The 71,838-nt window shown below is 45.6% G+C and overlaps 1 protein-coding gene across 1 annotated transcript; it reads right to left on the reverse strand.

Moving 5' to 3' along the window:
- Positions 1 to 276: 276 nt before the first annotated feature.
- LOC125630278 (ovostatin-like) lies at positions 277 to 55,193 on the reverse strand. Its single transcript, XM_048835980.2, has 36 exons — positions 55,012 to 55,193; positions 54,182 to 54,365; positions 53,649 to 53,805; positions 51,611 to 51,663; positions 50,624 to 50,644; positions 47,839 to 48,007; positions 42,608 to 42,692; positions 40,346 to 40,457; positions 38,986 to 39,100; positions 38,624 to 38,733; positions 36,712 to 36,870; positions 35,726 to 35,953; positions 35,278 to 35,335; positions 34,554 to 34,702; positions 32,338 to 32,487; positions 28,883 to 29,053; positions 27,119 to 27,260; positions 23,848 to 23,944; positions 23,171 to 23,399; positions 21,533 to 21,659; positions 19,729 to 19,850; positions 18,452 to 18,503; positions 17,092 to 17,175; positions 15,404 to 15,580; positions 14,825 to 14,906; positions 14,256 to 14,412; positions 13,560 to 13,634; positions 12,102 to 12,267; positions 8,931 to 9,151; positions 7,319 to 7,534; positions 4,614 to 4,738; positions 4,139 to 4,229; positions 3,503 to 3,571; positions 2,384 to 2,486; positions 1,933 to 2,007; positions 277 to 452 (listed from the first exon to the last, which is right to left on the reverse strand). The coding sequence occupies exons 1-35, from the start codon at positions 55,074 to 55,076 to the stop codon at positions 1,946 to 1,948; spliced, it is 4,383 nt and encodes a 1,460-aa protein (XP_048691937.2). The 5' UTR covers positions 55,077 to 55,193; the 3' UTR covers positions 277 to 452; positions 1,933 to 1,945.
- Between the last annotated feature and the right edge of the window lie 16,645 nt (positions 55,194 to 71,838).

Consider the following 71,838-nt stretch of genomic DNA (forward strand, 5'->3'; position numbering starts at 1 on the left):
CTAGCAGTGCTGTCTGTCTGGGTCTGCACAGACAACTTGAATCAATCACTCTGAGATGGGGTCTCTAGCCGAATAAGGCATTAAATGTGAACCTGGTGACTATAGAAATTTGTCCATAGTTAACAATGGCACCTCTGATCATTGCAGCAGAAACGTCCAGCCCATTGGAGTTGTGGGGAAAGTCCTAATTGTTACCAAATTATAAAGAAAAAGCAAAGTAAAGTAGAGACCAGGTGCACATCTCCAATAATGAGAAGATTTATTGAAGAGAACTAATACATGTTCAGGATATGGACCTAGAGAAAAGCTTCATGGAAGGAAGCATCAAGCCTAAGTTCAGGTAAAAATGACACACGTTGTCATGGACGCCTGTGATTAGAAGGGTGAAGTGCAATGAAATGGTCTTTTTGTGACTGAACAGAGGAATCACTTGTTCATCGTTCACCACAGTCCTGGAGAAAAAAGCAAAGCAGAAACATCAGTGAGAACAAGGCAAACACATAATTCATAGGTTCTAGGAGAGAATGGATTCAGTCTTGAATACTGTGTACAGATGTGGTCGCCACATCTCAAAAAAGATATATTGGAATTAGAAAAGGTTCAGAAAAGGGCAACACAAATTCTTAGGGGTATGAAGCGTCTGCCATATGAGGAGAGATTAATAAGATTGGGACTTTTCAGCTTGGAAAAAAAAAACTAAGGGGGGATATCAGAGGTCTATAAAATCATGACTGGTGTGCAGAAAGTAAATAAGGAAGTGTTATTTACTCCTTCTCACAACACAAGAACTAGAGGTCACCAAATGAAATTAATAGGCAGCAGGCTTAAAACAAACAAAAAGAAGTATTTTTTCATACAACGCACAGTCAACCTGTGGAACTCCTTGCCAGAGGATGTTGTGAAGGCCAAGACATAACAGGGTTCAAAAAAGGAATTAGGTAAATTCATGGAGGATAGGGCCTTCAATGGCTATTAGCCAGGATGAGCAGGTATGGCCTCTGTTTGCCAAAAGCTGGGAATAGGCAACAGGGGATGGATCACTCGATTACCTGTTCTCTTCATTCCCTCTGGGGCACCTGGCATTGGCCACTGTCAGAAGACAGGATACTGGGCTAGATGGACCTTCGGTCTGACCCAGTAGGGCCATTCTTATGTTCTTAATCTCTTGAACTCTCCCAGCTCACTTTTGCTGCACAACTATACTGAGGGCAGAATTGTGAAGCTGTACCAAGGAACCCAGCTGTTGGATACATCTGCAGCCCCAACAGCCCAACCCTGCAGGCAGCAGCCAACCTGGAGTAAGAATGCTCCATTTCCAGGAATTGAACCGGGCCTCACATGTGAGCCGAGATGTCTCCCACCGAACCACCAATACTCCAGCTCCAAGAATGAAGTTAGTATGAGCCAGCTTTCTCTTCAGAAAGCATTTCATTGATTCACTGGCTAGAAATGGAATTTCCAGGAGTCCCAGCTCTCTGTGAAATGGCCAGGTGGGTACCTGGAAAAGGCAGGCTTTGAAGGGCTGATCTCAGTGGAACAGCTAATACGAAAAGCACTGCATTTTGGAAGATGGTAGCACTTATATAATACTCTTCAGCCATTTTCCATCTATCTGATTGTATGCACTTGGGCTCCAATGCTGCAGAGGGCAGAGCTCTCCCTGGGAACTGCTGAGTGCCCCCAACTCCCATCAATTTTGGGAACTTGACATCCGGCAGGATTGGGCTCTTAAATGAAAACAACCTTGTCTCCCTACTCTTTGATCAGGCTGGTGGAGACTAGATACCCTAACCTACAGGAACTTCTATCCACCTGTTTACCCCACCTCCGTTCATCTACTCAGTGCAGCTCCCCACTTACCTCACCTTTCTTCTTGCTCTCCACTCACCACATTCTCTTTGTATCTGCTCAGTGTCTCCAGCTCTCACTTACCTTTCCCAGGCTATTAGATGCTTTCAGGGGTAGTCTCATTGCAGAGTAACTTGTATTCTGCAACAGCATTCTCGTCTGGAAGAGATGGGAACATTCCCATTGCAGTAAGAAGTCACTCCATCTCTGATGCCCATCACACAAACCCTCCCCTCCCTGTGGAGTATCCCTGATCCATAGAAGCCCAAAATGGATCTCCTTGAAATCTTCCCAGTTCTAGTCCATCACCTATTCCAGAGCAGGCTTATCATGCACATTCAGCACCTATGGCCTGAGCCAAAGCTCACTGAAGTAAACAGGTGTCTCTCCATTGACTTGAGTAGGTTTGGCTCAAACCCCTGTTGAGTTCCAAGGCCCCCATCAGCCTCCCAATTGTAACGGCCCTCCATCAGTTTTAATAAATGCAGTGACACTCCCCGCCACCCGGTGTGTGGTCTAAACAAAGCCCTCCTACCTGTTTCATAGTAATCGTAGATCAGCACTGAAGCTGGTTTGATGTTGGACACAGGAAGGTCTTGTTCAACTGAGAAAGAGAAACTGATAGTCTTCCGTGAGACCTGGGAACGGGGGGGGACAGAGATGGGCATCAGCTTTTATTCATAGAACACTGACTCCTCTGTAGAGGGTCAACCCCAGAGACTGCTGAGCTATGGTGGGTTCCCAACACACACATCTCCTGTGTGTATGATGCACTCCAGCCCTGGCATCCATTATTTACCTTCCTGTATCAGTCATTTTAGAAACAGTCTTAGAAAGTTTTTAAAAAACATTATTGGTTCTAATTTTCCTCTCCTTCCTGTATGGCTGGGATCCTCAGTCATCATGAGTCCCACTACACAGGGCTGAGAGGAAGCAAAACCAACATCTAAAAATGACCTTTCTGAATCACAAATGGTCATGGCATTGAAATCTAATGCCGTGCAGTCCCTCCAAATATAGCAGGGAGGGTGTGCATCCCACGGAGAAGCTGGGAATCTCCCCTTTCCAATGGTGTAAACGCTCCCGTTACTAGTCCTGCAGGGCCTCAAGGGAATCAACTTTAAAGATGCAGCATGTTTTTCTGACTAGAAAAAGCTGCTTCTGGGGCAGGACCGTGTCCTGCTAGCTCCCGTCCTCAGACAGGTGCAATCTGATTGGAGGGAAGGGGGAAATTCTCTACGCAGCAATTATGAGGAGGAGAAGGGACATCAAAATTTCCAGACCAGATAAAACTAGTGCTCCAGCTAGTGCAGTATCCTGCCTGTGCTGGTGGCCAGAACCAGCTGCTTTAGGGGAAACCCCCTAGTGGAGCTGTGTGCCCACTGGGGAGGTTGCTCCCTGGCCCCCAGCAGTCAGTGGCTGAAAGGAGGAAACATTTTTAGTGTGTTTTATTTGGAATAAAAGAATAGGAGGCTGCTGGAAGCTGCTGAGGGGTTTGGAATGTTAGAATAGTTTCAGGGTAGATGGATTAATGGGCAAAGGTGCATGATCAATGCAGTTTATCACATACGTAGCCACTCCACATATGTGTATCTTCTATGCAAAATTAAAACCTGCTAAACCCAAACCAAAGAATTGATTTTCCAGAACTCACATTCTCCAGATAGAGGAGGACGTGGTTTTGCTTGGTTTCTACCTGCATCACATTCTGATCCTCACGGAGCTTTAGGCGAGGAAATGGGGGAAACATTCAAATGTTAATAATCACTGAAAGCAAGACACCCCAGAATCTGCAGTAAACGACTGAGCCAAAGTGTTATCTAATGGCTAGCATGGGTCAATCAAAATAATCACTTGATAGAGACCCATGTGTTCAGTGGCTTTGTCGGGAAATGCACATATCTAGACAGTTATACAAGAGACAGTCAGTTTGGAATTCCAGTTGGTTAATCTAATCCAGTGATCCTCAACCTTGTCCATATTAGGACACCTCCCTCCCCTGAATCTCACTCCCATTTAGCCAGGCTCTATCTGGGAGCTCCCTCCAATTTAGCAATATAGGAAACAGGGTAGTTGTGACACCCTGACCCCTGTTCAGGACTCCTGGAGGGTGTGACCCCCCAGACTGAGAATCCATAAGCTAGTCAAGTGCTACAGACACATTAAAATCCCTAGGAAAGTAGTTTTTTCAGTGCTAACCAGGCCCCTCTTTTTATCCAGTTCATATTGTAATATTCTGTAACCCCCCCTTTCCCTGAGATGGCTTATTCATGTCACTGCCATTCCTTACCTTCTGCAGGGATGAACTGACAGGTACGAAGCCGGAGAGCATCTTGACGTCAATAATGGCCATGTTGGAGATATTGCGGTTCCCAGCATAACTGAAATGAGAGTGACTGGATCATTCTGGACCATGAATGTGGAGGAAACACAACACCTTCGGCTCCAGAGCGCACACAGCCTGCAAAGGCCTTTTTGAATTGCATGTAATTGCTAATCATTTATTAACATGGAAGAGGTGCAGAAATGACCAAAGATAAATGTCCAAGAAGGGGACAAGTATCTCCAGGGAGGGACAGTTGTCTAGAAAGAGGGGGTATCCCTGGGGTTTGGGATAAGTGTCTAGCAAACCAAGGCGATTAATACCCGGGGGAATTTTACACAGACCATCTAACAGCCCTTTAATATTTGTAATCTGTTCTTTCAAAAGCCATCGCTTCTTAACCAGCCAGTTCTTGTCATCCAGGCAACTGAAAGGAGGTTACCTGGTTGAGAGGACGATGTCAAACTTTGCCCGGAAACTGTCTGCGCAGGAAGCATTTGCCGTCTGCACTGAGAGAGAGAACCCAGAAGTCTTCTTGGGAAGAAGGATGTTGTATCTCAGTGTTGTCTGGAACAGATGAAAAATGGTCATGAAAATTAGAAATCAATTTGAGCTATTGACCCACCTGTTGTGGTGCCTAACAACCCCTTTTTTGCTCCATGGACTGGAGAAATCCTGACTGAATGCACCAACTCCCCAAGCTCTCCATCAATAACATTAAAAACCTTCCCTTCCCCACAACTGAACAATGTAAGGAATAAGTGTGCCACCAAGTGGCCAGTCAGAAGTGTGGGGAAAAAAAAACATGTCAATCCCCATTAGCTTTTTTACCTGCCTAGGGACTTATAGGGTTCATCACCAATGTATCTGCATCTTATAAATTCTGTGAAGTAGGGAAATGCTATCACTGTGACTGAGTAGGATACGTCTGGATCAGATTATGAATTCTGTTGAACACTAGTCCGGACTTGTGCAAGGGTAGCCTGTTGTACTGCATTCCAGACAGCTGCCCCAGCTCCTTGCTGAAGGACCATTGCTGAGAGTCATCTGGGGCTACTGATTCTGAATGACTGAACTATTGGTCCAACCCCATGGAACAATGGTTTCTCTACGCTGGACGTACAAGGGTAGGGGGCAAGCATGACTGGGGAATCTGGAGCATCTCAGTTCGAGCGTATGGCTCAGAGTCATGGCCCTATTTAAGAGAAAGATTCTGCTCTGTGTAGGGGCCCATCCACTGCAACATGTAAGAAGGGCTTGAAAGAGAGGGCAGGAGAGACTCTGCTTAGCCTGAAACTCTGACAAACCAGGGATGAGATCCGACTAGGGACAGTGTATCTCAGGGCTTCTGTTATTTTCAAAGATCTGTAACTCTTGAATGCTTTAAAAGTAAAGCCACGACGGTTAAGTAACATCTTTGCTAAGCCTGTGTTCCTTACTTGCCTGCCAGAGACCCAGTAGAAGCCCAGAGAGCCTCAGCCTAGCTGGGACTCTGACGGAGTACAAGTAAGCACTTGGGAGGCGTGAGAGGTTTCAGAATCTAGGACAGCTGGATGGCAGCACCCCATGTCCCAACAGATCTGAGCTTCTGAATGTGCTGCGGAGTCTCACAGCTAGAAACAGTGACTAGACTCTACCCAGATCCAATTGGCTTGGCTTGGGCCCACGCACAGACTGATGACTATACAGGGTACTGCACCAGGCTGTAATAATACCCATTTTACAGGTGGGAACTGAGGCACATAGAAATTAAGTGACTTGCCCAAAGTCACATGACAGCTTTGCCAAAGCCAGGAATTCAACCCAAATCCCCCGAGTCCAGTGCATTAATCACATCATCATCCTTCCTCTCATTGATTGTGTTGTCTGGAGATGGCAAAGTTTGTTCACCTTTAGTCTGACGTTTGTCTAGGAGGATCCTTTCACCATGACTAGCACATTATATGGGTTAAGATTCAAGGTGCAGACACTCAGCAGGAACAAAAGGGGCAGTACTATTACAAAATGCTTCTGTTGTTAACCTCTTGGCAGCTGCTATTTTAATGGATGAAATGTTTCCAAAGAGAGGTGCAGAGAGTTTTGGCCTCTCGGAGTTAGCCATTATAAACTGTAGCAGCTCTTTGGGTTTTGACCTCATAATGCTTGTGCTCCCAGTTCTGGCTGCATCATATGGCATTTTTCCCACCCATTTAATGCTGCACTGCTTCATTAGAGCTTTTCCTGTGGATGATCCTTGTTGCAGTGATTTACTCAAGGTCACTCTGTGAGTCAGTGGAAGAGACAGGAAGAGGACCCAGCTCTTCTGCCTCCCATTCCTGTGTTGCAGTCTGAAGACCACAGCTTAAGGACTGAATTCTGATGTGTTTTCTGCTGGGGAGATGGGCTCCTCTGGGAGGATGCAAATCAGAAAAGCCCGGACTGAAGGATGTGAGAGCTGGGGACAAGACATGGTCAGTCAAAGGGAACTGGCTCTGGGATAAACTGCCAAAGGAGATCAGGTGAATCTAGAGCCTGACCATCTTTAGGAAATCCTGAAAAACCTTCCTCTTTGAAAAAAGAAATCTTTCCACTATAGCAACAGTGACACTCTCAACACGGATAGCCCTCATCTACCAAACAAATGCCTACAAAAAAAAATCCCTGAAAATACCTAACACGTTTACCTATCCAACCACTCAAACTAAAATATTCCAGGCAGATTTTTACCCCAGATAGGAAGATTGCTATTGATTTGACATGGAAGCAGTTGGATACTACAAAGACGGGCAGCAGTATAAAGCCCTATGACTGACAGATAGACAAACCATACTCCTTCAACTGGAACTCAAGTTTTACAAATAAAGAGGAGGATGTTTGCGTCTGACACATCTCCAGTTACTAGTCATCACCCGAGAAAAAACTAATCACGTGTGATACAGAGAAAAAAAAAACACCAAGGGCCAATTCTTTCTTTCTTTCTGAACTGGACTTTAAGAAGTTGATATATTTGTCCAAAAAGAGTCTTAAGAAAAGAAACAACTGGAGAGGTGGGGGAGGGGGGGAAGAGAGAGAGAGACACACACTGGACAGCAGAGACGGACACAAAAGAAGAAAGGCTGTATTATGTGCTGAAGAAGCCACACACTAAAGGGTAGGGTGAGCACTTACCTGCACAAAGACACATCCATTGCCATTCACTTCCAGGGTATAATTCCCCGGGACATCAGGCAGGGAACTCTGCTGCAACAGTAGCCTGTTCTGGCTGTTCACCTCAAAGACCTTCTCAAAAGGCTTGCTGGAGCTGATTTTAACTGTGTTTTGGCCAATCTCAGAGTAGGTTGCTGCACCGTAATCAGCCAGTGCTTGAAGAGCAATAACCGTGTCCTGAAAAAGTGTAGAATAATTGTGAAGTACAGACACACTGTGTTGGGATACTGCATTGGGTTATTAAACACATGGTTTCAATACAGACCACAGTCATTTCATGGCTCAGAAGATTTCAGTGCAGATGACCTCTAGCCAGAGGTGAAAGTAAGCTGGTACGCCCCGGTAGGGTGTACCAGCAAGAGCCGGTGCACTGTACCGGGGTGGATTGGCTTCCCCAGGTGCCATTTAAAGGGCCCGCAGCTCCCAGCAGCAGCTGGAGCCCCTGGCCCTTTAAATTGCTGCCAGAGCCGCGCTGCCAGAGCCCTGGGGTAGTGGCGGCGAGGCTGGGGCAGCGATTTAAAGGGCCTGGGGCAGTGGCTCAGCCCTGGGACCTTTAAATCGTCCCCGGAGCCCTGCCGCTGCTTCCCCAGGGCTCTGGCAGGCTCCGGGGACAATTTAAAGGGCTTGGGGCAGTAGTGGCGGCCGGAGCCCCGTCCCCGGAGCCCTGCTGCCGGAGCCCTGGGGAAGCGGCAGTGGTGCTCCCGGGACGATTTAAAGGGCCCAGGGCTCCAGCTGCCGCTACCGCCCTGGGCCCTTTAAACCGCTGCCAGAGGCCCCGGCTGCTGCTGTTACCCCGGGGAGGAGGAAGGAGGCACTTGCCGGTATAGGGTGGGCCGGGGCTGGCTCTGACCTCCCCCAGCCCCGCCCCTTCCGCCGGAGGCCCCGCCCCTTCCAGGGGCCAGAGCTGGCCCCAGCCAGCCCCATATCAGTGAGTCCCAAGACTTACTTTCACCCCTGCCTCTAGCCCAAACCCATCCCAGTTCGTCTTGGAAACGGAGTCCTGTAGAGCATTAGGGCACACCTCCAGAACGCTTCACTGCACCAGGTGTGTCTGATAGCAAATCATACACACATCAGTAATATGCTGAGAACCAGGGACGAATGGAATTCTCTGAACTCCTAGCCATGTGAAGATCTAACTGTACCTGTTGCTATTCAGTTGCTGCCATGTGACTTTCACCCTTGCACATTTAGAACCAGATTGTCTTCTGGACAGCAGAACTCAACTCTGACGTTCTGCTCCCCCCACAGGTGACATTTACTCACCTCACACACACACACTGCAAAAAGCTTGAGTGCATTAGCACTATGTACGTAGAGCTTGAGGCTAGGGGAACAGATCATCAAACCCCTAACCAGCTGGCAGGGTGTGGGGAAGCCTGCCATCCCTTCATAGCTGCTACTCCAGCTTTTGGAATAGGGCCTGGACTATCTGTGGGAGAAAGTGGCCAATGGATCTCTTTAATCACAGTCCCATTGGCTCTCTCTCAATCTCTAATGCAGCTGGCTTATGTGAGCAGCTGCCTGAGATTTCCTGGGTGTGAGATTAGAGGGCAGAAAGTAGCTGCTGTACCTGAGTGGAAGAGAAGCCCCCATTGGAATTCTGCTGTCTGACGATCCACTTCACAATCTGGGAGGCGAATGTTAGGTCCTTTGGAGCTCGTTTGGGTTTGTGGAGCACTGCCAGCAGCCCATAGCTGGTCATCTCAACCTCAGCAGAGGGGGCACGGGAATAGAAAGAGGGGAACGTTTCTGCAGGAGGCTTTACCTCCCGCTCCCAGTGCACTGAGCCGCCTGAGAACAGAAAGGAGATTGTGAAGAACCAGAACAGCAACTTAGTAATTAGTAGTCTGTGCTGCCATGCAGAAGATCCAGTCCCAGTCTCTTTGGGTATGTCTTCTTTTGGCGGCATGCAGAGTACATAGATGGCTAGCTCCCCTAGCATAGAGATAAATAGCGGTGCAGGCAGAGAGGCACTGGTTACGCGAGCAGAGTACAGACACACTTGAAAGCTATGGGTACATACCTGCGTACTTACCCTACATGGCTTTCTACTTGCCCAAGCCGTGCCTCCCACAATGCAGTGTTCCACTGCCTCTCTGCTGCTGGAGTGTTTCCCCACTTCAGGGAAAGACACAGGCAGTGGGGAAAGGTTCTGGCAGGGGCGAGGCAGCAAAGAAAGGCTCTTCCAGCTACCTGTTGCTGGTGCTTTTCCTCACCATAAGTGAATGGATCTGGCTGCAGGGAGCAGTGCCCCCTTCCCCCCACTTCCCCAACCCCACCATGAGAGCCTTTCACTGACACATGTAACTACACACTACAGTGTGGATGCAGCCTTCTTTTCACTGTGATATGCAGCTGCACACACACTACACAACACCAGCAGTGGTGTATAGTGTAGACCCAGCATTTCTTTCTGCAGAAAGGGCCGCGGAGAACAAACTCAGTGCTATGCACTCCAGTAGGGGGCATAAATGTTTATTTCTCAGTCCTCTGGCCAGATCTGTTTATGTACACTGGTGTAACTCCAGAGAAACTCCACTGAACATAGGAACATAAGAAAGGCCATACTGGGTCAGACCAATGGTCCATCTAGCCCAGTATCCTGTCTTTTGACACTGTCCAGGGCCAGATGCTTCAGAGGGAACGAACAGAGCAGAACAACTATTGACTGATCCATCATCCCCTGTCATCCAGTCCCAGCTTCTAGCAGTCAGAGGTTTAGGGACACTCAGAGTATAGGGTTGGGTCCTTGCCATCTTGGCTAATAGCCATCAATGAACCTCTCCTCCTCCTTTTTCGTACCGTTATACTTTTGGCCTCCACAACATCCCCTGGTAACACATTCCACAGGTTGACTGTGTTTTGTCTATAAATACTTCCTTCTGTTTTTTTAAACCTGCTGCCTATTAATTTCTTTGGGTGACCCTTGGTTCTTGTGTTATGTGAAGGAGTAAACAACAAGAACACTTCCTTATTCACTTTCTCCACACCAGTCATGATTTTATAGTTCTCTATCAGAGCTCTCCTCAGTGGTCTCTTCTCCAAGCTGAAGAGTCCCAATCTTTAATCTTTCCTCATATGGAAGTTATTCCATACCCCTCATCATTTTTGTTGCCTTTTTCTGTCCCTTTGCCAGTTCCAATAAATCCAGTTACTCCTGATTTACAGATGTAAAGGAGGGCAAAATTTGGTTCCTGCTCCCTGGCTCTCTATAGGACTGGTAGAACTGCAAAGGCTAGGTCTGGTGGACCAGGTGCTAAATCCTGCAAGCTCCATTCCTGATCCCAGCATCGTCCTTCCCTGAGGTGAGCAGGGAGTCAAAGGAGGCTGGCTTTGGGACTCTGAGGGAGATTGCTCTGTGCAGTCAAACTTCAACTATTCATTATCTGATAGTTGGTTAAATCTCCTGATGTTTCACTGAAGCTCTGGTCATGGAGAACAGAGGAACTGCTATGCCATACCCACCCAGTGGTCCATCTCGTCCAGTACCCTGTCTGACCGTGACCAAAGATAGTCACCTTCAGAGGAAGGTACAAGAAAATTTCAAATTGGGCAGTTATGGAATAATCTACCCATGAAGAAGTTTTTTCCTAACCCTCCTTAGGTATGGGTACTCTTACACCCTGAAATATAACAATTTAATCCCTTTCAAACGTTGGGGATTTTTTAAAATCCTACCTAATGTAACTGTGGATATTCTCATTGTCCATATACGCTTCTGATTTTTTATGAATCCTGATAAGTTCTAGGCCTCAATGGGCTCTAGTAGCAATGAGTTCCATGTACTAATTATGTGTTCTATTAATAAGCATTTCCTTTTATCAGTTTTAAATTTTCTGCCTTTCAATGTCATTGAATGTTCCCTTAGTCAGGTATTATGAAAAAGTCAGAACAGAAGCACACAATCTACCTTCTCCATTTCATTCTTTTATTTCTCCTCTTTCTGTCTCTGCTTTAAATACTCTGTTTTTTTTCAATCTGCTTTCTAATGGAAATCATTCCATTCCTCTGGTCAGTTTGGTCTTATCTCTGAACCCCCTGTATTTCTGCTAGATCCTTTTTGAGACAGGGAGGACCAGAACTGAACACAATATTCCAGCAGACTACTCTGCAGGAGCAGTTACTCATCCATCTGGCCTTAGGGATATTGGGATTAGACTGCAATTATATTTGTATGCCACAAGCTGTCACTCTTTCTACAGGATAGTCACATAAAAAGATAAGACAGATAGATTGAGCGGAAAGGCTAGAACTAAAGCAAGAGAGAGAGACACTGGTCCCAGTTCTCTCCTTCCAGCTACCTTTGATTTGCATCAGTGAAAGGGAGGTCCGAATCAGGCCCAGTAAATTCTCATCGTTGATAACCAAAAAGTTTGGTGTCAAAGTATTACATAATATTGGGCATCTAGTGTGCAAACAGGTGCATGCAGGAGGGGAGCTTGGGAAGCCTGGTTGAGGTAGGGAGGTGGACATGACAGTCAAGGGCTCCTTCAATATGAAGAGAGGAGGGTCAATCTGGGTTGTGTGTTAAAAACAAAACCACAGATCCTCACAGCATCCCCATTTCAACTGGCCTACCTATGGGCCTGCCTATCTCCCTATGTATTTCTAATGAGTCAAACTCCATGAAAGATAGTTACCGTGGTTTCTAGGTTTGAACACAGTTAAAGGTGGCAGTATCATCTAGGTAGGCCCATCTGCCATCAGTACCAATGTCCCAGAAAAACTAGGTGACACTCACCAACTTTCTTAGCTGATTTGTCCAGCTCCTTCAAGAAGAAGTCACATTTCCCCTCATTGCCGACCAGGCAGAAGATATAGGCCAGGAGTGCCTGGATGTAGACTTTGCTGATTTCCTCTCCAGATGCAGCCTCCAAGCAAAACAGGCCATTTCGAACCACGGGGTGCTATAAAGAAATAAATTAGATGTGTGTGTGTTCGTGTTCGTTCCAGAACATTCCAGGCTCACTTTATCTGGCCACCATCACTGCAGAGAACATGGAACCTTCTAGGTCCAAAAGGACTGCAGGAGGGGCAGCATGAAATCTTTGAAACAGGGATTTTCAGACTAGGGAAGCATCATAAAACAGTCAAGTATCAGGGGATAGCCGTGTTAGTCTGTATCTACAAAAACAACAAGGAGTATGGTGGCATCTTAAAGACTAACAGATTTATGCCCAGATTTAGCTTGTGCCCAAAGAAATCTGTTAGCCTTTAAGGTGCCACCAGACTCCTTGTTGTTATCATAAAACAGGAGTGTCTTTGGTTTCATTATTGACGTTAAAATTTGAGTATAAATGAGAGCTCATTCTGTCCCCCTTCCAGCCCACTGCTTCTTCTTAGCTCTAAAATAAGTTATTAAACTTCCATTGGTAATATCACATTCTATTGTAATGGACAAACTCAACATTTTGGGTCAGATTCTGGTCTGAGTGCCTTCAGTGTCAATCCATTGACAACTGTGGTGTTGTCCTGAATTTACACTGAAGTAAATGAAGTTACGCCAACATCATGGAGATCACAATTTGACTCCATGTCTTCACTGCGGCAGAATACAGGCCAGGAGGAAGCAAGCTCCTCAGACAGAAACAGAACACCTGCTACAAAAATGTATGGAAAATACAAGTCAGGACGTCTGACATGTTAGGGTCTAAGGCCCAACCTCTGCTCTCCCTTACGCCAACCACTGTAAAGCAAGACACAACGGGACCCTCACTTTAATGGACTTTTACATTTTTAACTGGTTGCAGCATGTGTATCATTCATCAGAACTGGAGCTTATTCCACCTCTGCACATATTCAGAGATACATGAGATAACAGGCCCATTTAGATGTTTCATGGGTCTGCCCTGAACTTTCTCTTGGTCCTGAGTGACTCATGTTTGAGGCTGAGATATAATACAAGCACAAGAGCCTGGCGAGTTTGTAGGCACATCTAGCATTTCATTTAATCAGAAGTTACACTGAGCCATATCCTGCCCTAGACCCTATTGAGTGCAGTGGAATTCCTGCTTGAAGACTGGGGATAGTATGTAGCCCCTTTTCTTTATTAACAGCGGTGAATGCATACACATTCCATGCAGACATGTCCCTGTGGGTCATCACTTCCAGTACCCAGGCAATTTGTAACACATTCTGGGGCCAAGCCAATTGACTGAAACAAATTACAGCAGGACAACCATAGCGAAGGAATCCTTACCGAGCTGGGGTGTCCAGCCTCAAGCAAAGCCGTGGTGATGTAGGCTGTGAGTGAAAGCTCGTCGTCAACTCCTCCCTGAATAAAACACACAACAGAACTAGTCATTCCGGGGGGAGGGACCACCTTCTCCTCCCCCTGGACTGTTTCACTGACTTACTACACCAAAATGGTTCCCATATTGTGTTATTACCCTGTTATGCCTGGACAGGGAGTTCAGGATAACAGTTCTCAAACTGATCACCAGTGTTTGCTGGTCACATCGGACTGGCTCTGCTTCTATTGCAGGCCGAGTTCTTCTTTACAATGAAGAGCCTAGCCAGCTATGGAAGCAATTCTTAAGGAAGAAGAACGAGCCTAGCAACATCTCATAGGGGCAGCTGCTTGCCTTAGAGGATGTGGGAGAGGAGCCCCTATCTGCCAGCAAGCAAAGAACTTCTTCAACTTTGTACATCTGTAGTGGATGGGACAGAGTGTAGGAGCTGGGAGATAGGGGAAAGAAAACAGATTTGTGAGACCAGAGATATGCTTTGGAAAATGAAACCCATTAAATTTTGACATTATTACTTGTGTACGTCTGAAGAGTTATCCCAGGGGAAGGGACAGAATTGGGGATTAAGGATGCTATTTGGTAGTGGTAAGAAAGTGCTTTCCCAGTGGCAGGACAGGAAGTTTGGCAGGGGAGTAGAAATGTGTCACCTTCAAGGCATTGTTGAAGAGTTTCCCAACACTTTGGAAGCAACCATTTGTCTTCTGTTTGCTTGAGAGCCAGATCAGAGTTTGGGACTGGACACTGTCATCAATAAAGATATAGCGCTTGGCTTGTGCAAATGACTTGTATACGAATGCGGTGAGCCTGGGAGGAGAACAACACAGATATGAGCAGTCACTTGGAGTCTACAGCGTCAAAACGCAATGCAGGTCCCTTCCCCTCCTACACACAGACCAGGAGGGGAATGAGCGACAGATGATGGGATAGAACATTTTCTTTAATCTGTCTGTAAAATGCTGGCTTTGTGTGCATGTGTACGATCATGTCACCTCAAGTGGGTGAATCTACAGAGAAGAAAAAGGGACCTGCTGCCAGTAGCAGCTAAGAGAGTTCTCCTTTAGCATCACTGGTAGAGATGGCTGTACTTAGAGCCGTAGAACTAAAGTTCTAGTCCATGCTCTTTATGTGTGTGATTGATTTATTTAGTGTGTGTCTTTCATCCGCAGCTCATGTATTCATTACCAGCCTAGGCCTCAGCCAGCTTCCCAGCTCTCACCATGTGTTTCCTTCCTTATCTCTGGTCCCAAAGACACTGTAGGATCCATCCGGGTGTTTGTATGACAGCTGCTTCTGGTACCCTGAAAACACACAAGGAGGAGGAAATGTTCCCTGATTAACACCAACAAAATCCCATTTTAATTTGCCATCAAATAAATCCAGAACCCCAATTAAAGGAATCAAATGGGGATGAGTCTGAGGGACTGAGGGGAGCAGAAGAACATTGACTTGGCATCAAAGCCTGGGGGAAAGGAGCAAGGGGAGCGTACTAAGGACTGAAAACAAAAAACAGCCATGTGGAAGGGGCAGGAAGACAAGACATAAAAGGAGTGAACCTCAAACAAGGTGAAAAGGTGGGTGGGGAGGGGATAGAAGGGGCAGGATGATGCTAGTTACAATTTCAAGCAGAACTACCAATTGTTTTGCAGGAGCAAGCAGGTCAGCAGGGTATTACAAGGCAGCTACATGGTTCAGTGTGCTTAGTTAAATGAAAAATGTAGAGTTACCAGGGTAACTTTGTAGTGCATGCTATCAATGGAGGCAGGAGGGTGTCACAAGTTAAGGAGAGGCCCCTCACCACTGACTAAGTATCCAATGGCCTTGGATTTGGTCTCCTCACTCAGCTGCCCCGTCTTATTCAAATAATCCAGGACATAGATGTTGGGGGCAAACAGGACCATGTTCTGCTCCCCGCAGCCAAAGGGCATCTGGAGGAGCTGCTGCAGGTTCTGCATGGCTGTGCCCAGGATATCACCTGGGAATAGAGACATAGGGAGTGAGTTTCACTCAGAGCCAACATCAGAATCTGCAAAGTTAATATGTACTACAGAACAGTAACAGTACAATAGTCAGGGCCCCTCAAGACCCTGGCAGAGATTCTAGAATTAACCCCTGGCTGCAGAGATTCTACCACTGCTTTTCTCAGTAATCCTTGAGTCCCGAGCACAGAAGGACAGATTTGTTCTGTTCTAAAGTAGAAGACCGCAAAAAACCCCAAACAAGAAACCCCCACACCTCATGCCCCTTTGCCCGCCACACCTGCACTTTGCCAGATAATCTGCACCAGAAATATCTTGAACACGGCAAATGCTTGCAAAGCTTCAAGCAGCTGGTTTTTATTTAAGAACAAAAAGAACACACCACCAAGAAAGGTTTCTTCCTTATCCCAAGAAAGTTACAATTGTCAGTACAGCCTGGGCAAAAGAGCCCTGGGCAGGTTTAAGAACTTCCAACCCAACAGCGCTAGAAATGGGCACTTCAGAGCGCAAGTTTCCAAACTGTGGTCTCCGCAGCCCTTGCTGATTGTCCATAAAGAGCTGGCTGGTCACATGCCACAAGCATTTTCTCTTTATTTCCAGCTGTTAAAATGCATTAAGAGAAAGCTGAAATGCATCAAGTACTTTCCCAGTGTTACCTCGCCATGTGAGAAACTGCTGTAGCTGCCACAGGGAGGGCATGAGATGGAGAAGCGTATCTCGGCGATCAGGAATCAGGTAAGGGGGAAAAGTGTCCAGGAGGCCGTCTCTGTACTAAAATATTACCCCCACTATGAAAAACTTTGGGAACCCTGCTTCATAACACTTCAGGGGAAGGATTTCTTAGTTCCTCTATGGGACACCCATCAATTGTTTCTGAGGCTTGGTACACCCCAACGTATCAGGCCTTAACTGCAATGCAATTATTTAGTTCCAAATGGTATTTGGGTGAAATATTTAGTGGTTTCTAAAATTGTATTAATTTCAATTTGTTCTCCTTCCGTAGCCTGGATAACTGAACTCACAGAGGGATACAAAAGAATTTTAATAAAGCTTTAAAAAAAAACCTTTGCTACAACATTGCTAAAATAGTATTTCTAGAAAGTCTGGCACATACAGAGCACATGATGGGGTGTGGTGACATAATGGGTTTATTGGCATGATTTTGGGAGGACCAGCATAACTCAGTAAGGGCTCTGTCACTTGTGAGTCATGTAGCTTGGGATATAGGATGGTGGGGCACCAAGGTTTTATTGGCATGAGTTTAGGATGGGTGCATTAGGCATGAGTGGCAAAGAATTGGGTCAACCCAAACAAGTGCCAATAAACACTTTATACCAAAAGAAAGGAGTATCCCCACCATTCAGAACCTGGGTTCTGGCAAAGAGGGTGTCTTCTATCACTGCAAAGCTGGATGTTTACTTTCAAAGAGGCAGGAAGAAGCCTTGTTGCTCAGAAGTTTGCCTTTCCTGAGATGCAAGAATCTCAACACAAAACTGAATAGATTTACCAGTGACAGCGCAAAAGGCTCTGGCTGATCCTTCCACCAGGTTTTCAGGCAGTTTCAGAGACAGCTGTTCCGTGGCTGCAGCATCTGTGGGGACAATATTAGATTAATTTTGATCATAGCAACTAAGCACTTCTTGTAAAAATGAAAATGAATGAACATCAGAAGACACCCACAATGGGGAACAGCAGATGGAAACTGCTGCTGTTGCCCCCATGAGCTTAACAATAGGCTGGAGTGAAGGAGACAAAGTAAAATGAATACAGTGAAAGCTAGACAAAACAGGGCAAATCCTCAGCTGATGTAAGTTACCACAGTCCACAGAAGTCAACGTATCTAGGCAAGGCCAGTGCTCACAGGCTGCGATGACACTTGTCGTGGCCAGGAACCCAGGTTGAAGGACCCTCCTTGGCAAGACACTTGATGTGGGGAGTTGGTGTGGGTCAGTGTCCTATTTTCTGCTCCCTCCATTAGCAAGTGGTCTTCCACAGCCTCCATAGCAGCTTGGCTACTGACCACGCTTCATGGCAAAATCCAATCTAAGGCTCCCCTGTCTCTCTCCCACTCCTAGCCCTACCTTACATCCTCACTGGGAGAAGGAAACTAAAACATTAAACTCTGAGAGGAAGACGTCAATCAAATATGCCTTCAGGGGGGCCAGCACACGCCTGAAATGGCCCAGTGAACTACGTATCTTAGGTAGCTATATGGCCCCCTGCACTATTAGAAAGTGCTGTTATGCCACTAAATGAACTGAGACACTAGGGATAGGTCTACCCTGCACACTAAACTCGGTTCCATGGGACTGTGCTAGAACATCCCCCCTGCGTTGTAAGCCTGGGATTACAGTTGGCAGACCTGGGTCTCAGCACTGTGCTAACGCATCCATCCTGCACTACTCTGACCTGGGTTTGCAGCTTGACCTGTGCACTGCACGCTGCAAATGGACCCAAGTCACAGCAGGACGCAGGCTCTGACCCACCCCTGAGCAGGGTTCTAGGAGCCAGGTCATGAGTGCTTGCTGTACCCAAGTCAGACTGATTTGCATGTGAACAGAAGGGGGGCTTGGGCCCAAACCTGAGTCAGAGCCTGGGCTTAGTATGCAGTGTAGACATACCCTAAGTGACCTGCCAAAGCTCACACAGGAGGTTAGTGGCACAGCAGGGAATTGAACCCTCATTACCCCACTGCCAGACTAGCACTCTAACTCCTGGACTATCCTTCCTCACACATCTAGGTACCACCTGTACAGTGCCTCAGTGAAAGGGGGATAGGTCAGGGAATTACAAAATTATTAATTTGTGCTGAGGGAAAGAGCTTTGGTCCCAGTCAACAAGTACAGAATTTGGAGAGATGCCCTTACCCTTTGTGCAGATGAGGGAGCTCTGGGTCACCTCCTTTTCGATGCCTTCAGGCTGGTCGGTGGAGGGGAGAGAGGAAAACACATACAGCATGTCAGAATGAACATCACAAAAGAAAATGGTCCAATGACAGTAATGAAAAGCCATCCCAGTATCCATACTGTCAAGTAATCAGGGTATTATACCCAGACTCTAGGGGCCAGACACAGCCATGATGTGGCTGCAACTTCAGGGGAGCTCTAGACAATTGGTTCTGGGTCTGTGGAGTCTTTCCCGTTCTCCCTCCCCCTATTACACAAGGGGGTGGGGGAAACTTACTGTATTTCTCTTCCATCTGCTTCAGTCCTCCCCTCTCTTTACTTCCCCCAACATAACTCAGTAAGGGCTTTGTCACTTGTGAGTAATATAGCTTGATATATAGGGTAGTGGGGTGCAAAGGTTTTATTGGCTGCAGTTTCCACGGTAAACATCCGATGAAGTGAGCTGTAGCTCACGAAAGCTTATGCTCAAATAAATTGGTTAGTCTCTAAGGTGCCACAAGTCCTCCTTTTCTTTTTGCGAATACAGACTAACACGGCTGTTCCTCTGAAACCAGTTTAAGATGACATACAGGATAGGAATACTCCTGCCAGCCAGGGGACAGCTGTCCTAGACACAGGGCTAGCGATTGAACATGGTGCTGGATGCCCTATTAATACCATTGCTTGCTAGTTAGATAGAGTCAGATGTAGTTTTTGGCTAGGAAATGCTGAGCAGAGCTCTGACAGGCCTGTGAGAGATTCATTTTAACTCTTCTGGTGGATTTGCATTCTGTGGACAATACCTATGCTGGTCCCAGTCTCAGCTCTGCCGAAGTGCAGAATGCAAACATAGTGAATGCATGCACAGGGTATTTTGGTAATGGAGAAGGAGTCCTGTCCTACAAAGTGGCTACATCAGCATGGCCAGTCTGACCCCAGGCTGGTTAATGCAGCAGACAGGACAAACTCTCCAGCACTGCAGTTAGAAGTAGGGAGAGGTTTCAGGGTGGGCTGGCTCACACACTCTGACCTCCATCATGTTCACTAAACACTCGCCACTGCCATCAAGAATGTTGTTGAGAGGGCATCATTCGTAAACTGAACACCCAGCCCTCTCCCAGCTGGCTGACACTGGACACAAGCCTGGTGCGCTTTAGGGCACTTCAAATACTCTGACTTGCTTTCACGCATACTTGCTGTACTCTTCATGGGAGGGAGGGAGGGATGTTCAGACACAGAGCCAGAGCTTTCCACTGTACCTCAACCAACAGGGTTCTGATCAGGGTGTCCTTCCACCCTATCTCCGGCTTCCCAGATGTTCTGTTCCCACACTTCCCACCACTCTTCTTGGTCTCAGCAGTAACACTGAATGTCACATCACCTGGAATAACACCGAATAAAGAGAAAAAGGTACCTCCATTGCCCAGCGTGATGGCTGTTAGCAGATTTCTTCTGGCAATTGACCTCTACATGTGACAAAGCTGCAGTATGGGACTCTGTGGGTCAGCTGGTGTGATGACTGTTTAGTCACCAGTGTTTCACCACCCTCCTAGTGAAAACGTTCTTCCTAATATCCAACCTAAACCTCCCCCACTGCAACTTGAGACCATTACTCCTTGTTCTGTCATCAGCTACCACTGACAACAGTCTAGATCCATCCTCTTTGGAACCCCCTTTCAGGTAGTTGAAAGCAGCTATCAAATCCCCCCTCATTCTTCTCTTCCACAGACTAAACAATCCCAGTTCCCTCAGCCTCTCCTCATAAGTCATGTGTTCCAGTCCCCTAATCATCTAGGGAGGTGGTGGAATCTCCTTCCTTAGATATTTTTAAGGTCAGGCTTGACAAAGCCCTGGCTGGGATGATTTAGTTGGGGATTGGTCCTGCTTTGAGCAGGGGGTTGGACTAGATGGTGTGGTTTGCACTCTCAGCAAATTTGTGGATGATACTAAACTGGGAGGAGTGGTAGATATGCTGGAGGGCAGGGATAGGATACAGAGGGACCTAGACAAATTGGAGGATTGGGCCAAAAGAAATCTGATGAGGTTCAATAAGGATAAGTGCAGGGTCCTGCACTTAGGACGGAAGAACCCAATGCACCGCTACAGACTAGGGACCGAATGGCTAGGCAGCAGTTCTGCGGAAAAGGACCTAGGGGTGACAGTGGACGAGAAGCTGGATATGAGTCAGCAGTGTGCCCTTGTTGCCAAGAAGGCCAATGGCATTTTGGGATGTATAAGTAGGGGCATAGCGAGCAGATCGAGGGATGTGATTGTCCCCCTCTATTTGACATTGGTGAGGCCTCATCTGGAGTACTGTGTCCAGTTTGGGGCCCCACACTACAAGAAGGATGTGGATAAATTGGAGAGAGTCCAGCGAAGGGCAACAAAAATTATTAGGGTTCTGGAACACATGACTTATGAGGAGAGGCTAAGGGAACTGGGATTGTTTAGTCTGCAGAAGAGAAGAATGAGGGGGCATTTGATAGCTGCTTTCAACTACCTGAGAGGTGGTTCCAGAGAGGATGGTTCTAGACTATTCTCAGTGGTAGAGGAGGACAGGACAAGGAGTAATGGTCTCAAGTTGCAGTGGGGGAGGTTTAGGTTGGATATTAGGAAAAGCTTTTTCACTAGGAGGGTGGTGAAACACTGGAATGCGTTACCTAGGGAGGTGGTAGAATCTCCTTCCTTAGAAGTTTCTAAGGTCAGGCTTGACAAAGCCCTGGCTGGGATGATTTAATTGGGGATTGGTCCTGCTTTGAGCAGGGGGTTGGACTAGATGACCTCCTGAGGTCCCTTCCAACCCTGATATTCTATGATCTCCTGAGGTCCCTTCCAATCTGGATATTCTATGATCAGCCATGGGGTGATGGAGCTCTGAGCTCTATACATGGAAAGGGCAAGGCAATGCAGCTTTCTGTAGAGCACCTCCCAGGCAAGCGAAGTTGGGGCAATGTAGGTTCAAGCTCTATGGACTCAGGAGATGGACTGGTTAGGGATGGGCTTTTGGTGACACATGAATAGACCAGCATCAGTCACAGGACAGAAAGTTGTGCAGAAACTTACCGAGTTTTTTGGAGATAATGTTCCAGACATAGGTTTTCCTCTCACTGGCGCACACACATCCATCATCTCTCTTTGGGGACAGGAGCTGAGCCTGGTAATCCTGGGAATTGGCCAGCAAAATACCAACCTGAAAGCAGGAGAGAAATACTGATGTGGCGCAGGCTATGTCTGACACAAACAGGGTGAGCATTACAGGAACTCCCTTCTGCCTGTCTCCAGTGGGTATCCAATGCCAACACTATGGGGCAGAACCGGGACAGGGGATGCTGTGGTATTGGATGGGCCACTCTTCAGAGGGCACCTTAACAGAGCTCCCTTCTGCCTGTCTCTAATAGCCATCCATAGGGACATGAAATATACCATGGCAGTAAATAACCTAATATACTGACCAGCACCCATGCTCTCACTTGGTACAAAAGGGGCTAATGCCTTCCAGGTGATCTGCATAGGAAACCACTGCCTGGGCTCTTTTTTGCTGCTTTATGGGGTATATTGAAGGCCAACAAGGGTTGTTACTTTTTCTTCCAAACATTTTTCTGATTTCTATGTTTTGTTGCAGGACTATTAGGAAAACTGGAAAGGGATTATGACATCACAAGAGATGGAAAGGAAAAGGATTTAAAACTCTGGGGTCTTTTTGTTTGTTAACATCTATTTAACATACTGATTGTTAAGAGTCTAAGGAGAAAAGTATTTTTCTGATTATTCAAACACACCTCTTTAATTAAAGTCTAAGAAAGTTCCCACTGTAGTTCTCCAGTTATCCTTTGAGACCTCCACCAAAAAGGGAGGATAAAATGAGACTTGATTTAATATTAAAATCAAGCAGAAAAAAAAAACAGGGGGGAAAGTCTAGCTTTTTAGATACAATGCAAAAAAGCAAAAAAGGAGGGTACAAATATTTTTCACAGGTCCCCTTTAAGCTGTGTGTAAGCTATTGAGGAGTGTGGGTGCACCCCACTGTTATTGGATGGGTTCTGCCTGAGGGTGGTGAGGTAGGCAGAATTCCCCTATGGGTAACTGGAAAGAACACATTCAAACACGGCTCTTACACCTCCTGTCCTGAAGGGCAGAAAGCTCTGCCTCACGCTGCTGACTGGGGCACAAGAAGTGAAAGCTATTTACCCCAGCCGTCAGAAGTTGTACAGAGCCTCTGCCTAGGCAAATACTCCACGGATACAAGCACTGTGATTCTGATGCTCTCTGTACCCTGCACCCCAGACAGGAGTCAGGATCTGACCAGGCTCAACTCCTCACCTGCAACCCCCTTTCTTTGCACTTTGGGAGGCCCAGGTCCTGCCTGGACTTTCAGCCTCTGTAGCCCCACTAAAGTCAGAGCTGTAAAGAACCCTGAAGCATGAATGATGCTACATACACACCCACATTTCTGGTCTTTTTAACTCCCAGCAGAGGTTTGCTTATATCCCACTCCCAGAACACAATTCAGCAAGCTCTGTCTCTGCTCTGTAGTGGCCCACAAGGATTGGCACAACCAGCCTGATTTGCCGTAGATAGGTCTTAACAAATTTGCCACATTGTTGCTTGTTTTAGCCACGCAGACAGGTATCCTGGAAAGGATGTGGTATCTTCCAGGTTGTGGGGGACACATTTAATCAGAGAGAGAAGAAGAGGACATACCTTGACGCACATGTCCAGGTAGTTGAAGATGTTGGCTCTAAGGAGGAAGTCTTCCCCCCGGATGATGGAGTAGGGCAGGGTCAGGTCAACAAAGAAAGGCTGGAAGGCTGTCAGAGAGGTGGGTGCAGAGATACCAAATCCAGACTCCCTCTCCAAACAGAAGACGCTGGCTTTCCATTCAGTGATGGTGTCAGGGATGGTGAATACAATGTTGGCCTTGCCAGTGGAACTAGAGGGAATGAGGCAGAGTGTGTATGTGGCACTCAGTAGAGAGAACACAGTGAGCACTGCCCATGTTCTGCTTGGAGAATTCCCCTTGTTGTCTGAGTGCCCAAAATTCATCACTCAAATCCTCTGAAGAGAAGCCCCTAGAAAATTCTCCTGCATGCCACTTGCCTGAGGTAACAGAACAATTGGTGGCAGAGCATGGAACAAGACCCTAAGTTCTTGACTCTACCTTAGCAACAAGACCCTCGTTCCTTTCGCTAGCCAAGTCTGACATGCTGGGTGCATTATTTGGGAACATGAACTAACAGCCTTGAACAATATCACCATGCGGGGGGGGGGGGGGGGGAGGCAGCTATCTATAGGAAGTGTTTCATGCCTTGAAAGGCAACAGGAAGGGCAATAGTGGGGCCTTTAAAAGAAGATGAGAAGACAGAATAAGCAGTACTCACTCTACTGAAACGAGATCCCAAATCCATGTCTCGGGGAAGAATTTTCGAACAGTCTCAATCATGACTCTGCCTCGAGAATCATCTGCAGAAACAGTCTCTGTTAAGGGAGAATGGGGAACTTGGTCAAACCCAGTGCATTCAGCAAAGGTGCAATGGCAGAGTGGCCTTTGCATATACACTATGGATCAAACTGATGCCACCGTGTTTATCCCCAAAACTGGCAAAGCAGGGGCAATGGCAAGCAAATCACTGTCCCCATCCCCATGTTTCTCAAACTTGTTCAGGAGAGAAAACCTCTAGGACTAAGCACAGGATTCAACCGTTGTTCTCTATTGAGCTACAGTTGTGGTGGGGAGTTTTTGAATGTGGCCACCTATATCCCCCAGAACTGGATTGAGACCCACCAGCTCACTTCATCAGGCCACCCAATGGCGAGCTGGGTTAGAGATGGGCGGGAAACAGTTTTCCCATCCCTCAGATATTTTCAAGAGATCAACTTTTTTTTTTTAAAACTATTTTTTATTAAAGGTCAAAGTTAGAATGAAATGTTCACCTACTAAATCATACACTACTTATCCCTTATTCACGATCAGGTTAATGTTCAAAGGCCAGGACAAAGATTCATCTCAAACTGGGATAAAAAGTTGAATTCTCAAAAATATTTGTGGTCCTGAACCAATTATGTTTCCAGTTCAACTGAAACGATTCATTTAAATATTGCAAAATGTCTCCTTTCAGTTTTGACCCTTTTTTCTCCTTTTTCAGTACACCTATCTTAAATTTTGCAACAGAAAGTAATTTCAAATTGGGAAAAACAGATTTAAAAAAAATGATTAAATGAAACATTTTGACAATTTCAAAACATTTCATTTCAATGTTGTTTTCAAGTCAGGAGATCTGTTGAATCTGAACCTGTTTCACAAATGGTTTCATTGAAAAATTACCAACCAGCTTTAGAGATGGGAGTACCTTTGGACAATGTGGTAAGCCTTTGCATTTATGTCGCCCCTTCTATCTGAGGACTACAGATCTCTGCACATACATTAACCAGTCCCTACAACACTCCCATGAAGTATGTATTGCAAACCCAATTTGACAGACACAAAGGAGGCTGTTTGACTTGTCCATGGTCACCCAGGGAATCAATGGAAAAACTGGTTTCAGATTAACAGCCGTGTTAGTCTGTATTCACAAAAAGAAAGGGGTACTTGTGGCACCTTAGAAACTAACCAATTTATCTGAGCATAAGCTTTCGTGAGCTACAGCTCACTTCATCGGATGCATACTGTGGAAAGTGTAGAAGATCTTTTTATACACACAAAGCATGAAAAAATACCTCCCCACACCCCACTCTCCTGCTGGTAATAGCTTATCTAAAGTGATCACTCTCCTTACAATGTGTATGATAATCAAGTTGGGCCATTTTCAGCACAAATCCAGGTTTTCTCCCCCCCAACCTCCCCTCCCCTGGATTTGTGCTGGAAATGGCCCAACTTGATTATCATACACATTGTAAGGAGAGTGATCACTTTAGATAAGCTATTACCAGCAGGAGAGTGGGGTGTGGGGAGGTATTTTTTCATGCTTTGTGTGTATAAAAAGATCTTCTACACTTTCCACAGTATGCATCCGATGAAGTGAGCTGTAGCTCACGAAAGCTTATGCTCAAATAAATAGGTTAGTCTCTAAGGTGCCACAAGTATTCCTTTTCTTAATGGAAAAACTGGAAGTAAAACCCAGGTGGGACCCTAAACACCCCTGAATTCACACTCTGCAATTCACACTACTGCAATGATGTTTGTTCAAAATATATCTTATAAGGTATCACTTGAAAAGTAATAGCACCCTGGTCATTTATATCATTGTAAAATGCAGGTGTTAAACTTATTTGTGAAATTATGAATTGAATCTGTATAATGTTACTAGAAGGTGTGTAAGAAAACAGCCTAGCCTAGGTAAAGGTGATAAACAGATCTGCCCTAGACCAAGGAATGTGCGTTTACCTCAACTTAAATATTAGCCATGAATAAAACTATCAAGCAAACCAGCAGGAGCTGTCTTGAGCTTGAATTTGAGAGACGGAAAATTATCATGGCTCCTGCATCCCAGGGAGACACAGGAGACTGAATACACCTTCCTAACTTTGAGGACAGAGACAATTCTTGGAGAATATAAGGGACAGAAAGAGACTTCATATTTATCTTAGACCTAAACAGACAGGGGAAACCAGCACCTTGTACTTCTATGGAAGGTCCTGACTGAGAGACAATCAACCGAGCTGGACTAAGAGTAGTTGGTGGGTGAAATCATCTTAAACAAAGACCGTGCCTTGTTAGTTAAGATTTAGACTTTTAGGTTCATGTTTTCACTATCATTTGCTTTTAGCCATCTCTATGTTTATTTCTTTTACTTGGCATCACTTAACCCACTTCCAGTTGTTAATAAACTTGTTTTAATTTAAGCCAGCCCCATGCCGTGTCTGAACTGAAGTAATTGTTAACTCCAGTTAATGTGGCAAGCTCTTAGTACTGTCTCTTTAAAGGAAGAAACAAACCTTATTATATCTCCAAGTAGTCCAGCAGAGGGCTGGTCACTTCAGAGCACATGTTTTTGAGGAAATTCGGGACTGGGGATGTGCTGTGGTCACTTGGCTAGTAGTAACCAAGGCTGGTGGATACCAGAGTCTGGCTGTAGTATAACAAGCAGGCTGCTGAAGTCCGAGCTGCTGAACCAGGTTTGCTCAACACACAGACACCCAGTGCATGCTTGTCTGCTAGCTGGGAGCATCCAGACAGGGAAACCATGGCAGCAGAGCACTTTTAGGCACCCAAAGGTACAGGGCAGATCAATGTCTCACTAGTGTCGCTTGCACCCCATAACGTGACACCAGATCTCCTGACTCTCAGCTCTGTGCCCTAATCCCAGTGCTATGCTGCCTCTCAGTACAAACTGCTCATACTAGAACCAAGAGCCAGCCGGTCCAACACATCTGTATTACATCCCTCAAAATGTCTGCTCTCAGGCTGGATTGGAAGCAGTGGCTTAGAGTTGACAGGCTTCCACTGGCATTACCTGAAACCCTGTATGCTTTGGTTCCACACTGGACTGGGATTTCAGGTCGAGCTGTGTGTATCTGTGACTGCTAACATGCAGGGGCAGGCTTGTACGTCCACTCCACACAGTGCCCCTTCTCCCCACAAGCGTTCCTAATCTCACAGATCCATGTAGGAAGAAAACAACCTCATCTTTTTTTTCTGCCACCCGCTATTACCTGACAATTTGGCAGTAGTCATAGGTGTGGACAAACTTCCACCAAAGCCAGGACGGCCAAGGAAATCAGGGCGTGGTCTGACACTTCCACACACCACAGGCTGCCGCAGCCGAGAGTTGGTAAAAACCTTCATGCCCATCTCCTTCAAAATCAAAATGAAAAGTACATCAACCACCTCTGCTTCCTAATACAGCTTTATTCCACTCTGCCCTCCTTCCCCATCCACAGCCTTCTAGTTACAAGAGAGTGGATAATACCACAAGTGAACAGTGCCCATCTAAACTCCAGGCTCTTCTTAGTGGCACTATTTCTCCCACTGCCCCATCCTAGGGCCAGCTTCTCTCTCTTCTCCCCTGTGGGTCTCTATGGCATTTTCTGTGCCAATGTCAATGGGAGTTCCATGCATTTTAGAGATGCAGAATATGCCAAAGGAATCCATCCAGAGTGTGCACTACAAACACACAACACTCAGGACAGAGGAATTTGGTGCTGGATCTCTAATGTACGACAGTGACACCTGCTGTACAGTCAGAAACTACATTAATGGAGCTCTGAAAGGGGCCTCACTTCAGCATCTAGAGATGCAAGAGATCTATCACGGCCCATCTAGTCCTTTACCTGAGGGCCAGTGTAGGACTCTTCCTTACTGTATATTAGGAAATCCAGCTGGGTTTCAATCACTTCCCTTGGGAGACCTGTCCACTGCCTCTCAGATAAAAATATTGGAGTCTACAGCTAGAAAATAAATTGAGCCATCTCATCTCACCCCTCTGTTACTGGAAGAGGGCCCTCATGTTGTGAGGCTCAGCTGCTCCAAGGGGAGGCTGGATATATGACAGCAGGAAATAAGATTGCACCACAGTGCAGGATTGACTCTGGCCCTATCCCCCGCCCCAGATTACAGACTTCATAATAGAGCTGGGGGCAAAACCTTTCAAGGTTTCAAAATTCTTCCCATTCCACAATGGGACAAAACTAACATATTTCAAAGGTTTTTTGTGTGAAAAAAAACGAGAGAGAAAGAACTCCATTCCAGAATCCCCAACAGCTTAGGGGTTAGCGTCCTCCCCTGGGATGTGGGAAACCTGGGCTTGAGTCAGGGCTCTGAATCAGTGTCAGTCTCTCTCTCTTTCTGGTACAATGAATATTTAATCACTTAGACTAAGTGAAACAGCTTCAACAGGAGAAGCTCTTCCTATAAAATGACCAACAGCCTTGTGGTCGGAGCACTCAGTGGGTATACGCAGATGTAGGTTCCAGACCCTCCTCTGAATCAGGCAGAACATGGACTTTGAGGTGCATCTTCTACACTCCAGATGGGCGCTGTAACCACTGGACTATTGGCTACTCTGAGATGCGCCTCTCTTTCTGGTTTTGACCAGAAATTCCATCCTGGACCTGATAAATCTTCCTGACAACAGTTTTGTCAAAACCAACCCTTTCCGCTGAAAAGTTTCAGTTTTACAAATTGGCATTTTCTAATGAAAAAGAGTTTCATCGAAAAATTCCTGACCAGCTCTATTTCAGCACTCAAACTGCTTTGCCTACCAATAAGACTAAGTGCAGGAGGACATGTCAGCAGAAGAAGTTATATACCCGACACCAGGTGCCAGCTGCATTTCATGATTTGCAAGGGAGAAAACCAGGGAGGGCACTTAAAATTTCACCTTCATCACCCCCACCCCCTTCCCTGCTCTCCTCTTCCATTGCTAACCAGGTGACAGTTCATTGTGGGCTAATTTAAAGAAATTCCAGCATGCTTGCCTTGAAATATTGATAAACATCTGGGGTGAAGTCAGACGACACAGGCATGTAATACAAGCCATTATGAAAGATGTTGTCAGCCGGGACACATGGCTCTTTGCTGTCATCTTCCAGGTTCAGCCCGTTGAAGTAATAACCATATAACTCTTGCAAGGGAAGTAGGTTGTACACCTGTGAGAGGGGAAACAAACACAGACCCTGTATTTGGGGAGAGATCTGTACAGGGACATGCACCAGGTAATGGGTGCTGCTAGGGGTGGGATACCAGTCTGGGTCGCTCATCCTTTGCCTCATCCTCTCCTGAACTCTTCAGTCTACGTTGCTCTGTTGTGATGTGTGGTGTCCAGGAAGGAGCACAGGCCCCCAGGCAATATTGGCCTGTATTAGGACTGTCACACTGCTGGCTCATGATCCTCCATTGCAGCCTCCAGAAAGTTTCTTTGTTAACTCTTAGAGCACTGCCTAATCCTAACACATTACACACCTTCCTACCTGGGTGGTTCCTAAAGTTCAGAAGGGGGTGATTAATAGTTGTTGTGGCAAGAGGGTTCCTGATGGTGGGGAGGCTGAGACTCTTGCCTAGAGCAAGTCTTGATTGGCTCTTACTTTCTCCCTGCTACTGGGAACCTTGCTCCTGCCCATAGTGCAGTGTTCTTCATTGCAAGGCCTGTGAGCCAGTGGTGGCTCCCATCGACACTAAGTGCGGCTCCCTAAGTTCCCTCTAAGCTGTGCGGCCACAATGCAGGCTATAAATAGCTGTGCAGCAGCTCTAAAGGGCCACACAGCAGGGACATGGAGAGGAGAGAGGTAGGGGGTGGGCAGAAACTGGGGAGGGGAGCAAGTTGAGGCTTGCAGGGCTTCTGTGGGCCTCTCCCCTGGCCCTGGAGCTCATTGCTGCCAGAGGTGAGTGAGAGGCCCCTTCCCCCAGAGCTCCATGCTGCCTGCTGACAGGGAGAGAGAGGTCCCTTCCCCCAGAGCTAGCTGCTGCCGGCAGGGGGGAGGGCTAAGGGGAGGGGGCCTTTGGCCCCAGCACTTGGGCAACCTGCCTGCACCCCAAACTCCTCAGCCCTGGCCCCACCTGCACCTCCAGGCAAAGCCCTCACCCCCCGCCCCTACATTCCAACACTCTGCCCCAGCCCTGAGCCCCCTCCCACACCCCAAAACCCTCTGCCCCAGCCCACCCCAGAGCCCACACTTCCAGCCCAAGAGGTAAAAAGAAAACAGAGGAACAAATTGACCAATGAACATTTGGACTGCCTTACTAGGATTGCGATGACAGATTACAAATACTGCATGAACAAAGTCAAGGAGGAACAGGCATGCTTTCGCTCATTCCATTTTTAAAGTAAGTTTTGCTCTTAAAAAGTTTACCCATATAGGTGCCTTTTTAATTCCATATATTTTCCTGCTTATTATTTTATAAAAGGAGTATCGTTTTATTGTACAAGTAGACTTTGTTTCAGTTACACGAGTGGCTCTGTAACATTACATCATTAAGGAGTAGTAAGCAATCTGTTAATTTAGTAGTTGATGTGGCTCTCACACTGAAGGTTTTTTGCCAAAGTGGCCCCCACTTCAACAATAGTGAAGATCACTGCCATAGTGTGATCTGCCTCCACCTTCTGCTGCTCAGGCTGCAGCTTAGCAGGAGGGAGGGGACATGCACTGGGAGGGCAGGTAGAGGCAGAGACAATCTGATGTAGAATTGTAGAATCATAGAAATGTTGGGCTGGAACAGACCTCAAGAGGTCATCTAGTCCATTTCTTGTGCTGGGGCAGGGCCAAGTAAATCTAGACCATCCCTGGCAGGTGTTTGTTCAACTTGTTCTTAAAAACTTCCAGTAATGGGGATTCCACAACCTCCCTTGGAAGCCTGTTCCAGAGCTTAACTCTCCTTATTGTTAGATTTTTTTTTCTTAATATCTAACCTAAGTCTCCCTTGCTGCATGTTGAGACCCTTACTTCTTGGCTTACCTTCACTGGACATGGAGAACAATTGATCCTCATCCTCTTTATAACAGTCCCCTTAACATATCAGAAGGCTGTTATCAGGTCTCCTCTCAGTCTTCTTTTCTCAACACTAAACATGCCCAGTTTATTTAACCTTTCCTCATCAGGTCAGGTTTTCTAAACCTTGTATCATTGTTTTCCCTCTCCAGATTTGGACACAGTATTCCAGCTGAGGACTCACAATTGCTGAGTAGAGCAAGACATTTATCTCCTGTATCTTGCATACAACACTCCTGTTAATACACCTCAGAATGGTATTAGCCTTTTTTGCAGCTGCATCACAGTGTTGACTGATACTCAATTTGCGATCAGTGAGAACCTCCAAATCCTTTTCAGCAGTACGACCACCTAGCCGGTTGTTCCCCATTTTGTAGTTGTGCATTTGATATTTCCTTCCTAACTGAAGTGCTTTGTACTTGTCTTTATTGAATTTCAGCTTCCTGATTTCAAGCCACTTCTCTAATTTGTCAATATTGTTTTGAATTCTAATCCTGTCCTCCAAAGTGCTTGCAACCTCTCCCAGTTTGGTGTCATCCGCAAATTTTATAAGCTTAAAAACACTCCATTATCCAAGTCAATAATGAAAATATTGAATATACTTGACCCAGGGATAACCTCTGTGGGACCCCTCTGCATACCCCCGCCCAGTTTGACAGCAAATCATTGATAACTAATCCTTTAGATGTCTTTCAAACCAGTTGTACACTCACTTTATAGTAATTTCATTTAGATCACATTTCCCTAGTTTGCTTATAAGAATGTCATGTAGGACTTGTCAAAAGTTTTGGTAAAAGTAAGCTATATCACATCTACTGCTTCCCCCCCCATCCAGTAGGCCAGGGACCTTGTCAAAGTAGTAAATTAGGTTGATTTGTTCTTAGCAAATCCATGCTGGCTATTCCTTATAAACCTATCATCCTCTAGATGGTTACAAACCGATTGTTTAATAATTTGTTCCACTATCTTTCCAAGTATCAAAGTATAATTTCCCAGGTCCTCTTTGTTCCCCTTTGTAAAGATAAGTACTATATTTGCCCTTCTCCAGTCCTCTGGGTCCTTCTCTGTCCTCCATGAGTTCTCAAAGATAATTGTTTCAGTTAGTTTCTTCAATACCCTAGGATGAATTTCATCAGGCCCTGCCATCTTGAATATAACTTACTTAAATATTCTTTAATATGTTTCCCAGAGTGGCTGGTGGAGGAGGGAGGAAGCAGGAGGCTCTGCCCACGAGGGGATGGTGTGGTCTTTTGCCTCTTATAGAGTGTTTTTATAGGGGAGAGAAATAAGGGATCAAACCACAGAACTAGGAAAGACCAGGCATGGGGATGAAGGCAGCAGAGCTGCAGGGGATGGGAGAAGAGTGAGGAGAGATAGGAACCAAGTGAATTTGAAAGGAAGCAGCACATTAGCCTGGACAGTGCTGGGTAGAGGACTTGAGGACTTACAGTCTCAGCAGACAGCTCTCGCTCAGGCCTCAGGAGGAGCACGCTCTCATCCACAGCCCGGAGGGCGCAGTGGGAGTTGGCTGAAGCTTCAAGGTGGAGGCTGACATTAGAGGCTGGGAGCCCCTGCTTCTTGGAGAACTGCAGCCGGACCTGGAATTGAGCAGAGGTGTCAGATGGGTTAAATCCTGCCCCTCAAGGGACTGCTGTGTGTGAGTATAGGTCCTGTGGCAACATGGATGGGCCTCTACCCATTGCCACAACCTCATTCTTCTCCCTGCAGGATGAAGGCCTCCTCATCAGACAGAATCTCCTAGGAGTCCCTGTCCCAGGGCCAGATGTGACCATGAAGGCCCTGCAAAAGCTCCTGTGTGTTCTTCTCTACATCTCTGGCAATCCACACAGTGCCTGCCATCCAGCGTATCCCAACTCGTACCTCTTGCCACTTTCTTTTTTAAAAAAAATGTCTTCAGGACAAGAGCCCTGGAAAGCCAGAGTAGTTAGAGGAATAATGTAAACACACCTTTGCCTCCCCTAATGTAAGCACTTACCGTTCTATATTTGCAAAAAGAGAAGAAGGAGTACTTGTGGCACCTTAGAGACTAATAAATTTATTTGAGCATAAGCTTTCATGAGCTACAGCTCACTTCATTGGATGCATTCAGTGGAAAATACAGTGGGGACATATACATACAGAACATGAAACAATGGGTGTTACCATACAGCACTGTAACTGCTGGTAATAGCTCACCTTAAGTGATCACTCTCGTTACAGTGTGTATGGTAACACCCATTGTTTCATGTTCTCTATGTATATAAATGTCCCCACTGTATTTTCCACTGCATGCATCCGATGAAGTGAGCTGTAGCTCACGAAAGCTTATGCTCAAATAAATTGGTTAGTCGCTAAGGTGCCACAAGTCCTCCTTTTCTTTTTGTGTATACAGACTAACACGGCTGCTACTCTGAAACCTGTTCTATATTGTATTCCCATGGGATTTATTTATGTATCTGCAATAAACACCTTGTGTCTGCTGCAAACAAACCACGGCTTTATTTTTTTCCTCCGAGAATAGACATACCCAGCTTCAGTTTATGGACTTTGGGTAATGTAGTCCAGCAGGAAATTTCCTGTATTAAAATCACACTGTAATTAGAATTGCAAACAAAATCTTATTAGCCAAATTGTTCTCTCAGTTATACTGGGATGAATTAAGTGTAACTCACATCAGAAGCAATGTAAGATAAAACACAATTTGGCCCTAATGTGCAAATATCACTGCACTACACTTTCCTTTAAACTGAAATCCTGAAAAAAAAACAAACAAATAAAAATAACCACAGATGAGCTGTGAAAGTTTATAACATCCAAATTGAATTAGAATTATCACAGCCATTTTAAAACTCTACTCCCCAATAAATTCCCAGGTGACGTAAATCTCTCTCTCTCTCTCTCAGCTGAGGGAATCACTGATTTTTTTGGTTTGGTGGCTGAACCGAACAATGAAAAAAATTGATTAGTTTTCAACAAAAACAGATTTGTTTTTTCCTCACTGAAACAAAACAAAAACAATCTGAGGGAGTCAAATTAAATGTTTTGAATGTCAACTCAAAACATTTCCGAATGAATCTAATTAAAAACATACGTACCATTTTGATGCTTCCGAAATTTTTGTTTTAGTCAAAAAACTATTCACCAAATTCAACCTGAATTCACAAATAATGTCAGTACTCTGAAAAATGCATTTTTTTGGGCAAATTTACTATTTGCTGAAAAATATTCACCCAGCTATAACTACATAGAAATATATCATGGCATTAAAATATACTGAGTACCTTGGGATTTATCCAACAGAGTAACACATGTTCCCTACCTTGAAGAATTGACTATTGGATAAACAAGACATGGGGTAAGAGTTGAGGACAGAGAAGTGCCAATCAGTTTAGGAAGGATTCCTTGAAGAAGTGGATTTTAAGAAGGAATGGCCACTTGGGGGGCAGGAAATGAGAGCCAGGTGTAAGCAGGGTGGGGCAGTATAGCAAAGGTATGAGGCTGAGAGGAAAAGGAGATGAATGGCACAGTAAGAGAAGATCAGAAACAGCATAGGGAATGAGAGGGTAAGACTGGAGCAGAGATTTAGAGGGGGTGGGGGGAGAAATAAAGGTCTCCTGTAGGAGAAAAAAATATACACTCATAGAAACATCTTGCGTTCACTCACCTTGTTCTTGAAGCACTTCTCAATCTGGAATCTGGTACTGTCAGCCACTAGCTCCCTGGCAGGATGCACGGTGTAGACCAGCATCCGAGCAGCAGGAGCCAGCTTCTCACTGACAGTGAGTGGGATGGAGAAAGTGCCTTTTAGAGATGCTGGGAGAAAGGGACAAGTCAAAAGAAAAAATCACAGAGAACTGTTTTAGAAGCTGCCATCCTAGCTGGCATGTATGTAAAATGGTAAGGGGGTTGAGATGGTATAGCGAGGAAATACTGTGGAGATGGACTGATGTGGTGGTGGGTTTGGATTCAGATCCAGATTCCACCAAAGTTAAAATTAGAGTTTGAAGGCATATCCAAAATCCAGTCAGATTCCAGATCAGAATTCAGATCCAACATCCCAATGGCAGACATCTCACAAGATATGTGCTATTCCCTTAGCCACACTCTGCATCTCCTCGGGAAATCCATTTGCTCCAGTTTTCTTCTGGGAGGTCCTCCACAGGCCATTACTTCCCCAGGGGTGACATAGGCTGCTTTCTCCTACTGCCTCTGTGGAGAGTTTGATGGGTTGGGCAGCCATCCTTAATTCAACAGGGGTCTTCTAGGTGGTGATTACCAGCCTGACTGCACCACACACACACACACGCACACACACACACACGTGGGGAGAGGTGCTGTGCTAGTTCCCTCGTTCTCATTATCTTTGCATCAAAAACCACCATACTTACCACCACTGGTGTTGACTTGCTGTTTGCCACTGAGAACGATCTTGCCCTTCGCCATCACCTGTGCACAGAAAGACACCATGAGATGGGAGACAGGAGGGAAGGCGGGTGGGGGGACAACCCAGTCAGATAACAGGACGTTTGCAATTAGGATTGTTTTAACTCTTTGGCTCAATATGAAGTCAGGTATAGTATGTCCAAGGGTAGATAGGTCAGATTCCCCACACACAGACATCGTCCTGCCAAACCACCCCAGTCCTGTCCCTACTTTTGTAGTCCTGTTTGCCAGGTTGTGCAGCAATGTGAATCAAGGAAGAGTTCAGCCTAGAAAGCATCTCTGCTATCCATAACTCAGTAGATCAATCACTTGAGATATCGGTACTTGGGGTTTTGCTGGGCCAATCCCAGACTGAGTACTTTTAGGGGCGCAGAGAAGCCACCTGACACTTACCACATAGTAGAATTTCACACTAGTGATCTTCCCATACCCGTTTTTGTTCAGGACATAGTACACTGTGATTGACCTCTGCTGGCCACAGCTCAGCTCTCCCGGCTCCAATTTGATTTTCACAAAGCTGTTAGTCTGGGAGTAGAAGCGCTGGACAGAGTAATAGGCCTCAGGATAGTAGGGTACCAACCAACCAACAGCGTTGCAGTTGTCGTTGGTTTTATATATTGCCTGACAAGAAAAGGGGAAGGGGAGAAAAGAACAAACTGATGTTTCACTGGGGAGGCAGTGGAAACAGCAAGTCACGGCCACAAATAAGAGACTGAAATTCACAAGCCATTGATAAGGCATTTTATCTAAAGCTAACTGCCCAGGTAGTGTGAGTGACAGCAGACCATCTCTAGCAACCTGGAGAGAGGTGACAGAAAAAGCAGAGATGTGCCAAAAGGAAAACAAACCTGTGAAAGTCACAATCATTTTGTAGACAAGATACAAAGAAAAAGAAAAAAAAAAGAAAAGGTAAAAAGTCTAAATCAAATCAATCAATTCCCTTTTTTCTTCCCATCCCAACAGTTTGCCTCACGGCTCCTGGCCAGCATGTCCTCTCTTACCAAAGTCAGCTAATGCTTGAAATATTGCAGAGCACACAAAAGCTGCTGTATTTACTTTTAAATATCTCAGTTATTGCAATGATAATAACTCACTGCTTTAGAAGGTGCTTTGTGATCATTGGGGCATGAAAGGAACCAGAGAAAGCACAGTCCATCACCAGAATACAATCTTCATCCCATCCCAACTGTTGGGGATTGGTCCTGCTTTTAACAGGGGGTTGGACTAGATGACCTCCTGAGGTCCCTTCCTACCTGATATTCTATGATCCTCTTTGGACACGGGTTCTAGCCAACAGATGAAGAGTAGCACGCCCTCTCCCCAACATAGTGCCTCTCATGGGAATACAACCCTTCCCCACTAGCTCTTCAGGTACTTACCCTCAGGCTAAACTGAGGATTGAACATTTCAGAAGTGTCAATTGAAAACCGAACAGTGCCATTCCCATCCGTGGTGTAGTTGCCCACATTCTTTTCATTGAGGAATAGCTGGACAACCTCATTAGCGATGGGTGAGTCATCCTCATTTACCAGTTTGACCTAAAGGAAAATGGAATGTCATAGTCTCAGAGAGGTAGAAGACCAGTGTTCAGTTCCTAATCCATTTGAATATGGACATGTATGTTTTGCCTGTGTTTGTTTTCCATCCAATACAACCCTACCCCCAGAAACAAATATCCAAGTGGCCCTACCGTACCCTCCACCCGGATGTTCTTCTGTGCCCCCCTAAGGCAGTGCACCCCATAGTTTGGGGACCACTGTCCTAGGCTATAATAAAAACCACCCAGGGAGCCTGGGCAAGTGTGGGGAGCCCCAGACCCTCTACCTGCCCTGGGTGGGGGACCACAGTACCCAAGAACAGCCCCTGTCCCAGGCTCCCCACTGCAGTGCAGGCTCTGTGAGCAGCTCTTACTATGGCCAGGCCAGGGGGTGGAGCCTTGGGAGAATGGGAGGAGTGGGGCCCCATGGCACGGGGGTATGTGGCGGGCCCCCAAATGTTCTTTTTGCCCAGGGCCCCCAATATATCTTAATCCGGCTCTGGGGAAACTTTGGGGCTGTCTACCACTCACCACCCTCACAGTGCACTCTGCCCAGTACACGCAGCTCCAGGGGGGCCTAGGAGCAAGGAGCAGAGAGCAAAGTGAGGACCAAATGCTGCCCTGCAAGGATGGGGAGTGGCAGGGCTCCCAGCTCAGGAAGAGATGACCCCCAACATCCCGGCAGCTGGAAGCTGCTTCCCGTCATCAGTTCTGCTCCCTGCTTGGGGCAAGCTCTGCAAGCAGCGAGGAGGAACCGGAGCAGGAAGGGGGAGCACACTCGGACAGGTAGTAATAGCACTTCCAGCAGCCATGCTGGATGCCTGCAGTGCTGCTCCTCTGCTGCCTGGAACTCTGGGATACATCTGGAGGACCTCCAGAATCTGAGTCAAGCAGGGGCTGCATGCCCACAGGAAAGCAATAGGGCTCAGACCTGAGGTCCCAGCTTAACATGGGCTCGGACCGTCCAGCCCTGCAGGTTCCTGTGACCATGGGTCTGAGCCTAGGTTGGGCAAACATTGCTCTGTAGTCATATACTGACCCTATGCCAGTGAAAAAAAAATTTTAAAAAAAGGGAAAATAACTAACTATTTCCCCCCCAATAGTATATCTTACTTTATTCCCCGCTTCCTTCTTCTAGTTGAAGAAAACAGAATTGTAAAGATGGGGCATTTTCCCCACCAGAACAAAATGAAAAATTGAGATGAAAAATTGCTAAGTGAAGTATTTTTGTCCAAAATAAATAAATAAATAAATAAATGCAATTTTTGGTGAATTAAAACAAAACCTGTTTTCCAACATTAAAAAAAATAAAAAAGCTTCAATTAGCTCCAGTTAACTGGCCATAGCCAAACCTGTGGGGTGGGGTGGGGGAAACTTAAATCACATTGATCGTGCAGTTAAAATCATGGTTAGTTACCCTTTTTTTAAACACAAAACATTTCCCCTCAACATAGACAAGACATCAGAACAAAGGCAGTAAATTCATGGGTAATCAGAGGTCCCTATCGACTAGCTGAAGAACGGAGTTGTAGCCAAGGATGGACAAATGTTGTTTAAGAAAATAATTCTTTTGTTCTAAACTGTGCAGTCTAAATAGAAAGAAAGAGTGAAGCTTTGGGGAAGAAAACCTCCTTTGGTGAAAGATTTTTGGTCACATTGCTGGACCCCAATACGCAACTCCCCTACCTCACAGACCCCTTCTATCACCCAGGATACAGTAATTTGTCCTAGAGGGTCCCTCGCTGCTGGCCTACCTGTCCAAAATAAGGAATTCCCCTTTTGTAGGATTGATCCATGTTCTCAAACCGCACACTGCCCAGCACCTGGGTTATGGAAATGTAGGCAGAGCCTGTAAGCTGCACACCTGCAAGACAGGCGCAGGGTGAAGATGAGACATTAATTAGTCTTGAATTTAACATGGTTTAAACAGAGACAAATGAACCAACTAAGTGTTTGCCTTGGAGATAGTTTGCCACTGTATTTATAAAATGGATTTTCTCTGGGAATTGAACCTTGTGCTGGGCAGCCAAAGCTTTGACCCACAGAGCAGTCTCTCTCTCCCCAACACCCTTTTCCATCACTGTACCCCAGTCTCTGACTGATTGGAAGGTGTTACCTGTTCCTTTCTCTGTCACAACTGCTTTCACATCAAGGTTCATCTGGTACCCCGAGCGATTAAGCTCAAAGATCTTGGAGCTGAAGACCTGGGAGACGCAGCCATCCTTTCCCAACTGAGAAGGGAAGGAAACAGCCAGTGAGCAGGGAAAGAGCCCAGTTCTGTGCAGGGTCAGGAGAACTGGAGATCCTCTTGCGAAAGGGGGCAAAGAGGGTGCTGGCTTACTCCCTTGAGCAAAGATAACAGTAGAGTATTCATACAAAAGACCATTATGACATACTTGTGCCTGACTTAGCTGGTAGGTCTCTTGGTCAGCGGAAGCTGGGAACAGATTCCTCACTAAGACTTGGTCACATATCCATTGCTGACTCTCTGGGGCTATGCCGAATGCCGGGAAACACTGCACTGTTAGAGTCTGCCCTCTAGACTTTAAACAAACTCCCTGCCATTCTGCCCTGTATTGAGGAAGGCACTGCGTGTTAACACTGCAGGACAGCAATGCAGGGTGGCAGCAGACCGTGCTGTGTTAAAGGTCCTGTCTTTTTAGGGAGAGGTTGGAAGCAGCTCTCACTCTTCCTGAAGGGAAGGAATCTTATGGTACTTTTCCCAAGAGCTGGAGAGAATCCAGTGTCTTGGTCAACATCCCTTCTCCCCGTGAGACAAATTCTAATACTGCATGGAAGCTATTATCAAATGTTTAACTGGTGCACACAACCGTCCCCAATATTATTTTGATGAAGGATATTTCCTTTCTGATTCTGGAAGTACCTTTATCTAGGTTATGGCTAGTTCCTGTGGTGCCTGGAGCCCTATAGATACTGGCACTTTAGATTAGATAGATATTTAGCCAGGAACTTCCATGTACCAAGGACCCCCCCATCAGCCCCAAATAAATTGGGGAAATGCTCTGTGATTCTACCCCAAAGCTATCTGCCCACCCAAAGGACCCACACCCCTCTTACAATATAGGGAAAAAGGGTCAAAACTAGTTAAAATACAATTTATGTTCAAAGATAAAGAGGGGATTGGGGAGAGGAGGCAAAGATAATAATATAAAGATCATCTCTGGTGCTTTTTTCCATAGATCTCAAAGCAGCTTACAAAAGGAGACCAGTATCATTATCCCCACCTTATGGATGGGGAAACTGAAGCATAGAGATGTGAAGTGACTTGCCCAAGGTCACCCAGCCGGCCAGTGGCAGAGCAGGGATGAGAACCCAGGTCTCCTGAGTCTCAGTCCTGTGCGCCCTGCATTAGAAGGGAGGAATGAAGGGGAGAAAGGAGAGAAGAAGAGGAGAGGGAGGCATGAAGGAAGACCGAAGGATGGGAATCTTTTCTAAATAGCTGTTGTGCATCATACGTCTTCGGTAACAGACTGACAAAGTGGGTCTCTCTTGCAGTTCCCATACAAACTGAAATCCCTGCACACACTGAGTTGGACTCTCCCCTCGACAGGCTGGCCATAGGTGTACCTAGTGGAGGAGAAAACACAACAGTGAAATGGGGCTTAAGAGGCTGACCTGAGCGAACGGACAGCTACAGACCCTGGACCCACACCAGGCCTGAGAACCCAGAGATGGGAGTAATGTTGTGTGCTTTCTGTCTAGATTGCTGAATACTCCAGAAAGGTTAATTACTTGTGAGCAGCAATGATATGGATTTTCATGCCAACCTCTGTACCCTGGTGACACCTCTCATTGTCTGAGGACATTGCAGCCGAGTTTCTTCCTCAGTATCTCCATTGCCCCATACTCATTTGTCCTAATGAAACACCCTGTCATTTCCTTAAACAGGGCAATCTGTGCCCCATGAAGGGGCCTCCGAGTTGCTCTTAGAGCAGCGATTCCCAACCTTTCCATGATGCAGCCCTTCCCCTCCATGTCCCCAGGCATCTGCCATCTTCATTCCTCTGTTCTCTGTCTCATTTCTCCTTTCCATCTTGCCTTTTTTCCTTTTCACTGTATTTAACATTTTCTTCGCTTTCCCTGTTTATTGCCAGCTCCCCTCTTTTCTCTGAAGTCCTCCAGTAGCTCCTTCCCTTCCTCACTAGATGCCGCAACTTGATGCCACCTGAGGTTGAGCCAAGTGCCACACCAGCACAGCAGAGATGTTAGAGCTGCTGCATTAGCCTGTTGCCACATTCATGTGAGTGGAGCTGGGTGAATAAGGGATTTTTGAGTTTGCTGGTCATTCCAAAAGAATCAGGGGGTGGGGAATCTGCATTGGGTAGAACGGACAATGACAATTTTCACTTTTTTTCTGGCAATTAAAAAGTCAACAAAAATTGTTTCAATTTCAAGAATTTACTAACATTTTAAAAAAAGAAAAGGAAATTTCTAAACAAAACATTGTTTTGGAATCAAAAATAGAAAGGTTTCATTTCCAAAGTGTCAAAAAAAGTTTTAATTTTGTCATATCTTTGAGTGAATGGGGGGGGGGGGGAGTTTGGGTCCATTTGAAACAATTCTGCAAAACTGACATGAATTCACAAAATGTGTTGGGGTCTTTGAATTGGCATGTTTTACTAGGAAAAAGTTCAGACGGAGCTATTTTGCCAGGCTCTACCCAGCCAGGACCACAACCAGAGCAAGCAAGGAAAATGGCTGGCTGTCAAAAAGCTACTTGCCATTTGACTTGCAGACTCAGCAGCATGTTGCAGAGTGTGGGGGACACGGACTGGGGGTCCAGGATCTTTCTCTGGCCATGCTGATCCAGACCTCTGCCCTATGGGTCCCCCCTAAACTAGTTTAGCATCCCCCACATTAGTAAACATTATTTTACAGCAGGGGTGGGCAAACTTTTTGGCCCAAGTGCCACATCGGGGTTGTGAAATGGTATGGACGGCCAGCTGGGAAGGCTGTGCCTCCTCAAACAGCCTGGCCCCTGCCCCCTATCCGCCCCCCCCCCACTTCCTGCCCCGACTGCCCCCCTCAGAACCTCTGACTCATCCAACCTCCCCTGTTCCTTCTCCCCTGACTGACCCCTCACCCCTAACCACCCCCCCGGGACCCCACCCCCTATCGAACCCACCCTGATCCCTGTCCCCTGATGCCTATCCACACCCCCATCCCCTGACAGGCCCCCCAGGACCCCTAACCCATCCAACCTCCCCCCCACTCCCTTTGATGACGGTCGGGCCAGAATTTCACCTTTAGATTTGACGTAATAACCTCCTTGTGTAAGAGTTACTTAGCCCCTTTAAAAGGACTGAGCCCAACTGTTCTCAGCTACACTGAATAGAATCAGCTCAGGGACCCACGGCCCGCTTGGATGCTGAATCCCTTGCTGGACTTTAACTCCATGCTACTGGCTGGCTTAGCAGATCCTACTCCTAAAATAACCTTTGGGCAGGGGTGAGCCCATCCCAGGGGGCCCATAAGGAAGCAGATAATGTGTACAACCCACCATACACCTGTGCAAACAATAAAATTTCCATCCACCCACAAGTCAGAGGAACACAAATAAATGGAGGCCGCTATCCTCAAAGTCAATGGCCTGATTGCTTTGTCCTCCTCCACCTCCATCCCCCTCCCCATGCTGATGGGAGTGCCTTCTTGTCAGTCTCTCTGGCAAGGTCTCACCCTGCCCCCAGTCTCTCTGCAGCACTGTATCAGATACTTACACACCACAAACTTTCACTGTCAAATCAGGATTCAGGACTGAGACACTTTTTGGTGCATTGACCACAACTTCAAACTTTGGTAGCACTAGTGTGGGAGGAAAAAGGCACATTAGCTCCTAGGCGAGAAATGGACCCTCCCAATTGTTTAGTTACTACTAACACACAGCAGGCAGGAACTAGAGTGCTCTGAATTGGGTTGGTGAAAGAGACCAAGAAAATGATCTAACACTTGGGATCATGGTGAAAATGTTCCACTAGCTATCAGTAAACCCGACATAGACAAGTAATGATTTGCTCTGGGGTGCTCCTTAAGGAAGGACAAGCCATGAAACAAGCAGCGTTTAGACTCCTCACGGTGTGCTGAGGAAGCTAGTGAATGCTGCTAGGATAAAGGTTAGTTCCCGGTGCCAATCTTTGTAACTTAAGTTTCATAACCTGCCTAGGAGAAGTTTTTTCCGCAGCCTGCACCTAGAGGAGATGTTTAACTTCTGTTCTTTGGCTTTTTACTATTTGTTTCTTCTCTCTAGTTCTCAGATGGCACATTTATTGAAGGCAACTAGTGTCAGAAGGTCTCTGGGAACAAAAAAGGGCAGAAACAGAAGACAAGCGGAGTTCAGTGGCTGAAAGACACCTAGAGACATATAGCATACGCTGCAGTCACGGGATGCGAATGCAGCCCGTGTAGATCAAAGCTAGCCGGAGTAACAATAGCAGTGAAGCCTCAGCTGTGCAGAGGTAGTGGGGGAGTTGCCTGGGTTAGCCACACCCATCCAAGACCCTGGGTCCATACTCTAGCAGCTGCAGCCCCTACTGCCATGGCTTCGCTGCTCCTGTTACACAAGCAGGCTTTGATCTAGCTAGCTCAGATATGTCTACACAGGCTGCAATCACACTTCCTGAGTGCAGAATGAACAGTCCAAAAGAGGGACTCATGCAGGGCTGCAGTCTTGGCCCAAAGAGGTGGCAAACTGGGGTCAGTACCTTTGGCAGGTTGAGTATGGTGCATTAAATGTATCTCTTGTGAGAGACCTCCCCAATGCAAAAACCTTAGCTCCTAACAACACAGACTTGGGGTTGTTCAAAATGCAAACCCTGGATCTAGATGGATTTCTGGATTCTGCAAACAGACTGTCTTTGGAGTGGGCTGAACCAAAAGCCAGAGCAGAACACCCTGGAATTCGCAGTGTAACTGGACCACAAGTTCTTGTGCAGAAAGGAGTGCGGGCATGTTCTGTTGAGTCATCCCAGGCTCAGGCATTCAAACCTTGTATGAAAATCCAGGATAATTTCTGGTGGCTCTAGTTTGGTTGAGAATGTCCCTCTGGGCCAGAATGAACTAAGAAGACGTGGTCCTAGAGACAAAGGCATCTAGATAGTCTTATGTGTAGTGCTGGGGAGGAGCCGATGGCCGTGGTACAGGTAGGTACCAATGACATAGGGAAGGGTAGGAGAGACGTCCTGGAGGCCAAATTTAGGCTGCTAGGAAAGAGACTGAAATCCAGGACCTCTATGGGAGCATTCTCAGCAATGCTACCAGTTCCACATGCAGGGCCAGGTAGGCAGGCAGAGCTTCAGAGTCTCAATGTGTGGATGAGTGATGGTGTAGAGAGGAAGGGTTTAGATTTATTAGGAACCGGGAAAACTTTTGGGATAGGGGGAGTCTGTACAGGAAGGATGGGCTCCACCTAAACCAAAGTGGATCCAGACTGCTGGCACTTGACATTAAAAAGGTTGTAGAGCAGTTTTTAAACTAAGAGATGGGGGAAAGCCGATTGCTGCAGAGGCGCACGTGGATTGGACAGAGACTTCTCTTAGAGGAGAGAGTCTATTGATAGAGATTCTCTCAGTTTTAGTCAGGGGGAGGGGATGAAAGAGGATAAAGTATGGGCCAGATCAGACGAGAAACATTCACATAAAGAATCTGACACATCAGAAAAGGACAGACAAATAAACAGTGACAAGTTTTTAAAGTGCTTGTACACAAATGCTGGAAGTCTAAATAATAAGATGGGTGAACTAGAGTGCCTCGTGTTAAAGGAGGATATTGATAATAATAAGCATCACAGAAACCTAGTAGAGTGAGGACAAATCAATGGGACACAATCATTCCAGGGTACAAAATATATCTGAAGAATAGAAGAGGGCATAGGAGTGGGGGGGGGGTAAGAGGCACTATATGTGAAAGTAAAGGTAGAATCAAATGAAATAAAAACCTTAAATGAATCCACATGTTCCATAGAATCTTTATGGATAGTAATTCCATGCTCTAATAAGAATAACACAGTTGGGATCGATTACCGACCACCTGACCAGCACAGTGATAGTGACGATGAAATGAAAAAGGGAGATTAGAGAGGCTATCAAAATAAAAAACTGGGTACATGTCGCCTCAGGATAAAATTTCTCGATACTTTAAATGACCGTTTCTTGGAGCAGCTGGTACAGGAACCCACAAGGGGAGAGGCAACTCTCGATCTAGTCCTGAGTGGAACGCAGGATCTGGTCCAAGAAGTAACTATAACAGGACCGCTTGGAAATAATGACTATAATATAACAACATTCCTCTGGTGGAAGAACACCTCAACAGCCCAACACTGTGGCATTTAATTTCAGAAGGGGAACTATGCAAAAATGAGGAGGTTAGTTAAACAGAAATTAAAAGGTACAGTGACTAGAGTGAAATCCCTGTAAGCTGCATGGACACTTTTCAAAGACATCATAATAGAGGCTCAACTTCAATGTATACCCCAAATTAAAAAACACAGTAAAAACTAAAAAAGAGCCATGGTGCTTAACAACCATGTAAAAGAAGCAGGGAGAGATAAAAAGGCATCTTTTTAAAAGTGGAAGTCAAATCCTAGTGAGGTAAATAAAAAGGAGCATAATAAAATGTAATTAAATGCCAAATTAAATGTAAAAATGTAATAAGAAAAGCCAAAAAGGAGTTTGAAGAACATCAGCTTTTGAGGTTTCGGCTAGCTAACAACATTTTTTTTTTTTTTTTAAGTACATCAGAAGCCGGAAGCCTGCTAAACAACCAGTGGGGCCCCTGGACGATCAAGATACAAAAGGAGCACTTAAAGACAATAAAGTCATCGTGGAGAAACTAAACAAATTATTTGCTTCAGTCTTCATGGCTGAGGATGTTAGGGAGATTCCCAAACCTGAGCCGTCTTTTGTAGGTGACAAATCTGAGGAGTTGTCACAAATTGAACTGTCACTAGAGGAGATTTTGGAATTAATTGAGAAACTTAACAGTAACAAGTCACCAGGACCAATGGCATTCACCCAAGAGTTCTGAAAGAACTCAAATGTGAAATTGTGGAACTATTAACTATGGTTTGTAACCTGTCCTTTAAAACAGCTACTGTACCCAATGACTGGAAGATAGCTAATGTAACACCAATTTTTAAGAAGGGCTCTAGAGGGGATCCTGGCAATTGTTAGGTAAGTCTAACATCAGTACGGGGCAAATTAGTTGAAACAATAGTAAAGAATAAAATTGTCAGACACATAGAAGAACATAAATTGTTGGGCAAAAGTCAACATGGTTTCTGTAACAGGAGATCATGTCTTACTAATCTATTAGAGTTCTCTGAAGGGGTCAACAAACATGTGGACAAGGGGAATCCAGTGGACATAGTGTACTTAGATTTCCAGAAAGCCTTTGACAACGTCCCTCACCAAAGGCTCTTACATAAATTAAGTTGTCATGGGATAAGAGGGAAGATTCTTTCATGGATTGAGAACTGGTTAAAAGACAGTGAACAAAGGATAGGAATAAATGGTAAATTTTCAGAATGGAGTGGGGTAACTAGTGGTATTCCCCAAGGGTCAGTCCTAGGACCAGTCCTATTCAACTTATTCATAAATGATCTGGAGAAAGGGGTAAACAGCGAGGTGGCAAAGTTTACAGATGATACTAAACTGCTCAAGATAGTTAAGACCAAAAGAAGACTGTGAAGAACTTCAAAAAGGTCTCACAAAACTAAAAGATTGGGCAACAAAATGGCAAATGAAATTTAATGTGGATAAATGTAAAGTCATGCACATTGGAAAAAATAACCCCAACTATACATACAATATGATGGGGGCTAATTTAGCTACAACTAATCAGGAGAAAGATCTTGGAGTCATTGTGGATAGTTCTCTGAAGACGTCCACACAGCGTGCAGCGGCAGTCAAAAAAACAAACGGGATGTTAGGAATCATTAAAAAAAGGATAGAGAATAAGATGGAGAATATCTTATTGCCCTTATATAAATCCATGGTATGCCCACATCTTGAATACTGCATACAGATGTGGTCCCCTCATCTCAAAAAAAGATATACTGGCATTAGAAAAGGTTCAGAAAAGGGCAACTGAAATGATTAGGGGTTTGGAATGGGTCCCATATGAGGAGAGATTGAAGAGGAGAGGACTTTTCAGCTTGGAAAAGAGGAGACTAAGGGGGGATATGATAGAGGTATATAAAATCATGAGTGGTGTGGAGAAAATGAATAAGGAAAAAAGTTATTTACTTGTTCCCATAATAAAAGAACAAGGGGCCACAAAATGAAATTAAGGAGTAGCAGGTTTAAAAGAAATAAAAGGAAGTTCTTCTTCACTCAGTGCACAGTCAACCTGTGGAACTCCTTGCCTGAGGAGGTTGTGAAGGCTAGGACTATAACAGGGTTTAAAAGAGAACTAGATAAGTTCATGGAGGTTTAGTCCATTAATGGCTATTAGCCAGCATGGGTAAGGAATGGTGTCCCTAGCCTCTGTTTGTCAGAGGGTGGAGATGGATGGCAGGAGAGAGATCACTTGATCATTACCTGTTAGGTTCACTCCCTCTGAGGCACCTGGCATTGGCCACTGTCAGCAGACAGAATACTGGGCTGGATGGACCTTTGGTCTGACCCAGTATGGCCATTCTTATGTTCAAACCTTAGGAAGAGCCATGCTTGAGGATGAAGTTTAGTCTGAAGTTTGGGTCTGCAGGTAACTCAAGAACAAATTTGTCTTATTCTTGAGTTACTTGAAGATCCAAACTGCACAGATGAGGTGAGTCTGGACACCAGCTCAGGTCTCTAGACTCTGCTGAGGACAGGGTAGAGATTTGGTCCATTCACAGTGGGGTCAGGAGACCCACACATAACAATACACACTTTTCGAGGCGTGGGGGGGTGTTGCAATTTGGGTCTAACTATTTTTTCCCCTAGTACAAATAATAGCAACAGCAGGTGTTTACCATATTCCTCCACAGAGAATGAGTGAGGAGTGCTAGATCCCGATTTCTTTTCCACAATGATTTGGTAGTTGCCCAGGATTGGCTCTTTGATTAACTGGAACGTGAGCTGGACGATTGCCATCTGAGCTGTCACGTTCAGCCACTGGAAGATCCGGTTGCCCTGAGGATCCTAGGGGACAGAGGGAGCAGGAAGATAAGCACAGACACAGCTAGTTTCTTTTTCTTAAAGAAAATCTGGTGCGTTATTGATCTCCCATCTAGCTGACATCTCCTGCTGACACAGACCTTAATGTTTTGCTACTAACACATGCACATAAGCTGTTGTCATACCTATATGGGACACTAATCAATGTTGTATGCTGTCTATAGTAAATATCAGAGGGCAAGTGTACACTACAATGCTACAGCAGCACAGCTGCAATGCTGCAGATGGCATGCTACAGCAGCGCTGGTGAAGATACTCTATGTCAACAGGAGAGCGCTCTCCCGGCAGCATAGTTATTCCACTTCTGCGAGAGGCAGAAGCTATGTCAGTGGGAGAGCATCTCCTGCTGACACGGCACCGGTGTGGATAGCGCTTAGCTCAATATAACCTATGTTGCTCGGGGGAGGGGTGGGGGGAGTGTCTTTTTTCACACCCCTGAGCGACGTAAATTACATCAACTTAAGCAGTATAGAATATCAGGGTTGGAAGGGATCTCAGGAGGTCATCTAGCAGGACCAATCCCCAACTAAATCATCCCAGCCAGGGCTTTGTCAAGCCGGGCCTTAAAAACCTCTAAGGAAGGAAATTCCACCACCTCCCTCGGTAACCCATTCCAGTGCTTCACCACCCTCCTAGTGAAAATGTTTTTCCTAATATCCAACCCAAACCTCCCCCACTGCAACTTGAGACCATTGCATTACTGTAGACCAGCCCTAAGTCTTCTAGTTCTTTCCACCTGACGAATTTGGTGCATGTTGAATTTAGCCTGACTTTCCCCACACTTCCCCCCCCGTTTCACAGATTTATAGATTCCAAGGCCAGAAGGGACCACTGTGATAATCTAGCCTGACTTCTGTGTAACACAGGCCATAAATTGTCCCCAAAATTATTCCTAGAGCATATTTTTTAGACAAACATCCAAACTTGATTTAACAATTGTCAGTTGTGGACAATCCACCACAAGACTTCATAAATTGTTCCATTGATTAATTACTCTCACCATTATAAATTTACACCTTATTTCTAGTGTGAATTTGTCTAGCTTCAGGTTCCACCTGCTGGATCATGTTATACCTTTCTCTGCTTGACTGAAGGGCCTATTATTAAATATCTATTTCCCATGTAGTTACTTATAGACTGTAATGAAGTCACCCCTTAATCTTCTCTTTTTGAAGCTAAATAGATTGAGCTATCTGAGGCTATCCTTTAATCATTCTTGTGGCTCTTCTCTGAACCCTCCCCAATTTATCAACATCCTCCTTGAATTATGAGCACCAGAACTGGACGCAGTATTCCAGCAACGGTCTCACCAATGCCAAATACAGAGGTAAAATAACCTCTCTACTCCTACTCAAGATTCCCCTGTTTATACATCCAAGGATCTCATTAGCTCTTCTGGCCACAGCATTGCACTGGGAGGTCATGTTCAGTTGATTATCCAACAAAAGTCCCAAATCTTTTTCAGAATCACTGCTTACCAGGATAGAATCCCCTATTGTGTATGTATGGCCTACAGTATTTGTTCCTAGAAGTATACACTTTCATTAGGTTATATTAAAATGCATATTGTTTGTTTGCATCCTGTTAACCAAGACATCCCTGTGAATTAGGGAAGTATTGCTATCCCGTTTCACTGATCGATAAATCCTACATTCTCCCACCCTGCCCTATATTCCAGAAGGTTGCAGTTTTCCATGCTGTTATGAAGAAGGGGTGGGAGAGGGAAGAAAGGGGAATCTATCTCATCACACACACAAACCCTTCCCCTCCACCCTGCCCCTCCATTGTCCTAGTTTTCCCCAACTGGAAGGAGAGGGGAGGAGGGAAGAGACAGGGTCAGGAGGGCACTCTACAACCCTATCCCCCTTATTTGGGCTCCCATAGCCTTTTGTTATATTTCATTTTACATTGGTTAAAAGAAAGACTTTCTAGCAATTGCCTTGTGCTTGTTAGTGAACAATGTCAAACTCTGTAATGTTTAAATTTCACTGTATGCAACAACTAATGGCTGCACTTCACAGTACAAGTGAAATCTTGCAGGCACGTCTGCTTGGAAGGGAACTGAAACTTTCTCACTTATTAACAAAAGCACAACATGACATATAATGTCTAAAACACTTCATGGTCCAAAGCAGCTAGTAATTGCATCCACTATCTCCAGTTGTTCCTTGGTTTTCAGCAGGGCAAGTTATGCAAACTATAAACCAAAGCAATTGGAACTCTTGATACGAAGGAGGGGAAACAGAAAGACCATAGGAACAGGACAATTTTAAGTATTATTGGGCTGAACTCTGCTTGTAAAGCTGGACTTGCTCCACTGGATTCCATAGAAATACTGGAATCAGAGGGGTAGCTGTGTTAGTCTGGTTCTGTAAAAGCGGCAAAGAGTCCTCTGGCACCCTATAGACTAACAGACATACTGGAACATAAGCTTTCGTGGGTGAATACCCACTTCGTCAGATGCATGTGCATTTCTACTAGTGGATCTGAGAGCAGAATGTGGCCAGTTAAGTATATCGCACACACACACTCAGGATTTCACCTTTATACGTGACACATTTTAAAAAGCAAGTCTCTTACCTGAATGGTGATCAAGGGATACTGAAAGAGAGACCAGGAAAAGAGATTGTAAGTGTTTGAGGAAACAATAATAGTTGTTTCAGCATTGAATAAATAACAATTTTAAAAACTATTTTAGATATTAAGGGCCCAAATCTACAGTGAGTATTCAAGCAAGATTGTCACTGAGTTCAGTAGGAATTTTACCTGAGTAAGAACCACAAGGTTTGACCCTAAATGCTGAAGATAACATTTTTAAAAAGAGGAGATGAGGGCATAAGACACCCTGGGACAGATTCTGATCTCACTCATACTGGTGCAAACCAGGAGCAGTACAGTTACAATGCTGTACCTAAGATCAGAATCAGGCATCCTATCGGTCTCATCCATCCATACTCTCAGATTATCTAGTACCTTTCAACAGGGCAAAGTCCTGCTCTCTCCTGCACAGGTATGGGGTGAGAATAAGGTGCAGGAAGCCTATTTTCCTCAGCCGAGAAGCCAGCCAGGACCCCTCCATCTGTTGCAGTAAGTATCATATCCCCAAGACAGATAGTCGGTTGTTGGCAGTATCTAGATTCTCTCCCCTTGCAGATGGCGAGTGAGCCTGTAGCCACTGGCGACACATGCTAAACGGGAACAGTAGGAGTGGGCCAAGTGAAATTGCTTGTTGGAGCAGTAAAGATCACCTCACATTGCAAGGCACAGACTCTCCTTGAAGCCCCTTGCCCAGCATTAGCAGGAGGGCTCTTGTGCCAGGCACACATCTGCCTACACGCTAGTGCTGCTCTGTGTGGCTGCTGCATGTAAGGGCTGGACTTTGTACGTGCAGTGTTAAGGTTCCAGTTCAAACTAATATTTCTTCTTCAGTTTCTGCAGAAATTCAGCTCCAATTCTGTCCCAGACAAGTGTGTATTTAGATGTTGGACTGGGGCTGATGAGGTGACACCCACCAATTTACCATCCAGGTGGGGCTCCTGGATAATTCCGGTCTCTGGTCACACTCACCGTCTCCTGAACAGGCCTAAAATGGGTATCGAGAGCGACAACTCGAAACAGCACTGAAAAGACATGGGCAAGAGATCAACGTTAGCTCGCCTCTATCTTCTGAGCTCCAGTTTGGTCCATAGCCCCACTTCAGCTGGTTTTCCAGCACTCCCCCTTTGAAAAAGGAACAGGTAAATCACAGATAGGATCTGTACCCACAGCGAAGAGGGTTCCAGCTCCATCTTCTCATGCGAGAGACTTTCCATGGTATACCCTTCCATGGGACTCAATTCCCTGAGCTGGCCGAACAGCAGGGAATGCTTTTCTCTAGAGATTTGTCTAGCCTACTGAAGGAAAGGGAGTGTGGTCCGAAGGAATAGGAACTGGGTTGGGAGCCAGATAACCTGAGTTTTGTTACTGAGTCCCTGTGTGGCTTTAGGCAAATCCCCTTTTCATCTCCATTTCTCCACTGTAAAATGTGCCCACCTCCCCCATAGGGGTGTGTCAGCATTAATCTAGTTAATGTCTGCACAGGGCTTTGAGCACATAAAAGTGCAAGTGTTATTAAGAAGCAGCCATTTCGGATTAGAGCAGTTTGCTCGATTCAGAAGTGATTCCCCAGTGTCTGCACAGCAGGTAATTCTGTGTGAGGACCTTCCCTCACAGTCTCTCCTATTGGGTGCTTGCCATGTCCTTGAAGCTGGAAAGCCCAGCCATTGTCACAGATATGTTCAATATCTTCATAAATGATCTGGAGGATGGTGTGGATTGCACTCTCAGCAAATTTGCGGATGATACTAAACTGGGAGGAGTGGTAAATACGCTGGAGGGGAGGGATAGGATACAGAAGGACCTAGACAAATTGGAGGATTGGGCCAAAAGAAATCTGATGAGGTTCAATAAGGATAAGTGCAGGGTCCTGCACTTAGGACGGAAGAACCCAATGCACAGCTACAGACTAGGGACCGAATGGCTAGGCAGCAGTTCTGCAGAAAAGGACCTAGGGGTGACAGTGGATGAGAAGCTGGATATGAGTCAGCAGTGTGCCCTTGTTGCCAAGAAGGCCAATGGCATTTTGGGATGTATAAGTAGGGGCATAGCGAGCAGATCGAGGGACGTGATCGTTCCCCTCTATTCGACATTGGTGAGGCCTCATCTGGAGTACTGTGTCCAGTTTTGGGCCCCACACTTCAAGAAGGATGTGGATAAATTGGAGAGAGTCCAGTGAAGGGCAACAAAAATGATTAGGGGTCTGGAACACATGAGTTATGAGGAGAGGCTGAGGGAGCTGGGATTGTTTAGCCTGCAGAAGAGAAGAATGAGGGGGGATTTGATAGCTGCTTTCAACTACCTGAAAGGGGGTTCCAAAGAGGATGGCTCTAGACTGTTCTCAATGGTAGCAGATGACAGAACGAGGAGTAATGGTCTCAAGCTGCAGTGGGGGAGGTTTAGATTGGATATTAGGAAAAACTTTTTCACTAAGAGGGTGGTGAAACACTGGAATGCGTTACCTAGGGAGGTGGTAGAATCTCCTTCCTTAGAGGTTTTTAAGGTCAGGCTTGACAAAGCCCTGGCTGGGATGATTTAACTGGGAATTGGTCCTGCTTCGAGCAGGGGGTTGGACTAGATGACCTTCTGGGGTCCCTTCCAACCCTGATATTCTATGATTCTATGATATGGAGCTATAGCTAGAAAGCCATTGGGAAGTGCTCTAACCATCTATTCATGTCTACGAGTGCCTGGGAGCCATAACGAGGCAGCAGCAGTGAGAGCAGGGGACAAAGGCAGTGACTGTGAAAAAGGAGTGAATAAAGACTGGGGAGTGAGTTGGGATTTTGACAGTCACCCACCAGATGGTGTCCTGTGTCTGAGGGTGGCTTCCTCAGCTCCGCTGCAGACATTAGCAATGATTTTACTGTAAGGTGCTGAGCAGTCAGCCCAAATCCACAACATTGTCTGTTCTGACTTGCATTTTGCAGAGCAGTTCGCTCTCTCACTCTAGCTCTGGATATTGGTTCCCAGAGGAAATGACATTAAGTAAAGCAGTATCTACATTCACCTGTCTGTCCTGGCTTGTAGATGGGTTTGTCTGTCTGGACAAAGACGACGCTCTCCACATTCTGAATGGCCACCGACCTCCTCTCTGCCAGCCTGACTGTGGCGCCTTTGGCAGAGAAAGTGATGAAAGCCAAGGGGGAAAAGGTGGCATGAGGAGCCTGGGAGGGATGCAAAATATAAGGGGGAGAATGTTCAGCTTAGACCATTCTCTCCTGGAGCGGTCTACCTGCAGCATGGAGTGTACTATAGATTCCCCCCACACCTCTGTTTCACTGCCAGCTCTGTCTCTTTCTCAGATCTTTACTGCTTGTCTCTTCCCATATCCCTCTCTTCTCTCACAGTGCAGCTCTCCCCTGCCTCCTTTCCCCCTCTCCATTTCGCATTCCTTCCAGCTCTTATTTCTCCCTTAGTCTCCCTCCTCTGCTTTACCCTTTCCTCTCCCATCACTAACTCTGTAAGATCACTTGTTTGATCGTGCACATTTTCCATGATTACTTTTTCTTTCTTTATTAGAATGTAAATTAAAGTCTGTACCGTGAATCTGATGCACTGGAAGAAGTAATTTCCTCTCACAGGCTGCTCAAAAATAGTGGTGTTGGAACCACTGTACTCCAGGACGACACTCACAGACACCGACTCTTTGAGGTTGTGGAGCTGCAGGCAGGCCTGATCCGGAGAGCTACTCTGCAGCACTGACGGCACCATCAGGACATACTGTCTATGGAAATCAAACACCACAAATTAATTCAAGGGACAAGGGGGCAGACAGGAAGGAACAACCTGTTTGGCTGAGGCCAGACAATGGTTATTGTGAAGTAAAGGACTTTTTCATTATAGGTTCAGATATAACATAGGACCCCAGACAGCTCTGCTAATTGCCAGCAATCCCTCACAGCCACTTTGCTATTCCTGGACTTCCCACACAACTCTGCCGATGCCCCTCAATCCTGCTCTGCAGCCCCCCCCATGTTATGAATCCTGGAAGCCCATACCTATCACACCACACCTGGCTATTACTGTTCCCTTTCCTATGCATATAAGCTCATACATTTTAAATTTTGTGGTAGTTTAGCAAGGTGTAAAAAGTGTGTTTTGTGCTCACATGTGAAGCACTCATCCCATTTCATAGAATCATAGAATATCAGGGTTGGAATAGACCTCGGGAGGTCATCTAGTCCCACCCCCTGCTCAAAGCAGGACCAAGCCCAACTAAATCATCCCAGCTAAGTTAGAATTCACCCTAGGCTTCCAGATATAAAAGGTGGGGGCAGCAGCAGTATTTCTAACTGTGCCTCCAAACCCTTCAATAAATGAAGGATTCCCAGCAAACACATATCATTAGTAAAGAACATGGTATTTCTTACAGTTCAGGAGCATATGCAGCTGTTAGGTGAACAGCGAGGGCACTCAGAAAAAACTTCAGCAGCATCTCTGTCCACAGAAACAAGGGAAATGCAGAGATATAATCACCCAAGGGACAGCACGTTCTCTGAGATTTTAATAGCCCTTGGACATTCCTTGCTCAGAGTTGCACACTGAAAGAGCCTGTTCCTCCACTCCTCCCTGACTCCCTTTCTCCCACCTCAGTTGCTGATGGCTTTATAAGCCCAGCAAGGGGTGGGGATCCTAGTCCATCCCACACTTTCCAAGACCCTCCCCAGAACCTATCACAACCCACTCCAGCTCCCTGCCCTCCAAGTTGCATCACTTGTTGCAATTTTCTTATCATCGATGCAAAATGTCTTCCGTGACTTGGCTTGCTTCTAACACTGATGCTTGGCACAGGGAAGCAGGAAATGACCCAAAGCAGAATGAGCCTGTTAAACTAGTTTAAGGCTTGGGTTCCCCCCTGCCCCTTGATTCTGGAGGAATTCACCTACCAGGTTGACAAACTGCTTGCAGTGGATTAACTTTACATGCATATTTTGGTGCTTGATCTTTGCTGAAATCACATTCCTGGAGTAGAAAGCGAACAGAGTAGAGCACCTCTCCCTCGCTTCACCACCATCTTGACTTTTGAATATGACGATGATGATGATGATGAGACTGAAGAATAGGGAAACCAGAGCTAGAAACATATCTAGGTCACTCACACCTAGTCTCTATCCCTGTTGTAGACAATGCTGGATGTCTGCTGCAGTCTATTCTCCAAGGCTTTATCTATTACTCAAACAATGTGCTTCCACCAAGTCCCTAGATATCTGCTAGCACTCCTGGATCTCAGTTTTTCCCCAGTCAGGATACAAGTAATGTCAATGGAAGTTACTCAGATCCTGAAAGAGGAAAATAGGGTCCCTGCTCTTTAACTGGAATCCCCTCCTTTTGTTTTGAAAGAGGACACAAAGCCCAACTCTCCCCACCTCACCACACAAAAACAAGAGGCAACACTGGAAAATAGTTGTTTGATGTTTATGATTCCTGTACTCCAGAGTTATCTTAACAATTGGATTAAACATCATCCTCTTGGAGCCACATTGGCATGGTTTTATCCCTGACCAGCTCTAGTGCCAATAAATAAAGCTGCAGAAGACCTGTCTGCTCCCTGCAGCCAGTGCAGGATTGTGCAGTTTCAGAAACAGATCAAGCAGCTCATCCTCAACATTTCACTTTACACAAATTTCTTAGCAAAAGGGTTATTTTCATATTAACAAATTACAAAAATACACACTTTTGTGTTTTTAGTGCAAAGTCTCTTTTGCAGTTGAATGGCCCCATTGTTGCATAAAAACACACCGCATTTCACTGAAAATATTTATGGAAATATTTGTGGAAATTGCCCCAGGTGGGAGTTTTTGCTGTTACGTAATACAAGGCCAAGAGGCAGCAGCTGATGTTCAGTCCTTTTCCCTGTCAAACTTTGGAAAGGGAATGGCAGCAAGGGTGGAGTTTTTACTGACCCAGAAGCTCAGAATTACTTTGTGGAGTCAGTTTGCAGCAGACGCAGAATTTCAACATTCCTAGCAGCAGAGTAACAGGAAGATTCAGTCTAAAGCCTGAGCTCCTTATAGCTTCCTTTTCCATCATACAATGCTGTATTGTTTCTGATTCCTCTGTTTTCTTGTCAAGTTTGGTGTTGGTTGTTAATGTTTGAGTGTTTACTCTTTGTTAAATATGAGTGTTTACCTCTTTGTTAACCTTCATGTAACCCTCTTAGGGTGTGTCTTCACTGAAGCATTAACCCAGGTGTGGGTGGTCACACTGCAAAGCCCTACAGCATGCCTGTGTGCTCAGTGGTGCTGCACTCACCCACCTGCATCACTAGGACTCCTAGGGGCACATCCCAGGGTTCTTTGCACTGCAATGAGCTGAACCACTCTATGACTGTTTCTCAGTGAATTGTGGGTGAACTTGTCTGTCCTATCTGGGCACACAGAAGGAAGGCATTGGAGGACTATCAGCACTGGAGTGGTTTAACCTGTGTCCTCACTACAGAATGGGTAGGTTACCAGCCTGAGTAATATTAGCCTATAGTCCCAGATAGGTCAGATAGCCTGGGTTTAAGGCAACAGTGAACTTGGGTGAGAGGGTTTTGTGTGCAGATGGGGTGTGGGGTTAGGGGAAACACCAAATTCAGAGCTCGGGCTAACTCTGCAGTGAAGACATCCCCATAATCACAGAATCATAGGACTGAAAGGGACCTCGAGAAGTCATCTAGTCCAGTCCCCTGCACTCATGGCAGGTCTAAGTATTATCTAGACTATCCCTGACAGATGTTTGTCTAACCTGCTCTTAAAAATCTCCAAGGATGGAGATTGAACAACCTGCCTAGGCAATTTATTCTAGTGCTTAACCACCCTGATAGTTAGGAAGTTTTTCCTAATGTCCAACTTAAACCTCCCTTGCTGCAATTCAAGCCCATTGCTTCTTGTCCTATCCTTAGAGGTTGAGAAGAATAATTTTTCTCTCCCCTTCTTGTAACAACTTTTTCTGTACTTGAGAACTGTTATTATGTCTCCCCTCTTCTCTTTTGCAGACTAAACAAACCCATTTTTTTCAGTCTTCCCTCATAGGTCATGTTTTCTAGACCTTTAATCATGTTTGTTGCTCTTCTCTGGACTTTCTCTAACTTGTCCACATAATTCCTGAAATGTGGTGCCCAGAACTGGACACAATGCTCTAGCTGAGGCCTAATCAGCGCAGAGTAGAGCGGAAGAATTACTTCTTGTGTCTTGCTTACAACACTCCTGCTAATACATCCCAGAATGATAGCTTTTTTTGCAACAGTGTTACACTGTTGACTCATATTTAGCTTGTAATACACTATGACCCCCAGATCCCTTTCCTCAGTGCTCCTTTCTAGGCAGTCATTTCCCATTTTGTATTTGGTCAATTTTGTATTTGATTATTCCTTCCTAAGTGGAGTACTTTGCACTTGTCCTTATTGAAGTTCCTCCTATTTACTTCAGGCCCTTTCTCCAGTTTATCAAGATCATTTTGAATTCTAACCCTGTCCTCCAAAGTACTTGCAACCCCTCCCAGCCTGGGTATCATCCTCAAACTTTAAAAGAGTAGTATATCTCCAAATCATTTATGAAGTCTCTGTTGTGCACCCACCTTATAGTAGATTTGTCTAGGCCAATGGTTCTCAAACTTTGTTGCACTATGGCCCCTTCTGACAACAAAAGTTACTACATGACCCCAGAAGGGGGGACCGAAGACTGAGCCCGCCTGAGCCCCATTGCCCAAACTCCGCTGCCCCAGGTGGGAGGGTGGGGGGGAGCTGAAGCCCAAGAGCTTCTGCCCTGGGTGGGGGGCATGTAAGCTTAGCCCTGGGCAGTGGGGCTCAGGCTTCAGCTTCAGCTCCGGGAGATGGGGCTCAGGCTCCAGCCCTGGACCCTAGCAAGTGTAACACATGACCCACTTGGGGGTCCTGACCCACAGTTTGAGAACCTCTGTTCTAGGCTATATTTCTCTAGCTTGTTTATGAGGTTATGTCAGACAGTATCAAAAGCCTTACTAACGTCAAGATATACCACATCTACTGCTTCCCCGCATCCACAAGGTTTCTTACCCTGTCAAAGAAGGATATCAGGCTGGTTTGACATGACTTGTTCTTGACAAATCCATGTTGACTGTTACTTATAACCTTATTTGTTTCTAGGAGCTTACAAATTGATTATTTGCACCATTATCTTTCTGGGTACTGAAGTTAAGATGACTGGTCTATAATTCCCTGGGTTGTCCTTATTCCCCACTTTATAATTTGGTACTATATTTACCCTTTTTCAGTCCTCTGGGATCTCTTTTCTATGCTTTTGGATAGTTTGCTCTTGTGATTTTAATAATGTCTCTTTAAAAAACTGCCAACTTTCCTGAACTCTTTTTTACCCTTAGACTTTCTTCCCCTGGGATCTTACATACCAATTCTCTCAGTTTGCTAATTGTCACATCTGCCACATACATCACTTACTTTCCTAGTTCTCACTTGATCTAAGTCTTTCATAGGAATTCATTGACTACAGGCTAGGCTCTGGAAGCTTTCTTTATCCAGTACAGCGTTTATTACCTGGCTATTCAGTGTAATGGAGCACATTTGGATTCCTTCTCTGGGAGAGCAGATGTCTTCCTGGGATACATTATTATATAACATATTAGTAAGCTTTGATTTCTTAAAAGGGCAATCCTGGGCTTTGTGGCCAGTCTGACTATAATAATAGCAATTGGTAACTTCTGTTTCTCTCCTGGATTTGCTGTTTGCCTTTAAATGTATTACTCCCTTTGCCTTTGGTCTATCCCTGGCCCACAGTCTTGGTTCCCTTATTCAAGAGGAACCTGAACAGACATCAGTGGTGGTGTTTCTCAGTCGATTTCCAAATAAGTTTCTGCCAACCTTACCACCAGTCAGTATGGGCCTCTGTCTCCACAGAGAATCATAGAATATTAGGGTTGAAAGAGACCTCAGGAGGTCATCTAGTCCAACCCCCTGCTCAAAGCAGGACAAACACCCACTAAATCATCGCAGCCAGGGCTTTGTCAGGTCCCTACTCTGTAGTGGTGCGTGGGATTCTTCCACCCTAAGTGCAGCACTCTGCACTTGTCCTTGTTGAACCTCATCAGTTTTCTTTTGGCCCAATCCTCCAATTGTCTAGGTCACTCTGGACTCTAGCCCTACCCTCCATCATATCTACCTTTCCCCCCAGCTTAGTGTCATCTGCAAACTTGCCGAGGGTGCAATTCATCCCATCATCCAGATCATTAATAAGACCTGCCCCAGCTCATAAGTCATTGGCACAGCCATGAATAGAACCTAGGCTGCCTGATTCCACTAGTCCTGTATTTACAGAGCAAAATTGCCCCAGCCCCTCTGCACGTAGCCCTGTGCCCCTTCCAAAGAAGCAATAATGTTAGCTGTATATTGAAACATGCTGCTGTAGCCCCTAATTTTTATTTTGCACTAAAGAAATTCCATCTCTGACCCACACTAGCCCCGGTGTTATTTTGAGACCACTCTAAGCTGTGGCTATGCTTATTATAGTGAGCAGGATTTTTTTTTTATCAGTTCACAATCTTCTTTGCTCACAGAACTCCTAGAGAGCTTTGTCTGGGCCTGCATGCCTTAAGAACAATTAAAGAACCCTTGTAAATTAAAGAACTGGAGACCCTATCAGCCAAACAGGACTTTCCATGTTAGTGCCAAGGTTAAGCATTGTTCCGCAGACACCTGGGTCAAAGCAAGCATTTCGACCTGCCCGTTGTCTAAACAAATTGTTACACTCTCTTTATCTGCCTAAACAAGGTTTTATAGGAAGCAGTAGGAGTGAAAGTTTCAGATCACTTCAGTGCATTCCAATTAATTTCCATGCCTCTAATGATGAAGTATTAATCCTCCTTGGAATGCAGCAATGATCACATTTAGCCAAAAGGTTTTAGGCCCAGATTTTTAAAGGTATTTAGGCATTGCTGTGATGCTTAGCATTGCAACACCTAATTGATTTAAGAGCCTAAGTATCATTTTCAAATGGGATTTAGGCACTTAAGTTCCAAAATCCATTAACAGCCAATATTGATATACTATACTAGAACAGCGCTTCGAGTCTGGATGCAGCTTATACTGGTAAAGCTGTATTTTTACCAATATAGCTCGTTCTCTTTCCCCTGAGTGACCAGGAAGAAGAGGTTGATGAGGCTTTTTTTAAACAACTTAACAAAATCATCCAAAGCGCAGGACTTGGTGGTGATGGGAGACTTCTACTACTCAGACATCTGTTCGGAAAATAACACAGCAGGGCACAGATTATCCAGCAAGTTCTTGAATGTATTGCAGACAATATTTTTATTTCAGAAGGTGGAGAAACCTACTAGGGAGAGGCTGCTCTAGATTTGATTTTGACAAATAGGGAGGAACTGGTTGATAATTTGAAAGTGGAAGACAGCGTGGGTGAAAGTGATCAGGAAATGGTAGAGTTCATGATTTTAAGGAATGGTAAGAGGGAGAACAGCAAAATAAAGACAATGGATTTCGAGAAGGGAGTGTAGCAAGGCACCCCTTCTGCCTCGCTGGACTTAGCGCTCCCTCCTCTGGCAGGGACAGGGCCTGGGGTAAATCCTAAATAGAATATCAGGGTGGAAGAGACCTCAGGAGGTCATCTAGTCCAGCCTCCTGCTCAAAGCAGGACCAACACCCACTAAATCATCCCAGCCAGGGCTTTATCAAGCCTGACCTTAAAAACCTCCAGGGAAGGAGATTCCACCACCTCCCCAAGGAACCCATTCCAGTGTTTCACCACCCTCCTAGTGAAAAAGTTTTTCCTAATATCCAACTGTGACGGGGCAAGGCCAGATGGCTATGGAAAAGTAGTGCGAGATAGATATATTAGCTCCAGGCTAAACAAATCCTTGGTACCAGGATAAGTGAAATGGCAGCTGCTCCAGGTCAGTTAAGACACCTGGGGCCAATTAAGAACTTTCCAGAAGGCAGGGAGAACGCTAGGTTGATTGGGACACCTGAAGCCAATCAGGAGCTGTCTGAAACTAGTTAAAAGCCGCCCAGTCAGTCAGGTGGGTGTGCATGTCAGGAGCTGTGGGAGGAAGTTGCGCTGTTGGAGAGGCTGAGTAGTACACACCATATCAGGCACAAGGAAGGAGGCCCTGAGGTAAGGGTGAAGTGGAGCTTGAGGAAGTGAGGGCTGCTGTGGGGGAAGTAGCCCAGGGAATTGTACATGTTCTGTTTCTAAAAGGTCAGTTATCATAGCTGATACTATTAGGATCCCTGGGCTGGAGTCCGGAGTAGAGGGTGGGCCCAGGCTCCCCCCCACCACCACCACCTTTGCCCCCTGATTAATCACTGAGACTGGGAGACAACAGAGACTGTGCAAGGAAGGATAACTTCTCCTCACCTCCCTCGCTGGCTTATGAAGAAAATGGTCAGTAGACTATGACCCTTGTCTCTAGAGAGAGAAGGATTATGTGCAGGGTCACGGTGAGCCTCTGAGGCTAACAAAATCCTCCAGGAAACGTGGGACCCACAGAGGCAAGGACAGAGCTTTGTCACAATTGGTGTCAGAAGTGGGATTTCGTTCACAGCGTGGCAGAAGAAAGAGGTTTAGGAAAAAAAAAGTGCACTGGGGTTTTGGATTTTTTTTTGTTTTGGTTTGTTTGTTTGCTTTGTACCACAATAGAGGAGGTAGTAAGAGCTCTGGTACAAGCCACTGCAGCCCAGCAGGAGGCCACCCAGGTTCAGGCAATGACACAAAAGGAGTCTATGCAGCTACAGCAGGAAACCAATCAATTATTGATGAGCCAGGTGACCCAAGATCGTGCCCTCTTGAGAGAGGTGGTGGACCAGTTGAAGATCCTCACCACCCAGGCCCGGGGGTCCAACGGGACACAAACCCTGAGGGGCACTGGTTGTGTGCCAAAGATGACATCAGGAGATGACGTAGAGGCATATCTCCTCTCATTCAAAAGGACTGCTCAGCATGAGGCGTGGCCCCAGGAGCAGTGGGCTAGCATTCTCGCCCCTTTTTTGTTTGGAGAGGCCCCTAAGGCCTACTTTGACTTGCCTGCCACAGATGCCACTGACTATACCCATCTGAAGGCAGAGATCCTAGTACGATCAGGGGTAATGGCAGCGGTAAGGGCCCAGAGATTCCATGAGTGGAAATACCAGGAGAAGAAACCCCCAAGGTCCCAGCTATTTGACCTCATACACCTCGCGCGGAAGTGGTTACAGCCCGAGGTGTGCAGGCCAGAGGAGATTTTGGAGACCCTGGTCATAGACCATTACATGTGGGGACTGCCGCCAGACATCCGCAAATGGGTAGGCCAGAACGATCCGTCCACATACGATGAGATGATCACACTTGTAGAAAGACGGATGACAGCCAGGGAACTGACCAGACTACCCAAGGAAGGCCCCTTTCGAAGCAAGCACCCGACCACAACCCTGGAAGATTGGGCAGCCAAACCCCCGGGGAGCCCTAGGTGGAAGAAGGGAGGAGCCGAAAACCAGCGGGGACCCCAGAAGGAAGGGATTGGCCTGAGTGGGGGGAACCCCGGGACTAAACCCCCTAACCCCCGGGATAGGGGAGTGATTAAAAGCAACTATAGATGTTATGCATATGGGGAGTGGGGACACATAGCAGCACAGTGTCCCAGCACCGAGGAGCCTATGCAACTTAGGGGATTGGGAGGTCCTATGCTCCCTTATCCACCTCGCGGGGGTCGCATTAGCCCGGCATAATTACACGAGCAAGTGAGGATATCATCCGACTTGATGCCAATCCAAAAGATCGAGGCAGCCAACATGATTAATCGCAACCGAGATGTGTTCCCTACAAAACCAGGGCGGACGACTGAGACCTATCACTATATCCGCACGATCCCCGGAGCCAAGGTAACATTGAGACCCTACCGAATCCCAGCAGCCAAAAGAGAAGAAATCAAGGCCGAAGTAAAGAAAATGTTAGAATGAGGGGTTATTGAAGAATCTTACAGTCAGTGGTCCAGTTCAATTGTTCTAGTCCCTAAACCTGATGGTAGCATGAGATTCTGTAACGACTTTCACCGACTGAATGAAATATCCTAGTTTGATGCATACCCCATACCACGCATCGATGAACTGGTTGACCGACTGGGTAGTGCCCGATTCTTGACTACACTGGATCCGACAAAAGGGTACTGGCAGATTCCTCTGACCAAAGAAGCTAAAGAAAAGACAGCATTCTCCATCCTGGATGGGCTATTCCAGTACACCGTCCTCCTTTTTGGGCTACTGGGGCCCCAGCCACATTCCAGCACCTCATGGATAAGCTGCTGCGCCCCCATACTAGTTATGCAGCTGCATACCTAGACGATGTTATCATCCATACGCCAGACTGGGGAACACACTTGGAGAAAGTTGAGGCAGTACTTCGCACCTTAAGGCGGGCTGGCCTCACTGCTAATCCTGCTAAATGCGCCATAGGGCTAGCAGAGGCTAGGTACCTGGGATATATTGTGGGAAGGGGCATAGTGAAGCCCCAAACGAATAAGCTAGAGGCAATTCAAAACTGGCCCCGGCCGACGCGAAAGAAGCAGGTCCATGCGTTCCTAGGCGTGGTAGGCTACTACCAACGTTTTATTCCCCACTTTGCCACTAGGGCAAGTCCCCTAACGGACCTGGTGAAGGCCTGAGGTCCAGACATGGTAAAGTGGACCGACACAGCAGAGGGGGCATTTACAGACCTTTGGACGGTCCTCTGTAATGACCCCGTACTCATAGTCCCGGACTTTAACAGGGAATTTATTTTACAAACAGACACTTCCGAGGTGGGGTTGGGGGCAGTTCTGTCGCAAATGGTGGGAGAAGAGGAACACCCGATCCTCTACCTAAGGAGAAAGCTTCTCCCAAGAGAACAGAAATACGCAGTAGTCGAGAGAGAATGCCTTGCTGTCAAATGGGCTGTGGAGACGCTGCATTATTACCTCTTAGGCTGGCGATTTACTCTTGTGAAAGACCATGCACCCCTCCAGTGGATGCAGCGGAATAAGGAAAAGAATGCAAGGGTCACCAGGGGGTTCTTATCCCTCCAACCATTCCATTTCCGCATACGGCACAGGGCTGGATGCCACCATGGCAACGCTGATGGTCTGTCACGAGCATACTGCCTGGCGTCACAAGATGCCCAACTCTATGGTGTTGAGTGGGGGGGGGATATGTGAGGGGTCAAGGCCAGATGGCTATGGAAAAGTAGTGGGATCCTCTGTTGCTGGCCCCGGGGTGTCAGTCCTTTCCCTAAATAGGCACTGGGTTTGCGTGTCTTCCCTATAGGGAGGAGCGCAGTCTCTCACACTGGAAAAGCATATATACCTGCTGCCACTAGCCTTGCAGTAGTTTGTCTCTTCCCCCTCCCCTTCTCTCTCACCAGGAAAAGCATACTCAGAGAGTAGTTATCAAAGGTTCACAATCAAGCTGGAGGGGCATGTTGAGCAGAGTCCTGCAGGGATCTGTCCTGGGTCCAGTTGTATTCAATATCATCATAAATGATTTGGAGAGATACTAACTTTTAAAGTTTGAGGATGATACCCAGGCTGGGAGGGGATGCAAGTACTTTGGAGGAAAGGATTCGAATTCAAAATGATCTTGACAAACTGGAGAAATGGCCTGAAGTAAATAGGAGGAACTTCAATGAGCACAAGTGCAAAGTACTCTAATTAGGAAGGAATATCAATTGACCAAATACAAAATGGGAAATGACTTCCTAGTAAGGAGAACTGCGGAAAGGGATCTTGGGGTCATAGTGAATCACAAACTAAATAAGAGTCTACAATGTAATACTGTTGCCAAAAAAGCAATCATTCTGGGATGTATTAGCGGGAGTGTTGTAAGCAAGACACAAGAAGTAATTCTTCCACTCTATTCAGCAATGATAAGGCCTCAGCTGGAGTATTGTGTCCAGTTCTGGGCACTACTCTCTGGGAAAGATGAGAAACTCCAGAGAGCAACAAAAATGATTAAAGGTCTTGGATGACTTATGAGGAAAGATTTGAAAAAAAAGGGCTTTGTTTTGTCTTGAGAAGATTGAGGGAGGATGTGATAGCAATCTTCAAGTACATAAAAGATTGTCATGAAGAAGAGGGTGATAAATTGTTCTCCCTATCGACTTAGCACAGGACAAGACATGATGGGTTTAAATCACAGCAAGGGAGATTTAGGTTAGATGTTAGGAAAAACTTCCTAACAGTAAGAGTAATTAAGCACTGGAAGAAATTTCCTAGGGAGGTAGTGGAATCTGTTGTTGGAGGTTTTTAAGAACAGGTAAGACAAACACCTGTCAGGATTGGTCTAGTTATTACTTAGTCCTGCCTTAAGTGCATGGGACTGAACTAGATGACCTACTGAGGTCCCTTCCAGCCCTACACTTCTATTATTCTATGAATCGACTAGCCAGAAGGTTTTACTGGCCTGACATACATCAACAGATATGTGACTACATCAGAGTGCCTGAGTGCCAGAAAGTAGTTCCCTAAAGGAAAAGTGATCAGACACCCCATATTTCACCACCAAAAATAGACCTATCTTTCTCTCAAATAGCCATGAATATAGTGGGTCTTTTGGAGCAAAGGAATTCAGCATAGAATTGAGTGACTATATACTCAGAAGCATTTCCCCTGAGAGGCATAAAGAGCCACCAGCTTGTAGTGGCTTTGGTCCAGTTATTTTTTTTTTTTTTTTGGTTTGGACTGCCAAAGGAGATCATAACTGACCTGGGGACAAATTTTATATCTAAGGTCATGAAACAGTTATATCAGGAACTAGGTATGAAAAGTATAAAAAACATCCTGTACCATCCTCAGATACATAATTGTTTTCTATATGAATTTTGTTAACAGCAGAGGATCAGAATGGGACAAAAGGCTGCAACGGCCGTTATTTGCCTTCAGGGAAGTGCCTCAGGCAGCAACAGGCTTTTCAGCATTTGAACTTCTCTATGGCCAGCAGGTGCAGGAGGAGAAAGGCAAACCACTATGAGGGAGTGGAAAGCTCCTTTGTAACAAGACTCACAGTAGCATACAGCTTTTAAAATAGATCTGGCTGAGTAATGGTTCACTGGTAATTCCCCCTCATAATAATGATAATGATAATAATACTATTAATAAATATTGGGTCAAGTGAAATTTGCGCTTCGATTTTGAGCGGTATTTTTAAATTTCTGATTGTTTTTTAAATACAACTAAAGGAAATGTCAAACTGAAAAATCAAAACAGGAAGCTATTTCCATGAGTGACCAAATATGCTTCTGTAGAAAAGGATTTTCTGGCCATAAAAAGGGAAGTGAAGAGCCTTAAGAACTATCTGGATTGAAGACCCTTTGTCCTAGAAAATGTCCGTAAAAGTCTACATGACTGCAGAGTATAAAGGACCATAATTCCAGCAAAGCAAGGTGGTACCATTCAACATAAACCAGGTATAGACATTTACTGGCAGACTACTTATCTTGGCTTACCCAAAGACTAACCCTAAAGGAGATGGGGGAGAAAATGTGACAGAGTAGACTGTCACTGGATGAAAAAAAATCAAAAGACTCACTCTCAGAAAAGCAGCTGTAGATAGTGGATTACCCCAGGAAACTAGAACTAAAGTATGTTCCAGCTAGTGCTAATTTACCACTAATCCTCACAGCGGCTGCTGGGCATGGGTAGGTTCTGGGCTCAGCGTTGCAATGCCAAACTGATTTAGGGATCTAAATCTCATTTTCAAAAGGGATTTAGGCAATTAGGAGCCTAAATTTCATCAACAGTTGATTGGATTTACACTCTTAAGGGCCTAAATCCCTTTTGAAAATCAGATTTGAGCTGCTAAATCAGTTAAGCATTACAACACTGAGGTGGGCAGTACTAACTATCTTTAAAAATCTGGGCCTAAGTTATTAAGGCTATGTTTATACTACAGACTTCTGCCATCATAACTGTGTTGATCAGGAGTGTGAAGTGGTGTGATTTTTGTGCTGGCAGAAATCCTTAGTGTAAATGTAATTATACCAACGAAACTGCAGTCTTACTGGTGGAGATTGTTTTGCATAGGGGAGGGGGTACATGGAGTCAGCTATACCAGCAAAAGCGAAGCTTTGCTAGCATAAGCTGTGCCCACACTAGAAAGTGCTTTTCAGGTTTACTCTACTGGTATACTGTGACATTCTATACCATAGGGCAGCATACTATAACCCCCATATTCCTGATTTTGATATAATCGTGATTTTACATATAAAGCATGCCTTGTAAGGTATCAGGGGAAAGGTTATGATCTGCTGAAAGTAATTTCTCTATCCATATATGTATATCATTAATGCATATGAAGTTATGAGAATTGTGTTGTATGGTGGTCACTAAAACATGCTGCAAGTTGGGGAATCAGAAAGATATTAGCTCCAGAGGCAACAGCAAGGAAAGCCTTCAACAGCCATTGTCCAGCAAGGGAGCTACAATGTGATGACTCACCTGCATGAGGCCACATCAGGGGAATTGCTCAACCTTGCTTGGAGAGACTCAGCAATGCCCCCCCCCTCACCCCCCGACATGCCTGGACTTGTGCTCCCCTAGCACATGAACTGAGAGTATAAAACAAACAGAGTGCTGTGCCCTTCTCCTGCCCGCACCTTCGCTGCAAGCAACTAAGACACTGAGAAGAAGACAAGACTCCAACACAAGAGATTGGCCCAGGTTTAAGGAACAAACCTGTATATTAAGGACTGCAATATCCAGTGGGGTGAGAAAAACTGCTTAATCTAGTTGCTGCCCAGTCTAATAGGGTTGAGAGTTTAGACTGCATGCTTATATTTTCTTTTATTTTGGTAACTAACTCTGACTTTTCGCCTATCACTTAATATCACTTAAAATCTACCTTTATAGTTAATAAATCTGTTTGTTTATTCTACCTGAAGCAGTGCATTTGGTTTGAAGTGTAGCAGAGACTCCGCTTGGGATAACAAGCCTGGTACATATCAATTACTTTGTTAAACTGACAAACTCATATAAGCTTGCAGTGTCTAGCGGGCATAACTGGACACTGCAAAACGGAGATTCCTAGGGTTGTGTCTGGGACTGGAGATATTGGCTAGTGTCATTCGGTTGCACAATCCAAACAAGCAGCTTACATGCCAGAGGCTGTGTATGAACAGCCCCAGAGTGGGGGTTCTCATAGTAGAGCAGGGTAAGGCTGGCTCCCAGAGTCGAGGATTGGAGTGACCTAGCAGATCACCGGTCGAGATAACACCAGTGGAACATCACATATACCTACCGGCAGAATGCTTCCTAGTGCAAATATGGCCTAAGTGTAATAATAGAGAACCAAAGCAGAGTGAATACCAGGGTAAAATGTTTTTATTTTTCAATCGGGAAGTGTTGCATGACTACATCAGCTGCTTACAGGACAGCTGGGGATGGACCCACAGCTAGAGCTGGGCAGAAAACAGCTTTTCCATCCTGCAAAAATTTTGAGATATCAAAAAAATATTTCCTGTCTCAACTCAGAACACAAAGTCAAAATATTTCACAAATCAATCCCCCCAGCCCCGAGAAACTTTGGTTTGGATCAGTTGAAAGATTTTGTTTTGCTTTTGACCTCTTTTTTTTTCCTTAACTTTTTTTAGTCTAAGATTACTAAAATTACAAAATAAAAAGACATTTTGCCACAACTCCCCCACCCCTGCAAAAAAATGTCATAATGGGTTATTTTGACAATTTTGAAACTTTTTTTCCAGTAATTTTTTGAGTCAGGAGATTTGTTGAAACCAACCCTGTTTCATGAATAGTTTAGTTTTTGACATATTGGGCATTTTTCAGTGCACACACACACACACGATTCATCAGAAAACTCCCAGTTCTACCCGTAGTAGGGATCCTAGTGTGGCCACTTCCTGACTGCTAAGTGATGGCATTTCCAAACCCAGAGGTCAAAAAATCAGATGATATACTCAACCTATGAGATGTATTTCTAACTCTAATTGCACATCCAGCCACTTCCAGTGCATAGTGTCCCATCCTGGACATGTACATGATGTCACCAGGGCTCATGATCAAAGGAGCGGGAAACATATGGAAAAATCTCCCAGCGTAATGAGAAGCATCGATTGCTGTTCTCCATTTGCCAGTTGAAAAGTGCCATTTCAAATGCAGTTATGTCATCCTGCCCCACCCGCCTTTTCCAGTGACTAACTCAAAAGATCTATCATAGAGCTCTCCAGCATGGGAAGTTGGCAAGCCTCTGAAATCACTGTGCTCTTAGGAAAGGACTTTGCTTTTAAATCTGAAAGTGGAGACTGTGATGTTCATTTTATATTAGTTTTGGGGGAAGTTGTATGTAACTGTTACCTTAGGTGTTTGGATTCTACTGGTTCTGTGCCCCCTGGCACTGCATAACTTGCCTGGCACATTATTGTTAGGATACAGATATTCAGGCCTGTCTGTAAAGGCCTATACTCTAAGAATTTAGGTGTATTCTTATCACTTGGCTAGTTATAGAGGTATAAAAGAAAGAATCAAAATCACTGTCTGCTGATGTAAGGGCCTTCTCTTACTGTGACAGTCTGAGGCCCTGTGCTTAGGCTGAAACCTTTGGCTAAGCAGCAGAGGCAGCCATAAGCTGGGAAGCAACCAGTCACATCCTCACATTCCAAACTAGTCACACTGAAAGAAGGTGCTACTGGGCTGTTAGGCACTATCAGGACAGGATTGTTTATTCCTATCACCTCCAGAGAAAGGGAAATGCCTAGAAAATGTAAAAGGAAACTTAGTTTGATAGCATCCTGTCTGGCAAGAACTCACTTATCAATAGCTGGGATGTGAAATCCTCACTTCTGTAATGTCTTGTCATTATAGTTCCCACTTTGCTATTGTTTGTCTGTATAATCTCTGTCTGGTTCTGTGATTGTTCCTGTCTGCTGTATAATTAATTTTGTTGGGTGTAAACTATTTAAGGTGGTGGGATATAATTGGTTACATAATCATGTTACAATATGTTAGGATTGGTTAGTTAAATTTCAGGAAAATGTTTGGTTAAGGTATAGTAAGCAGAACTCAAGTTTTACTATATAGCCTGCAGTCAATCAGGAAGTGAGTGGGTGTGTGTGTGGGTGGGGGAGATGGGAACAGGGAATAGGGGTAAGGAAATTGGAATCATGTTTTGCTAAAGGGGGAAATGGGAACAGGGACTCAGGTGTAAGGCTCTGTGGTGTCAGAGCTGGGAAGGAGGAAACTAAGGAAGGAAACTAGAATCATGCTTGCTGGAACTTCACCCCAATAAACATTGAATTGTTTGCACCTTTGGACTTCGGGTATTGTTGCTCTCTGTTCATGCGAGAAGGACCAGGGAAGTAAGTGGGTGAAGGAATAAGCCCCCTAACAGTTATGTGCTTTATTGCATTGATTAGGTGCTTGCCTGTGTGCGTTGGGCTTGTTCCTACCATGCAAGTATGTGTAACAATCTCTCTCGGAAGCTGCTTACTCAGCTGTATTAAGCACTGTGCACAATCAACCCAAGCACACCACCTTGATGATCTATTGTTTATCTTTGATATTACAGTAGTACCCAGAGACCTCAGTCAGGCCCCATTTTGATTGCTTTTGTACAAACACCGTCCCTGCCACAGAGATCTTGCCATCTAAAAGAAGGGGCATGTCCTCAGTCTGGCAGAAAAGAGACTTAGCCTTGGTCTACACGAGGAGTTTAGGTCGAATTTAGCAGCGTTACATAGATGTAAACCTGCACCCGTCCACACGATGAAGCCCTTTTTTTCGACTTAAAGGGCCCTTAAAATCGATTTCCTTACTCCACCCCGAGAAGTGGATTAGCACTTAAATCAGCCTTGCCAGGTCGAATTTGGGGTACTGTGGATGCAATTAGACGGTATTGGTCTCCGGGAGCTATCCCAGAGTGCTCTATTGTGACCGCTCTGGACAGCACTCTCAACTCAGATGCACTGGCCAGGTAGACAGGAAAAGGCCCGCAAACTTCCTATTTGCATGGTCACCTGCAGCTTGCCACGCTGGCCAGAGCTCATCAGCAGAGGTGACCATGATGGAGTCCCAGAATCGCAAAAGAGCTCCAGCATGGACCGCACGGGAGGTATGGGATCTGATTGCTGTATGGGGAGAGGAATCCGTGCTATCAGAACTCCGTTCCAGTTTTCAAAATGCCAAAAAACATTTGTCAAAATCTCCCAGGGCATGAAGGTCAGAGGCCATAACAGGGACCCGAAGCAGTGCCGCGTGAA

Source organism: Caretta caretta, chromosome 1, assembly GCF_965140235.1.
Source record: "Caretta caretta isolate rCarCar2 chromosome 1, rCarCar1.hap1, whole genome shotgun sequence".
Classification (NCBI taxonomy): domain Eukaryota; kingdom Metazoa; phylum Chordata; order Testudines; family Cheloniidae; genus Caretta; species Caretta caretta.

What these genes read in the sequence shown, in the direction of transcription:
- LOC125630278 (XM_048835980.2), bottom strand. Translation starts at nt 55,076, where the DNA reads ATGCTGCTGAAGTTTTTTCTGAGTGCCCTCGCTGTTCACCTAACAGCT. An exon ending in GAGAGCTGTCTGCTGAGACT is followed by an intron (nt 29,054 to 32,337) that starts GTAAGTCCTCAA and finishes CCCCTCTCACAG; the next exon opens with GTGTACAACCTACTTCCCTT. An exon ending in AGCCTTTTGCGCTGTCACTG is followed by an intron (nt 15,581 to 17,091) that starts GTAAATCTATTC and finishes CTCTATTCCCAG; the next exon opens with GTGATATCCTGGGCACAGCC.